At 40.9% G+C, this 72,089-nt stretch overlaps 2 protein-coding genes across 2 annotated transcripts; both read left to right on the top strand.

Moving 5' to 3' along the window:
• Positions 1–39,523: 39,523 nt before the first annotated feature.
• LOC120441964 (C-C motif chemokine 3-like) lies at positions 39,524–42,062 on the top strand. Its single transcript, XM_039617608.1, has 4 exons — positions 39,524–39,652; positions 41,508–41,634; positions 41,711–41,769; positions 41,859–42,062. Exons 1-4 carry the CDS (start codon positions 39,535–39,537, stop codon positions 41,888–41,890), a joined length of 336 nt encoding a protein of 111 aa, XP_039473542.1. The 5' UTR covers positions 39,524–39,534; the 3' UTR covers positions 41,891–42,062.
• An 8,370-nt stretch (positions 42,063–50,432) lies between these two features.
• LOC116321894 (eotaxin-like) lies at positions 50,433–52,723 on the top strand. The gene is made up of 4 exons (XM_039617187.1): positions 50,433–50,583; positions 52,087–52,213; positions 52,284–52,342; positions 52,436–52,723. The coding sequence occupies exons 1-4, from the start codon at positions 50,514–50,516 to the stop codon at positions 52,459–52,461; spliced, it is 282 nt and encodes a 93-aa protein (XP_039473121.1). The 5' UTR covers positions 50,433–50,513; the 3' UTR covers positions 52,462–52,723.
• The last annotated feature ends 19,366 nt before the right edge of the window (positions 52,724–72,089 follow it).

A 72,089-nucleotide genomic window follows, 5' to 3' on the forward strand; every position in this document is an offset into this window, starting at 1 on the left:
TTAGGTAAGAGTTTATAACTGCAAAGTCGAGGTGCACGTGGTAGTCTGTTACAGAGCGTGGACCTGATGTTCCAGGAAGATAAGCCTGGGCAGGATGGAGACAGGAAGCTTCTGCCGTCGACGCGAAGATGATGTTCTATGTTAAAAGTCATTGTGGTGTTGGAGTGACGTATGCTTTGTTGTCCTACTCCTATAAAACCTTGTCTAATGATTGTAAGTGTAGTTCGACGCTGAAATCTGCACAGCGGTCGGACTCACACATGTGTTCATTAAAATGCCGTCCAATCACACCCGGCTGGATCTGTGTTATTTTTAGATCCCTCTCTCAATATTTTTGAACCTTAACACGGTGTTTCCATGAACACGCTTTTCAGCATCTCTATATTGACCACTTTTCACACTGTACGCATACAGCCGGCTGTAGCTTTTCACCTCACAGCCCGACATACACCACCAACAACACAACAGCACAGATGGCGCAGACGTAAAGGCAGCGAGGCGTGATTGTGGGTGTCGCTCAGGTGCGTCCGCCTCCCGTGCAGCGGCGCTGCAGACCACGCCCCGCCGCACGCATTAACCTGGTAAAATACATATTTAGGCAGAATTTTGCAAATATCTATTTTTAATTTTTCAGCAGCATAGTGCTTTTTTTTTTTTTTTACCAATTGTTTTTTTAAAAGGTCAAGGCTCCAACAGCCCAAAGGCGATATAAAGGTGGTGGCTGACAACAGTTTTTATTTGCTACATGGATCATTTTAGTTCAGGTTGGTGTCTTTCCTTTTGTTATATTTCTTTAAAATGTGTTGATTACATAAATAAAATGTAATTTTCTCTGTAGCACTTCATGGATTTCATAAGCAGCACACCTTAGTTGTTCACACAAAGCATAAAGGTAAAAAAAAACAATATATACAGTGATGGAGGACATCAAAACTCCAGACATCCAGAGGCCCCCAGAACACAAGAGACCAAGGAAGACCAACAGAGGGGCAGCTGCGCCACTATCCCAGAAAGAGCTGAGGAGAGCCCCAGATGAGGGGTCACTCAGCAGCCATGAGCAGAAACCAGGGGGTTGCAGTGGCGTGCCCGTGAGCTCCGCCCGGCAGCCAGCTGTGCCTGAGTGACCGAGCCCGGGCCGAGAGGCCGAGGGCACCCCACCTCCGAAGTGGCCCGAACGAGCCCCAGGCTCCAGGCCCCGATAAGCAGCCGTCAAGGAGTGAGCCGGTGTGTACCTGGGCGCCCATCCCTGGACATAAAGAACCACCAACGCACCGATGTCTGAGGGCGTCTGCCACCGGCATTGGAAGTGGTGGGGGGAGATAGGCCTCCAAACCTTGCAGGGCGTGAGATATCCCCAGAGAGGTGGCGTCTGATACCCAACCTGACATAAAGACACAGACATACAGGCACACACAGATACAAACATACATTCCCACCCTCATGCTCTCATAAGCAATTACTCCACACTCAACCAACGTGGAAACAGACATAAAGAGACGCTGTACACACAATCACACTCCCCAAGCGTACTCTAAGAACCGGGTTTAGGTACCCTTGCCCCTGGAGGGGGAAACTGCACCCAGACCCAGGTGGTGTTACCTTTTCCCTGCGGTGGGGAGAAGCAGACCGCCCCGACTCCACAGCGACAGGGAGGCCCCACATTCCAGACCCCAGTCGGTCGGCCAACTCCTCCTCCTACCCCCCCACGCTCCAACAGGCCGCAGAGAACGGGGGTGTGAGAAGACTCCAAACCTCCCTCCACCCGCTCATATGTAGTGTTGATGTATGTGTGTTCTAAGGTGCATTTAAAACCCAGGAGGGCATGGAGCTACCTGCCAGAGAGCAGCAGGTAAGCGCATAGCCCCTCCTGCTAGCCCTCAGTGTCTACGTGTATTTAAAATTGAGAGGTGGGCAACGACGCCAGGGGTGAGGTGTACACCCTGATGGTCTTTTGTATCCCGTGTAGCGTTCCCACCCCCATGATCCTATATGTTTGTGTAATGAGAGTTGAATAATGTGTATGTCTAAGGTGTGGGATGAAATTGAGGCAGAGGCAGCCAGAAGGGGACAGAGGGGGGGATACCTCCTCTGCACCCTGGTGACACACCATTACTCCAGCGGGAAGAGGGAAGCAGCTGGAGATGGGGAGGGAAAGAAGGGAGGGGCAAGTGACCCCTCCCTGGGGCCAGCTCCCCCGCTGACCCCAGTAGGCACCCCCATACTCCACGACCCGCCAGGGAAAGGGGGCCCAGGCCCATCCGGACCGGGGCCCAGTGCAGGAGTGCCACCCGGCCCCACAGAGCCCGGGACAGTCCACCTGACCCCACCACAGAGAAAACTGCACCCACCCCATCATCCACTATCTTCCAGACTACACAAGACAATAGACGCCCAGGCTGAGATCTTCCTCCACCTCTCCTGTATCTCCCCCTCCTGCAGAGAGAGTTCCTGAAGAGAGGAAAGCTCCTGCAAGATGTGACAACCTTCCCCACTAGTTGAAGAGCCCCCCAGGTGGCTCGATGCACCGGCGGCACCCTGCGCCAGGGCTGGGCCCCCATACACCCACCCGCCCACAACCCCGGCAACATACCAACCAGGACCCAAGCCCCCGAGGCCCGGCCAGGGCCCCATCTCAGAGACAAAGCGCCCCCAGAACCTCACGCCCGTCCCGGACCCACCCAGGGGCAGCCAGGCTACCAGGTCAGTAACCCACGTCCGTCAGCACCAAGGTTATTATCGTTAACGAAAACTAACGAAATAACGAAAACTAGAAGTGAAAAAACATTGTAGTTAACGGAAATAAAAATAAAAACAAAAAAAGGAAAACTAACTAAAACTGTATTGAGTGTTCACAAAAACAGAAACAGAAGCTAACCCCAGGCAAGGCAGCGTGATGCATCCCGAGACAACAGGACTGGGATATCTACATAACTGTTTGCGTCAATTGCCTTAACACCCGGTGCTGCAAGAGTTAATAGTCTCACTGGGGGCAAGGTATACATTTTATAGTTGCCTGGTATCAATGGTTGTTCATCTGCCTTTATTTATTTATTTAAAGAACCCATAGGTGGGAATGTGAGTTGTCTGTCTCTGCGTGTTAACCCTGCGACAGACAGGCGACCTGTCCAGGGTGCAGGGTATGGTAGCTGGAATAGCAACATACCTAAGGATAAGCAGAAGAGAATGACTGATATGATGAAACTGGGATTTTGTTACACTTAATTATTGCAAACACAACTAAAACTATAACTGAAACTAATCAAAACTAAACTGAAACTAAGGATTTTCAAAAAAATAAAAACTAAACTAAACTAGCAAACAATTGGTAAAAACTAATTAAAACTAATATAAAATTGAAAATCTGAAGTCAAAACGAAATAAAAATAAAAACTAATGAAAATTGCAAAACTATTAAAACCCTGGCCAGCACAGACCCTCACCTAGCCCCGCTGCACGCAGCCACGAGGAAACCGTCACCTAAGAGCCAACAGAGCCCCTAACTGGCCATGACCGCTACCCCGGGTTGAGCCCCCCAAGGAAGATGCTCCTGGGGAACCCCCTGATGCCCTAAGCCTGTCCCTACCCCCACACCAATCACAACAGCGAAGGTGGGACCAAACTATGACCCCCCCCACCCCCACTAGGTGATGGAGCTGATCAAAGGAGCCCAGAGCAATTGATCTGATGTGGTGGCAGAGGCTGTATCAAGACTAATGTAATCTAATAGAGAATTTCTATATTGGTTAGAATTAAGATTATTTTTATTTTTCCAGTTCATGAGGACTGTTTTCTTGGCTATGCATAGGGCAGTGAAAACCATATGGGCTATGTTCTTTTCTGTAGTGACATTATCTAAGCTGCCCAACAAACACACTAAAGGGGAAGTTGGAATGTTACATTTCAGACACTTTGATAAGTCTTCACATATCTCGCACCAAAACTTCTGAACTGGTGGACAGAACCAAAGAGCGTGGATATAATTGTCCGGTGAATTGGTTTGGCAGTGTGAGCAGTTGTTGGTAGACGTAAAGCCCATCTTGAACAACCTATGACCAGTATAGTGCACTGTATTTAGTATTTTGTATTGAATTAATTGAAAACTGGGATTTCAAATTAGATGAAAGGTTTTTAAGCAAATCTGAGACCAGAAGTTTTGGTCTAAGTTAACTGATAAATCCACTTCCCATTTTGCAATAGGAAGTGATATTGATTCATCTGTTTTAGAAAGCATTCTGTATATTTTGGACAGTAATTTGAGGGTTTTAAGGGTAAGAAATTGAACCACACTTGGTGGTGTTTGTAGTTCAACTTGATCCGGTTTAAATTTCTTTTTTATTATGGATTTAATTTGTTGATATTCTAAAAATCTTTTCTTTTTGATCCCATATTGTGTAATAAGTCTGTCAAATGAAATAAATTCTGTTCCTTCTATTATATGTTCTAAATATTTGATTCCTTTTTCACTCCAGTCTGAAAAGTTTATCATATTACTGTTGCACTGTTAATATTTTTGGTCATATCGCCCTGCTCTACTTTCATGTGTTACTGTTTAGGCTTAAATTGGTTTGAAGTTTGGTGCCTTTTTCTTAATGTAAAAAAACCCCTCAGGTTACAATCAGACATTTTTCTTCACTGAACCTGTTGGGTCTAAACTCAGACCCCGCTGTCTCCAGGACTTATTCCCATGAAAGAAAAACAAGGCAACAGCGATCGATCGATTTACTTGCAAGGGAGGTGTGAGATTATTATATTATCTTATGCCATGTTATACCCCTGATTAATGATTGTGAAATTATTATGTAGTTTTAGTTTGTTATAGTCTCCTGAAGAGGTGATAACTATTAGATTTATTAAACTGATTTGTATTAGATTAGACTGCTGATTTATAGTGAATGAATGATATTGTTTTGTGATGTACTATACTGCTGAGTTAAGAAGAGAATATTGTGTGCAGAGAGTCAGGGCCTTTCTGTTCTGATAGCAGAGGAGACAGACCACATTCCACAGGAGTTTTACCCCCACCACATTGTTGGAAGCAGATAAACAGGGAGCCGAGGTCATAATTTAGGCGCCATGTGAGAGAAAGAATGTGAATGTTTAGGCTTTTAGGACTAGGTGGGGGCCACTAGAGGCTATAAGAGTTTGAGCAATGCTCCACCATTTCGAGATCGATGCTGTCTGCATACAGTATTCATCTCCCACACGTGTGCATTAAAATCTTCGTTTGACCTTATCTCGTTGCACCAAGAGTGTTATCTTGAGTGGTCTCCTGCATCCCTCCTTTAATATTTTGAACCTTAACAGAGGCCTCGTCGGTATCTCAGAAAAGCACTTCGAATCCCTTCGAATGTCTTGGGTTAATCTTGGGTATGCCAATGATTCCACCATGTTTTATTCAGCCAGTGACAACTCTGAATTGACCAGCATGTCACAACAAAATTTGCTGAATGTGTTTGACTGGATAAGTAAAGACAGCATGATTTTAAATGTATCTAAATCCAAATCTATGTTAATTAGAAGCAGATTAGTCAACAGCCCACAACTGAGTCTTTCCATAGCCAGTGTTAGAACACGTCACCCAGATTAAACTACTCGGCGTTACCATAAATCACCACCTTTCATGGTCTCAGCACATCGACTCTGTTTTTAAGAAAACGGGACAAGGCATAGCTATGGCTATGAAATGCTCTTTCTGTATCACTTCTTCAATTATGAAAGATGTCATTAATGCACTAGTAATGTCTCATCTGGAGTACTGTTCAATCATTTGGTCAGCAGCTAATAAGACAGATCTTAACAGACTTCAGTTAGTCCAGAATAAGGCGTCCAGATTAGATGTTCATACTATACTAATTAAAAATGGACCGATCCTCGCCTCACAAAACGCGCTACTTGGCGTAACCCAGCTTTGCTTATCAGAGAAGTATGTGTCACTCGATAGAGCGGCTGTTGTCTCCGAGACCTGTCGGCGAACTGGTGGAGCATTTGGAGCCTCACTACATGCTTCCAAACCGCAGCATTTTTAATCTTAATCTCTTCCATACTGAGGCGAATAGGATGCGATTTGTCCCGTACTTCAGCTAGAATGGAGGAAAAAAGACTGGAGTTAGTCTGTGTCCTTAAGCTGCAGCTGCCTCTTCTTCTCTCATGTTTTCTAAGTAGCTGACAGCTGGTAACTGTGCAGGGGCGGGTCTAGCAAAGCTTTGCCAGGGGGCAGGTAGGGCATTAACAAGAAAAGGGAGGCACAAAAAATACTTTTCTTTGTTATTTTATTTAAAGGACTAACTTTTAATAAATAATTATCTGAATCTTACAACCAAAGTGGTCATCTGATTAAATGTATAGAAATCCATTACTGTATATGGTAACTATTAAGTCTAATTTACACCCTGGTAAGTAGTGATGGGTCGGTCGCGAATGAAACGGCTCTTAGAGCCGGATCTTTGACGTGAACGACGCAAGCCGGCTCCTTATCGCGAGCCGTGGGTTTGTTTTTTTTTTTCTTTCTCTCACCCTCTCTCGCACTTTTTTCCGCTTCACTCCGCATGCGAGCCTTGTGCTTTGCACTGGGCAGAGGGGGGAGGGGCGGTAGTTACACTGGCAGTAGCACAGGAACAGAGCAGGAGGGAGAGAGAGAGAAAGAGAGAGCCAGGGACAACAACACATTAGAAAGGTATAGTAATCATCCACAACTATTTTCAGTTGCAGATGATAAAGGATTCAGAAAGTTTATTCATGCAGGCCCATATGACAGAGAATATGCATGCTCTTTCTGTTTTCATATTTTAATTTATATTTAATTGTGTTGTGGTTTACAGTGTTTTGTGTTGTTTCACTTTAAATTTTTTTAAAAGGAAAAACCTGAAAATTTAAATAGTTAAAAGTTGAACTGTGAATAGTTGGTTTTTGTATTATATGATTTATTTATTACATTTTATGTGGAGTGAATAAATAAAAGTATATTTACCATGGCCCCTAGAGACAAAGCACGCACAAACTTCAAAACACGTACGAACTCTCTAACACGTACAAACCCTGAAGCGCGTACAAACGCCAAAACACGTAAAAACGCCAAAACACGTAAAAGCTCCAAAACACGTAAAAACTCCATAGCATGTACAAACTCAGAAGCATGTACAAAACGTGACAGAAGTGCTCCAGGATGCTAGGCGCAGTGTTGAGCTTTTGTTACCTAGTGGCTACACAAGCCAGCAACAGGTAACAGGTAAATGAACTTTTTTTTTTATTATTATTATTTGAATATATATGAGTGCTTGTGTATAAATACACAAACAATACACATATGCTTTCAATTGTGTAATTTAAGTGATCTAGGTAGCTCTGTTTTGGAAGTTCAGTTAACACTAGAAATGTGTTTTAGCGTTTGTACATGCTTTGTCTCTAGGGGCAACCGTATATATTTATATAAATAAATAAATAAATAAATAAATTTTTATTTATATAGCACCTTTCAAGACAGAATCACAAAGTGCTGCACATAAGATTAAAAGTCATAAAAAGATTTAAAAAAAGAAAATAAAACAGGCAAATAATTAACCAAAAGCAGTTTTAAAAAGGTACGTTTTGAGTTGTTTTTTAAAAACAGCTACTGAGTCCACAGTTCTTAATGCTTGGGGGAGAGAATTCCACAGTCTCGGGGCCACATTGGCAAAGGCTCTGTCACCCTTAGTCCTCCTCTTAGTATTTTTTATAGCAAGTAAGCCCTGATCAGATGACCTCAAAGACCTGCAAGGGACATAGGGCTGTAGCAGATATATATGAACATATATAAATAAAACCACACTTTTTTACATTAGTAATTCCTTTTCTGCATAATTTTATATTATCGTTAATAATTAATTAGCCGGTTCGGAGCTGAAAGAGCTGGCTCTTTTTAGTGAGCCCAGCCGAAAGAGCCGGTTCTCTAAAAAGAGCCAGAAATCCCATCACTACTGGTAAGCTATAGCCCTTTTTCCTTTGGGAAGGTACCATCTGTGCAGTCTGCAATTCTGTTGAAGAAAGATGTTGAATCTATTTAATTATTGTAGAAACATAATTGATTATTTCTGTGCATTTGATTTACACATGCATTAAATTAAAGTTGATTACGTCGATTAAGCATCATGAGGTGGAGGGCGGGGGTGGTTCTGGGAGATTTTTGCTGGGAGTTGGCAACTCTATTAGTTAGGTTGTTTAATATTTCTGATAAGTACTCTTTAAAATACCAGAATAGGAAGGATGATGCAGGTTTAAGTTTATTAGATTGATGTGTGTTGCTGAACTATAAAATATTTGAATAGAATAGAATAGAATTCAACTTTATTGTCATTGCACATGTCACAGGTACAGGGCAACGAAATGCAGTTTGCTTCCATCCAGAAGTGCTTTAGCCATGATATAGATATATTACAATATATATTAGCAATAATATAGATATGTAAGTGTATTACAGAAATGGGTCTATTATGGTATGTTATAATGTACACGTTATAAAGTATGTTATGGATATGCTATAACTATAAGTATGTACAGGCTGTGGTGAGTACAAGCTATGAACAGGATATAAATATGAAAAACTGTACAGAAATATGAGATATAAAGCTATACAGAAATGGGAAATATGCAATTTATAAACAGTTGTAGAATTAAAAATTATCGTATTATACAGAATGATTATTTATACAGAATTATACAGTGGTGCAGTTAAGATAAGTAAAATATGTGGATAATTTCTACAGAGGCTGTATAAAGTGCTAGTGGTTGTGAGTGGTGGTTCAGTCCATGTTATTATTGTGTGTTTGAGGGTACAGTTGTCCATTGTGTGTGTGTGTAGGTGGTTGTGGGTGTGTGTATGTTCAGTCCATGAGATTAACGTGGGTCGGATGTCAGGAGGCAGAGTTCAGGAGTCTGACAGCTGTGGGGAAGAAGCTGTTCCGGTACCTGGTGGTCTTAGTCCGGAGGCTCCTGTAGCGCCTCCCAGAGGGCAGGAGCGTGAAGAGTCCATGTGATTGGTGACTGGGGTCTTTGATGATTTTCCCAGCCCTTTTCAGACACCGCTTCCCGTAGATGTCCTTTATGGCAGGAAGTGGTGCTCCGGTGATGCGCTGGACAGTTTTCACAACCCTCTGCAACGCCTTCCGGTCCGAAGCAGAGCAGTTCCTGTACCAGACTGTTATACAGTTGGTCAGGATGATCTCGATGGTGCAGCGATAGAAGTTCACCAGGATGTCTGAGGACAGGTGGTTCTTCCTCAGAGTCCTCAAGAAGAAGAGGCGCTGGTGAGCCTTCTTGACCAGCTTGGAGCAGTTGGTCGTCCAGATGAGATCCTCGGAGATGTGGACTCCCAGGAACTTGAGGCTGCTCACAGGCTCCACAGCCGTCCCCTTAATGTAGACGGGTGGATGTGGGTCAGTATTCCTCCTGTAGTCCACGATGAGCTCCTTGGTCTTCTCGGTGTTAAGCAGCAGGTTGTTTGTGTCGCACCACTCAGCCAGACGATCCACCTCCTCCCTGTAGACGGTCTCATCGTTGTCACTGATGAGGCCAATCACCGTGGTGTCATCTGCAAACTTAATGATGGTGTCAGAACCATCGGCAGGTCTGCAGTCGTGGGTGAAGAGGGAGTAGAGGAAAGGGCTCATTTGGTATAACGGAATAGCTTTAGTGTCTTGTTTTTAAAACTTGAGTATGAACTTATACAAAATAAAGCAAGATATTTATTTAAAAAACAGTTTTATTGATGACAAAAAACGCTATATCGGATTCATATCGGTATCGGCAGATATCCATATGATATCGGAATCGGTATTGGACATTAAAAAGTGGCATCGTGCCATCTCTAATACTAATATCGATAAAATGCATTATCAACTTTCTTGGCTTCCTGTACAGGCTCAAATATTCTATGGCTTACTTGTAGTTATAAAGAACGCAATTCTGTTAAACACACCACATTTATTTCTGCTCAGCTGCAGTATCCAGATGAAATACATAATGATATTACACGATTTTCAACAAACTGCAATTTAGTAAATCCTCGAATTAAAAGTAACTTTTTGTAAAACTGTTATATTTAGAGCAACTTTCAAGTGGAATAAATTGCCTTATAAAATTAAAGAATTAGTAACTATTCAAAACTTCAATGAACATTTAAAAGCCGATTTACAGAACTTTTAGTTGTTGTAAATATTGTAAGAGATGATTTGTTTTTGATATTTGTGTAATGTGCCTCAATGTTATTGATATTGTTATTATTATTATTGTTATTATTGATTGCTTATATTTTAATTGTCAAACCTCACTGTGGATGTAAGAGCCAAATTATGTGGATATTGTGAAGAGTAGAAAGATATTTTACTGCTATTATTTGTTGCTATTTTTATAATCAGTATTACCATTCCACTAATTATTCATAGTGATATTGCATTCAAATGTTCAAATATACTGGTATCATATCAGTCTTTATTACAGGTGCATTTATAACCACTTTAAACTGTTGAGTTGAATTTATAATCTTAAATGTTTGTATGCAGACGGCATGGTGAAAGAAAAGGCCCCACGTAGAGTAACTCTGTGCCAAAATAAGACAGGAAGTTACATGTTTTTGAAGTTGCATGCTTTGCAGGAAGTGAAACCGAAAGCAGAGTCTGAGTGCAAGTACTTTGAGTAGGTTATGAATCTGTAGTATCTTTTATGTATCTATATCTTTGGATTAAGCTTTTAGTAGAGGTTTTTGATTAAAACATTTATTCAGTAGATTACATATATAGTTCCAGTTAGGTTATTACATGTAAGGGTGAGCCTCTGTTCTGGTGAAAGGTCAGAAGTGCAACGGGTGAGACGAGAGAGCATTTAAGGACGAGACACACATACACACACATAGTTTCAGTTGTGGACGTGCTGGCCTTCTGTCTGGTGGAAAGGTTACAAGGTTTAGCTGATGAAGTGAAGGGTGAAATAAAGGGCAGCAGAAGCTGACACATACATACACACACATACACATCGTAGATAGACTCAGTGATATAGGTAACAGTTAATCATGTTTTGCTTGCAACTGCAAAGTTGTGCCTGCCTATGTGAAAGTTTGTGCAGAACGTGTGCCTGATGTTCCAGACAGATAAGCGAGCGTCCGGGGACAACAGGAAGACACCTGGGTTCGAGCCGAAGACGATGTTCTTTAAACTGTGTTAAAAGTTAACTGAACGTTTGTGGTTTTGGATTGACGTATGCTGTATTGAGTCTGCCTGGCAACAGAAGGGGGGGGAGCAGTATCATCCCCAACCCTATAAAGTCTTTGTTCTGACTATTGTAAGACAGTTCAACACTGAATCTGCACAGTGTTGGACTCCGCATGTGTATTCATTAAAATGTCGTCTAATTGCACCCGGCCGGATCAGTGGTCATTATTTTTGGTATTCTTCCTCAATTTCTGAACCCTTAACATTTGGGGGCTTCGTCCGGTGGTTGAGGGGCAATTTTGGAGGTGTAGACGGAGAGATCCAGGGTCCGTGGTGATTGGACGGGCAGATACGAGTCAGTGGTCAGAAGTGAGAGACAAGCCGGCTTATCCAAAGGTAAGGCACATACCTGTTGAATTTTCCAAAGTGTGCCAGATTGGACATGACAAAATTAAAGTCTACTCACTGAAAATTACTGGTGAATGTCTGTTTTGATTTTGGTGAAGTTTTCATGAGGCTTACCGGTTGAAGTAATGATAATGAAGTATAAGTGACAGTACTGAGTAATGAGAATAAAGGAATGAAAAGAGAAAGCAGTTGGACTGCTAAGTGAACTTAGAGTGATAGGGAATTTGGTCATTGTGTGGGTTAAAGTCCCGTTGGTCATTTGGTCTACGTGTGATGGTCATTTTTGTGGGTTGAAGTCCCCTATGTCCACAACGGGAGATCTGCCTCAATCTTAATCCTGTTTTGGGTGTGGATTGTTGTTTCAAATTATTATAAATTCGTCTAGAACGACAGCGGCGTCTGTTAAGAAGCGCATTTTCTCGGAGGTAACGCTCCCTCCTGGGTAAAGACATTTATCCTTGACCTATCGGCGAATAAGGTTAGTACGGTAGACAGCCGGGAAGAACTGGGGAACCTTCAAAATTGCTAGGGGTTCGAGTCCCCTATTTGCGCTTGATTGGCTATGGGCAAATTAAGTTAGGGTTAGAAATCTGGACAGGACAGTCAGGGACTGGCCTGGTGAATTGAGCGCAAAAAGTCTGGGACTGATCGGTTGGACCGTTACGTTAAATTTATCGAAAGTTGGTAGGAACTCAAAGGCCTAAAATCTGTGCAGTTGTAATTATAAGACGTCTGTGTAATATAAAATAAGAGATCTTTGTGTGAGAGGAGTCTCTGTGTCTGGTGACTTCCATTTTTAGACTGTGAGACTGTGTGTGTGTGTGTGAATGCAACTGAGCAGCAGTGACGTGCAGAGAGATTGGTTTCAGTTTAGAGTATCGAGCTTTATAACGGTTGTTTGCAAATATTGCTAAATGCCTGTAAGTAAGATGCTGGTTTTGCTCACTACAATAGTATAAATAGTGTTGATTGATTATAGTGAACATATGATCTGTGACTGAGTGCGAACATAGAATAAAGAAACTGTTCATATTTTAGACCAGCGTTTTGGTCAGAGGATCCAGAGTGAGTTAGAAGGTTTTAAATGATAAATAAAGGTGTGAAATATATTTCTTTTGTGATGTAAAGTAGGATGTTTTAAAGTTTGAGAGTGCTTTTAATTCAAGAAATGCATGAGTGATGGTATGAGAGGTTGAGTTTCTTTTTCTCTCAGTTCAAAAACACATAAGTATATACACTTGGTACACCCACGTAAGAAATTATTGTGTGACTGATGCTACAAAAATGACCTAAAGAATGGTGATGTGTGTGAAGAAGTGTTAATTGTCGTGATGTTTGGAAGAGTTCTATTTAAAAGTGTGTGCATGAAATAAGGGTGTATTGTTTTCAGACGAAGATTTAGTAGAATTACTGATTGTTTGTAGACTGTAAAATACAAAGAGAGACAGACTCTGCAGAAACAGGAAATGTGTGCCTGTGGTGTGTCGGTGACAGGAAACCGTGTGTGTGTGTCTGGGACAGGAAATGCATGCCCATAAAAGGGAAACTCACTGTGACAAGTGTGCACCCAGAGAAGAGAGACAGACGAGTTAAACCCTTGGGAGATGAAGCAAATGGAGGTTTTAAGAAAAAGAAATGAAAAGAATATTAATTGTATGCTTTAGTGTGTTGATACAGGTGGACTTCTCTCAACCTGGAACTTTGGGTACAGTGACAAAAGGATAGAGTAACAATTGGGGAAAACAGGCCACTTTTTGGCTAAAATTTATAGCTTCACCTGTCACTTTGTCCTTGACCCTGAGAAGAAGCTCAAAGGCCAGTTAATCTCCTGATGAAGACCGACAGAACATCGTGGACTTGAAGAATTAACAGGAGACAAAAGGAACCGAACCATTAACACTGACGACACCAGCAGCAGCATGTAAGAAAAGCGAGTAATGCAACATGTACTGTGAATTACAGGCTGGGCAGTCGAACAGTGGGATAAAGAACTGTGGAAAAGCATTGGGTATTGAGTTTCATATTTGCCATGCTTGAAGTAATCTTGAAAGAGAAGACTGAAAAGGTGACTGGAGAAGAACAACAGAGGAAATGAAAATATGACTGACTGACGAATCCAGAAGCAGAATGAAGGAAACCATGTGAGAAAACATGCACGGGGAAACTGGAAGCTGGTAAAGAACAGTGACATGACGGGGGGCACTGAGTCGAAGGCGCTGAATGTGATATTTTGCCAGACTGGAACTTAACTTCAAAGAAGAATACTGAAAGATCAAAACAGAGAAGAAACAGACTGTGTTTGCTGGAGCTTTGAAGGCCGCACAAGGACACTGTGAAGAGAGGGACCAGTGTCAGGTGAAGCAGGACAAGTTTGACTGCGAGAATACAGGATATGATTGGGTTGAAATTGAAGGCTGGACTCATGATGGTTTAGGGGTGTCCACCACATCACAACAAAGAGGTAAACAATACAAAAGGTGAAAATAATGAAAGAAAATAACTGACAACTATATTAATGAATAGAAAACACACATACACAAATTGTTACATGTGAAATTATTTTGAAATGAATCAGAAGTGAGATAGTTTGAATCTAAAGCTCAGTGAAAAGATGCATAAATTAAATATGAATACATAAAAATGCAATGAAGAGCACAATATAGGATGCAATGAAGATGCAGCTTACACTTAATTAAGATGATCACATGGCATGTGTTAAGGTTCAAAAATATTGAGAGAGGGATCTAAAAATAACCACAGATCCAGCCTGGTGAAATTAGACGGCATTTTAATAAACACATGTGTGAGCCCAACAACCCAATCAGTATTGAACTGCTTTACCATATTCAGACAACGGTTTTATAGGGTTAAGATAGTACAGCCCCCTTTTCAGTTGCTAGGCAGATTTAAACAAAGCATACGTCACTCCAAAACCACAATGGCTTTTAACATAGTTTTAAAAGGAACATTGTCTTCGGGTCGGTGCTTCCCCTCAGCTCGTCTTCGCTGTCGCTCGCCCCCTTATCTTCCCGAACATCAGGTGCACTTCCTGTAACAGACTACCACGTACGCCTCGACTTTGCAGTTAGACTCATTTAGGTAAGAGTTTACATCTGTGTGCGTGTGTGCACGTGCGGGGCGCGTGCGTGCTGTGTACTGTGTACGTGTCATGACCTCTCTATTTGTGTCTGTATGTGTGTATATGTCTGGTCTGTCTGTGCGCAGATGCTCTCTGAACCTTAGTTGACCTCAACTCAAGCAACCAGGCTAAAGCCATCCTGTGTGTAATGATCTTAACTTCTCTTTGACTTGCAGTTAAACTCTGGTTTCAGTTTCACTTCTGCAAAAGCATGCAACTTCAAAAGCCTATAACTTCCTGTCAGCCTGCAGTCAGCTTCTCACCCACTGAAGACTTCAGTATAAGAATATAAAACATTCAAAAACCTTTAAATTATAGATTCAACTCAACAGTTTAAAGTAGTTCTTGCTGGACTTGTAATAAAGACTGATATAATACCAATATATTTGAACATCTGAATGCATCTGGGAAAGCAACATCACTGTTAACATGAAACGGTAATGATGATTATAAAAATAGCAGCAAATAATAGCAGGAAAATATTTCTATCCTTCACACTCCCACTCTCGACCTCTGGACCACCAGAGGTCGCAATACATTATGTTGGGTCACTTCTTGGCCCCTTCAGCTGCTTTTGTCCACCCCTGATGTCATAAACTTTAGGATCACTTCTCCCACTCTGACCCTCTCTTGTTCTCTTCATTCAAACCTGATTCAAGCTAATATTACTCAAAACATGAACCTAATTTTGTATTGGGTTTTTGACTTTTATTTTTATATCTCATTCAACCGTACTCAGCATTTGTAAAACTCTTAAAAGCACTGCCTTTAAGAGGATCAAAGGAAGCACGTCTCTGCTTATGCTTCCTGTTGGTTCCTTATCTGATTATCAGCATCCTATGCACAAAATTGTCGCTGCTGCAAGTGCCTCTCATCTAAAGTCACCTCTCACAAGAAAATGTATCAAGAAAATCATTATACCCGCTTATTCTACTAAAGGATAAAAAACAACCATTTTACTCACTAAGTGTAAGCACATTATCAATAGCTCCTAAATAAATTACATCATAGCTAAAAGCTGAACTCTAACTGTATTTTAGAACTCACATTTCCTGTGTTTACCCTGTTTTAATATATCATTTTATTTCATTTTGCTGCTCTTATTGTAATGATACATTCTAATTTATACTTTATCAGACTCAACCAAAATATATAAGCTTTTTCCCTTTGCTTCTGTTTTAAACAAAAACTTAGTCACTTCAACAAGCATTTGTTATTCTGTAACTGCATTTTATATAAGAGGACTAATTTAGAGCTGCATGTGTTATCTCAATATTTTACATGTCACCCCATTTAGTTACAAGCAAACTCCTATTCAGTTAGAAGCTAAATGCACTTTTGAGGCCTTTGGCCTGGAATCAATACTGTCCTGTGTCTTGATGAGCTCTATATGTCTGTAAGCGTGCGCAGCCTTCAATGCTCAGGTCATCTTGCACAATAAATTGCTTGGACATCGCGCCAAACAAAGCTTCTGACCTTCAGTTATTGACTTGAGCAACATTTCTTTAATAAGCACAAAATGCAATGTGTGTGAAATCATTCCTGTGTATGTAATCTTCAATACTATTCATTTGGGTCAGTAACACTTCTAACATCCTCATCAAAAGCTCTCCTCTATCCTAGAAATAAATCTGTTTACTATCTGTTTCTAAAGCCTACAATATAACAACTTATCCTAAAAATCAAAAGAAATCACACATTTTCTACTCAAAGTCTTCACCATTATTATTATTCCCACAGTTTCCCTTTAAGTTTTATATACAGCAGCGTATGAACACCCGCATTTTATCTTCTAAACCGAATTCAGTTCATTTTAATCCTCTCTTTAGAATTAACAATCTCTGCCCCAGTTTTACCATATTTAAATTATCAAACAACCCCAATAGTTATAAAATCATACTAAAACCCATTTCAAATTAAACAATTTAAATCTTAAATCCCTCTCTTTTTTTGACACATCTCATGTGGCAAAAAACTCAAAATGCTCCACCCAAGCTTAACAAATTTAAAAGGGAAAAAAGTTAGTCATAACATTTCTCAGAACAGCTCAGCAATCCTCTCCGGTATTTTGCTCCAGCCCTGAAAACCTGTGTTTAAGGAACAAAATTAATTTAATCATCATGTCAAATCTTCTCAAACTCGTTGCTCCATCGAACTCTGGATCCTTGGAATTTCCTGGAAACAAAACCTGTAGTTTACATTTCATTCTCAACTCTCCCTTTTTGATCCCGTCTATGTCATAACAAAAATAAACTGAAACAGAACAGTTATTAATCATGAGTTACCCCAGTTAATGGTAACTTGAGTTATATCAAACAACGTTTCCCTTTTAGCATTTAGCATTCTATAATGTAATAACATAATCCAACCCCAGTAAATCATTACCCCAAAGTAAACATCCACATCCCAAAACCAGCATCCCCAGATTTAAGTCTCCCACTTGTCCTTTCATTTATTTCACTCACATGCATTCACACATGATGTTTTTGCTGATACTGCAGCCCTCTGCGCATGTCAGATGCTCCACATCAGCAAAATGAGCTCAATCATTTGTTTTATTTCGTATTCCTTTTTAGGAAAATAGTTCTCTATACTTTTGACTGGATTGATTCGTGGCAATCCTAAAATTAAACAGAGACTCCCCGCCAATCAGGTCTCCTTCTCAGCCAATTTATAATCGATAAAGCCCACCTGATTTTCGTATTTGATAATTTTGTCAGCGCCGTCAGCTGACAAAGTACAAAACAAAATCACCTGACAGGTTTTTTCTGAGTGCACTTACTAAAACTATGGGCCCTTATAGACATGTCCATGTTTATCAAAACCCCCTCTATTAAAATGAAAAACAACAGCCCCAGAAAATCTTAAACAATCTTAAATTTCACCCATTCAACGCACCGAAAACCTCGTCAAAAGATCAAAGACCGTTTGCACAATGTCTCCCTTCCTCACTCTGCCATGTTTTCATTCAGCATAAAATAAAAACCGATTTCAACAACGCGTCATCACTACATTATAAATTTCCTGTCCAAATCTGCCCCTCTGAGCAGACCTGACCACTGTAATCAAATATCCTGATACTTTACCATTATATATTTCGCCAACAGCCACCGCTCTCTCTTGAACTGAAAGCCTCCGAGACACAGACACACAGGAAGTGTCTTTGTCACTCCTTACCCCAGCTAATTTGCATAGTGGCTGACAGCTCAACAGCCAACTTGACAAGAGAAATACATGTTTAAACCTTATCACATTATTTAATTATTTTCATTTTCTTTCTATACTAATCACTTACTTTTATCAATCAGTGCAAAGGCACTCCTAAGGCACTATTTTAAAACTGCTTTAAGTCTATTCTTTTGTTTTTCTCTCTATTTTATTAAACATTCACACCATTCTCTCACTCATACAAGCAGCAAGCAGATCTTCATTGCATATGCTTATATTCTTAGCCAGGTTTATTCAATATCTGTTCATTAATCCTCATGAGCTTGTTTGTGTAAGGTTAATGCATTTTCTGTTTGTGTGTGGTATTTTGCATCTATGGCTTCGCAGTCTTTCAAACTCCTTCCCAATTCTCCAGTTAAGCAGTCAGTTTTCTCTTTCCCGAATTAGTAACCCCAACTTTAGTTTCCCACCTAGAATAACCGCCCTCCTGGTCTTCAGCCAGGTGTTAGGGCTTGCTTTTCCGGTTCCTGGACACATCATACTGTGAACAATTCAACCAGAAACTTGCCTTAACATATCCATTGGTGTTAACCTACAATTTTCTTCCAACTGCTGGATCTGGAGAGTTGGTCCGGGTCTGCTTTGCTCCTAAAAATAACAAACTAAGACATTTTCATTATTACCACGAGTGGTCAAACGACCCACTTTTCTCTCTCTCCTGTCACAAATACCAATTATGTCATGTTTATATCATGAATATGAATGTAAGCATTTTACTCGTTGCATTTTCATGTTAATTGAGTGTAAGCTGCTTTCTTCGTTGCATTAATTCATTGAGTTCTTCGTTGCATTTCTATGTATTCATGTTATTGTACACTACGTGTAAGCTGTTTCTTCATTGCATCCTATATATTCATATTTAACTTATGCCTCTTTTCACTGAGCTTTAAATTCAAACTATCTCACTTCTGATTCATTTCAAAAATAATTTCACATGTAACAATTTGTGCATGTGTGTTTTCTGTTCATTAAGGTAATGACAATTATTTTCTTTCATTATTCTTACCTTTTCTAATGTTTACCTCTTTGTTATGGTGTGGTGGACATCCCTAAACATTCATGAGTTCAGGCTTCAATTTTCAATCCAATTATATCCTATATTCTCGCAGTCAAACTCGTCCAGCTTCATCTCTCACTGGTCCCTCTCTGCACAATGTCCTGTTCGGGCTTCAAAGCTCCAGCAAACACAGTCTGTTTCTTCTCTTTTTCTTCTCCAGTCTTCTCTTCCAAAATTACTCCAAGCATGGCAAATATGACACTCAATGTCCAGTGCTCTTCCACAATTCTTTATCCCACTGTTCAACTGCCCAGCCTGTATTTTCACAGTACATGTTGCATTACTCTTACATGCTGCTGTTGGTCGTCAGTCGTCATCAGTGTTAATGGATCAGTGGCACTGTCGTTTGCCTGCTGTATTCGAGTCCACGATGTTCTGTCGGTCTTCATCAGGAGATTGACTTGTCCTTTGAACTTCTTCTCAGGGTCAAGGACAAAGTGAGAGGTCAAGCTGCACAATTTCGAGCCAAAGACTGGCTTATTCTCCCAATTCTGTTAATCTATTGTTCTGCAGCTGCACTCAAGGATCCATGTTGAGAGAGTCCACCTGTATTGGCACACTAAAGCATACAATTAGTATTATATTCATTTCTTTTCTTAAAGGCTTCATTTGCTTTATGTGTCTAGAGGTAACTAATCTGTCTCTCTGTGTTCTTTCTTTACACACTCAGTTCCCATATATGGGCATGCAAAGTTCCTGTTCACTATTTCCTGTCGCACAGCCGCGGTACACAGAGCCATATTTCCTGTTCTTCAACTAATCTAACTCTTTTGTTTTTTTCTTTGTATTTATAGTCTACAGACCCTCTTTTATTCTACTAAATCTTGATCTAAAAAACAATACCCCTTCATTTTCACTCACACACAGTTAAATAGAGCTCTTTCACACATCCAAACAATTAACCAAGTGTATATACTTATGTGTTTTTGAACTGAGAGAAAAAGAAACTCAACCTCTCATACCATCACTCATGCATTTCTTGAATTAAAAGCACTTTCAAACTTTAAACATCCTACTTTACATCACAAAAGAAATATATTTTTCATACCATTATTTCATACACACTTTTAAATGTTCTAACCTCTTACAGACGCCATGAATCGTCTCACACCCCCTGCCTTTTCTCTCACTCAGACAACTCACGCAAAGTCACTCAAATCAAATACTGACAGCATTCACACAGTTAAAATCACACAAAATACACTTTCATACGAGTATTTTGGACATGCCTTCCATGATCAGAAAGAGCAAGTCAAAAAGAAAAAAGAAAAAGAAAAACTGAAACCTCTCATCATCCTCACGGCTTCTCACCACACACACATAACTGAAAAATAAAACACACCAGCATTTATGGCTCAAGATATATACATCTATCAAAATTCAGTCATTACTATACATCCACACTAATGTATTATTAATTACTGCATTTATACTCTCGTAATAAGCAACACCAACCTCTTATATACAGGCATTTAGCAATATTTTTCAAACAATAGTTAAAAAGCTCCGTACACTCGAAACCGAAAGCAACAATCTCTATGCGCGTCACCGCTCCTCATTTGCATTTACACACACCATCAGTGCACATCCGGCTGTGCATTGCTTACACAGAGACTGATCTCATACATAGATCTCATATTTTATATTACAGACGTCTTATTAATTACAACTGCACAGATTTTTTTTTAGGCCTTTAAAACCTATATAATTTTGATAAATTTACCATAACGGCTCCAACCGATAAGTCCCTGACTTTTTGTGCTCAATTCACCGGACCAGCTCCGACCGTTCCGTCCAAATTTCTAGTCCTAAGTTAATTTACAGGTAGCCAAAAAAGCGCAAAATAGAGGCTCCAACCCCTAGCAATTTCGGAGATTCCCAAGTCCTCCCCCGCTGTCGACGGTACTATCCCTACTCACCGGTAGGTCAAGAGTCAGCGTCCTGCTCAGGCGCAAGCGTTACCAAGGAGAAAAATGCGCTTCTTAACAGACGCCGCTGTCGTTCTAGAAAAATTTATAATAATTTGAACTAATCCTTTACACTCCCAAACAGGAGTAAGAATCAGGCAGACCTATCCTTGTGGACATAGGGGCTCCAACCCACAAAATGACCATCACAAAATAGAGTCCATGACCAATAGGGCTCCAACCCACAAAATGACCAAATTCCCTACCACACTAAATTAGCAGCTCCAACTGCTTTAATTCTCTCAACGGCTCCAACCGTTTTTAACTTTCTCAGTACTGTACTTTATTACTTTCATTATCACCAAAATCAAAACAGACTTACACCAGTAATTTTCAGTGAGTAGACTTTAATTTGACATGTCCAATCTAGCACATTTTGGAAAATTCAACAGGTATGTGCCTTACCTTTGTTTAAGCCGGCTTGTCTCTCACTTCAGACCACTGACTCGTATCTGCCCATCTAATCACCACGGACCCTGGATCTCTCCATCTACACCAAAACTCCCTCTCTCTCACCCGGAACGAAGCCCCCAAATGTTAAGGTTCAAAAATATTGAGAGAGGGATCTAAAAATAACCACAGATCCAGCCTGGTGAAATTAGACGGCATTTTAATAAACACATGTGTGAGCCCAACAACCCAATCAGTATTGAACTGCTTTACCATATTCAGACAACGGTTTTATAGGGTTAAGATAGTACAGCCCCCTTTTCAGTTGCTAGGCAGATTTAAACAAAGCATACGTCACTCCAAAACCACAATGACTTTTAACATAGTTTTAAAAGGAACATTGTCTTCGGGTCGGTGCTTCCCCTCAGCTCGTCTTCGCTGTCGCCGCCCCTTATCTTCCCGAACATCAGGTGCACTTCCTGTAACAGACTACCACCACGCCTCGACTTTGCAGTTAGACTCATTTAGGTAAGAGTTTACATCTGTGTGTGTGTGTGCGTGCGGGCGTGCTGGCGCGCGTGTGTACTGTGTACGTGTCATGACCTCTCTATTTGTGTCTGTATGTGTGTATATGTCTGGTCTGTCTGTGCGCAGATGCTCTCTGAACCTTAGTTGACCTCAACTCAAGCAACCAGGCTAAAGCCATCCTGTGTGTAATGATCTTAACTTCTCTTTGACTTGCAGTTAAACTCTGGTTTCAGTTTCACTTCTGCAAAAGCATGCAACTTCAAAAGCCTATAACTTCCTGTCAGCCTGCAGTCAGCTTCTCACCCACTGAAGACTTCAGTATAAGAATATAAAACATTCAAAAACCTTTAAATTATAGATTCAACTCAACAGTTTAAAGTAGTTCTTGCTGGACTTGTAATAAAGACTGATATAATACCAATATATTTGAACATCTGAATGCATCTGGGAAAGCAACATCACTGTTAACATGAAACGATAATGATGATTATAAAAATAGCAGCAAATAATAGCAGGAAAATATTTCTATCCTTCACACATGCAACGAAGAAAGCAGCTTACACTCAATTAACATGAAATGCAACGAGGAAAACGCTTATATTCATATTCATGACATACACGTGACATAATTGGCATTTGTGACAGGAAAGAGAGAGAAGTGGGTCGTTTAAGCACTCGTGATAATAATGAAAATGTCTTAGTTTTGTTATTTTCAGGGGCAAGCAGACCTGGATCAATTTTCCACTCCAGCGGTCGGAAAGAAATTATAGGTTAACATCAATGGATATGTTAAGGCAAGTTTCTGGTTGAATTGTTCACAGCATGATGTGTCCAGGAACCTGAAAAGTAAGCCCTAACTCCTGGCTGAAGACCAGGAGGGCTGTTATTTAAGGTGGGAAATCAAAGAGTTTGGGTTAGTAATTCGGGGAAGGAGAAAACTGACTGTTTAAAGTGGAAAATTGTGAATGAGTCGGGCAATCCTGGAAGCCATATATGCAAAAATAACACACACAAACGGAGAATGCATTAACCTTACAAAGACAAGCTCATGAAGATTAATGCATAGACATTGATTAAACCTGGCTAAGAACACAAGCATACGCAATGAAGATCAGCTTGCTACTTGTATGAGTGATAGAATGGTGTGAATGTTTAATAACATAGACTTAAAGCTTGAAGTTAACTCAAAAGAATCTGTATGACAAGGGAGTGAGTGGTGACGAAGACACTTCCTGTGTGCGTGTGTGTCTGAGGCTTTCAGTTCAGGAAACAGAGCGGTGACTGGGGAGGATCATTTGGTGAAATATATAAGGGTAAAGTAACAGGATAATGGATTACGGTGGTCAGGTCTGTTTAGAGGGGCAGATTGGGACAGGAAATTTATAATTTGGTGATGATACGTTGTTGAAAAGGGGGGCCATTGTTGTGTGTAAAACGGTGCAGCTTTTGACGAGGTTTTCAGTGTATTGAACGGGTGACATTTAAGATTGTGTAAGATTTTTGAGGTTGTTTTTTCCTTTATTTTTTATTTTTTATTTTTAATAGAGGGAGTTTTAATAAACATGGAGATGTGTAAGGGGGCCTATTATTTTTGTAACAGTGCACTTAGAAAAACCTGTCAGGTGATTTTGTTTTGTACTTTGATGAGCTAATAATCAGCTCTCTTTTTTCTCATTTTTGTTCTAAGCAGGCCTGGAAGAGAGTGAACTAACAGCGCTGACAAAATTTCCGGGAACGAAAATAAGGTGGGCTTTACAGATTATAATTGGCTGAGGAGGAGACCTGATTGGCGGTGAGTCTCTGTTTAAAAGGATTGTAGCGATTCAATCCAGTCAAACGTATGGAGAACTATTTTCCTAAAAAGGAAAACGAAATAAAACAAACGAATGAGCTCGTTTTGGTGATGTGGAGCATTTCATTATTTGCGTGGAAGGCCCCATATCAGCAAATATCTCGTGTGGATGCGTGTGAGTGAATGTGAGTGACTGGACTAAGGTGGGGAGGAATAAATATGGACAGACAATTTACCATGTGAGGAAAAGAAAGGGGATGCTTTCAAAAGTTGAATCTGTTCATCTGGACGTAGCGTTTTGTGGGAGAAACGTTTCGTCACTCATCCAAGTGACTTCTTCAGTCTCAGCTGACTGCAGGTTTCCCCAAACCTTATAAACAGTACATTTGCATAATGACTGAAACCAGCCCACTGAAGGAACAATGGGCTGTGAGGTCAGTTCCTTAATCATAATTATGCAAATTCCCATGACCATTGATCAACAATCACTGACCAAAACCCACTGATCAAAGAACACTGATCAATGGCCATGAGTACCATTCACAGAGAGTTGGGGAATGGCTGCAATCACAGCATTGTAAGATGGCGAAAGATGTACCCTTAGGCCCCTCCTCGATTCAGAGATGGTCTTTCCTTTTCACGTAAATGGCCTCCTTGACTCCGGCGCTCAAACCAGCGTTCTTCCCTGTCCAGGATGTGTACATCCTCATCCTTGAAAGAGTGTCCTCTGGCCTGTAGGTGTAAATAAACTGCAGAGTCCTGGCCTGATGAGGTTGCTCTTCTGTGTTGTGCCATCCGCTTCGCCAGAGGTTGTTTGGTTTCCCCGATGTATAAATCCTGGCAATCCTCCTGGCACTTAACAGCGTACACTATGTTACTCTGTTTGTGTCGGGGGACCCGATCCTTGGGGTGGACCAGTTTTTGGCGCAGCGTATTTTGGGGTTTAAAAGCCACAGAGACCCGGTGTTTAGAAAAAATGCATCTCAACTGTTCCGATACCCCTGACACATATGGGATCACTACAGGTTTTCGCCTGGGCAGCGGTTGTCCTTCTCTCCTGGATCAGCTGGAGCTTTCTTTAGGTGCCTTCCCAGCTTTGACAAAAGTCCAGCTGGGATAACCACATTTACTCAGGGCCTTCTTGATGTGCTGTTCTTCTGCCTCCCTGGCCGCTGTGTCAGTGGGGATGGTGTTCGCTCTGTGTTGTAGCGTCCTGATGACACCCAGTTTGTGCTCCAGTGGATGATGAGAGTCAAACCTTAGATACTGATCCGTATGTGTAGGTTTACGGTACACGTCAGCTTTTAGATGTCCCCCATTACTGATGGAAATCTCACAGTCTAAGAAGGCTAACCTGCCACTTTTCATATCCTCCCTAGTGAATTTGGTGTTGGTCCACCGAGTTAATGTGATCCGTGAAATGTAGTACGTCCTGAGATTTGATTTTCACCCAGGTGTCATCCACATATCTGAACCAATGGCTTGGTGGTGTTCCAGGGTAGGATAGCAAAGCCCTCTTTTCCTCTTCTTCTGTACAAATTGGCCACGATGGGTGAAACTGGGGAGCCCATGGCACACCCATGTTTCTGCCTGTAGAACTGACCCTTGTATGTGAAGTAGGTGGAATGAAGACACAGTTCCAAAAGCAAACACACTTGGTCGATGCTGAGAGTGGTTCTGTTGCTGAGGTTGGTGTCATCCTGTAATCTCTTATGGACTACCTCCAACGCTTCCGTGACTGGGATGCAAGTGAAGAGAGATGTAACGTCGTACGAGACCATGGTTTCATCTGCCTCCATAATGACATCTCTCACCTTCTCAACAAAATCCAGGGTGTTCTGGATGTGGTGTTCAGAGCTGCCCACCAGCGGGTTGAGGATCAAGCCAGAAACTTGGAGATGTTATAGGTGACCGAGTTGATCATGCAGACAATTGGTCTTAAAGGTGCACCCTGCTTATGTATTTTCGGTAAACCATACAGACTTGGTGTAGACTCCCCTGGGTACAGCCTGTGGTATGAGGTCCGGTCGATAGCCTTGTCTTGTTCTAACTGCTTCAGACAGTCTATCACCCTCTTCCTGTAGCCACTTCCTGGGTCTCGTTTCAGGGGCTCATAAGTATTTTCATCACTGAGTAGTGACAAAATCTTCTCATGATAGTCTTTCTGGTTAAGCAATACTGTGCACCTACCCTTGTCTGCCGGAAGGATGATAATGTTGTTGTCATCACTAAGTGATGTGAGTGCCTTCCTCTCCTCCATGGTGATGTTGGATGCTGGGGGCTTTGCATTGCTGAGACAGGCCGAAACTTTCGTCCGTAGTTGCTCTGCTTCCACTTCTGCAATATTGTTGTTACGAATTGCTGTTTCTGTGGCTGTGATCAGCTCCACTAGCGGGATTTGTCTCGGTGTGACGGCAAAATTCAACCCTTTAGCAAGGATGTTTTTCTCTGTTTGGGTGAGCTGTCTGTCAGACAAATTCTTCACCCACTTGTCCACATCCTCCATGTCGCATCCTTGTCTTTTCTGGCCACTGAGGACACTCTCCATATTTTGTGGTGGTTTCCGACGTACAAAAAGTAAGTCAAACTTCCTTTGTTGCCTGGTCTTAGACTTCTTGTGCTGTGCTAGACGAGCCTTCTCAGTGAAGTCAAACACCTTTTTAAGAGTATTCTCATCTAAAATGCTGTGATTGCAGCCATTCCCCAACTCTCTGTGAATGGTACTCATGGCCATTGATCAGTGTTCTTTGATCAGTGGGTTTTGGTCAGTGATTGTTGATCAATGGTCATGGGAATTTGCATAATTATGATTAAGGAACTGACCTCACAGTCCATTGTTCCTTCAGTGGGCTGGTTTCAGTCATTATGCAAATGTACTGTTTATAAGGTTTGGGGAAACCTGCAGTCAGCTGAGACTGAAGAAGTCACTTGGATGAGTGACGAAACGTTTCTCCCACAAAACGCTACGTCCAGATGAACAGATTCAACTTTTGGAGATTTACTTTCCTGGATGATTGAGAATGCATCAAGATATTACAAACAACAACTGTGTGTGTGTGTGTGTGTGTGTGTGTGTGTGTGTGTGTGTGTGTGTGTGTGTGTGTACAATCAGGAGGGCTGGGCATGATTTTAGTGTTTGAACAGTCATGAATTATTTTTAACACCAGGTTGGATGTAATGTGTTAGAACTACCAGCAGGTGGGGATAAGAAACCTTTAAGGTGTTTGGTGCCACACTCCACCTTCAGGTTTAAAACTAGTGTTAATGGAGGGAGTTTGAAGGTTCAGTTTGTTCCATGACTGCATTTCACTGACTGCCTCTGTTTGTATCTCTGTCACTGCAGGACCAACATGGTCCGAGAAGTCAGCGCTCTCAGGAGGCTGACAAAACTCACAGAAGAAAAAGAGAGAAAACATACACCTGTGACGAGTGTGGGAAAGACTTTAGGAACAATGGAAGCTTAAAAAAACACCAGCTCATCCACAGTGGAGTTAAAGCATACAGCTGTGATCAGTGTGGGAAGAAATTTGCTTTCAAGGATAAACTAAAACTTCATCAGTTCATCCACACTGGAGAGAAACCGTTCAGCTGTGACTTGTGCGGGAAGTCTTTTTCCACGAAGGGCCGCCTAAAACATCACCAACTCATCCACAGTGGAGTTAAAGCGTACAGCTGTGATCAGTGTGGCAGAGCTTTTACTCACAGTGGTAACTTACAGAATCATCTAGTTACCCACTCTGGAATTAAGGCATACAGCTGTGACGAGTGTGGGAAGGATTTTAGGCACAATGGAAGCTTAAAAAAACACCAGCTCATCTACAGTGGAGTTAAAGCGCATACTTGTGATAAGTGTGGGAAGAAATTTGCTTTGAAGGCTAATCTAAAACGTCAGCAGGTCATCCACACTGGAAAGAGACCGTTCAGCTGTGACTTGTGTGGAAAGACTTTTTCCATGAAGGGTTACCTAAAACAACACCAACTCATCCACAGTGGAGTTAAAGCATACAGCTGTGACGAGTGTGGGAAGGATTTTACTGAGAAGGATAAACTAAAACGTCATCAGTTCATCCACACTGGAGAGAGACCGTTCAGCTGTCACATCTGTGGAAAAACTTTCATCCGCATAGGGCACCGAAATAGACACCTACGCATTCACACCAGACATGATGTGTACTGCTGTGAACTGTGTGGCAAAGAGTTTATAACAGACACACAGTTAAAACAACACGTTTACCCACACTGAGGAGAGACCTTATAAATGTGACCTGTGTGAGAAGACTTTTAAAGCTCCACGTTACCTGAGACGACACCAACAGATCCACACTAGAAAGAGACTCTACAAGTGCAGTTACTGTGAGGTATGTATTTATATTGTTATCTTGTCATTTTAGCCTGACTGTTTGGAACAACTCTGCTCATTAAACTGTGTTAGCATGTTAGCAATTCTACTGCATGGAAAAGCAGCTCTGAGTGATTATTCAGATTTTCATGTCAGTTATGATTTTAGTATTACTGTAGTATTATGGTGGTAGTATTGTAGTTATTGCAGCCCAGTAAACTGAGTGTGTTAACTGAAACAGTAAAATGTAATTGGACGTCTGCAGAGATGCTCTTTATTTCAGGCGACGTTCAGGATAAAAATGTTGAAGGACTGACTTACACTGTCTTTGTGTCTTTGTTTAGAAGCAGAGCAACACAGATGGATCCAGTTCTCAACCCTGTCATCACTGTGGTGGTGGGAAAGACTTTCGTTGTGACCTCTGTGGAAAAACTTTCAGTCCGCAAAAGAACCTAAAAATACATCAACGTAAACACACTGGAGACAAACTGAAATACTGCAAAGAATGTGGGAGAAGCTTCACCACATCACGTGACTTAAAAAAACATGAACTGATTCACAGTGGGGTTAAAAAGCACCTCTGTGATCAGTGTGGGTCATCCTTCACCACTGCATGGGGGCTTAAAACACACAAACGAGTCCACACAGGAGAGAAACCATACAAGTGCAGTCACTGTGACAGAAGATTCTCACGTTCACATAGTCGTAACTATCATGAACGTGCACACATGGAAGGAAACTACAGCTGTGACCAGTGTGACAAGAGCTTCAGGAATCTCAGTTCATACTCCGAACACAAACGATCCCACGTTACTAATAAACTGTTTCACTGTTACCAATGTGCCAAAACATTCACCTCATTGTCTGCTCTGTGCAAACATCAGCGTGATCACTAAGGGCTGAAATCACTCCCATCACTGGATCACAGTGAATCTGAAGAGACAGAAAGATCCTCTGGTTTCAGAGTCAGACTCAAAAAGCTTGAGATCAGGCTCCACAGAGTTCAGATAGAATCATTTAAACTTGTGTTGAACTGAACTGGTTGCTGGGCTGAACTTCTACATAATACAGATTTACATGGGATCTTACTTTCTGTTGTTTTACTGAGTCAGTTTTGTCCTTTTTTCTCTGTCCTGGTTTTGCTCGTCTGTAAATAATTCAAACTCAGTCAAATAGTTCATTGTTCTCCAGGAAAACGTTTTGGAAACTCATGTTTAACCTTTAAAACTCTGACATGTTTTAGCACACAAGGCTTCATCGGGGAGTTCACTCATGATTGGACCATGAGAATAAAGGTTTTTAGTTCTTTCAAAGAGAGTCTTGGAGGTGTTTGATGTTTTTGTTTTTCTGAAACCACCTGAAAGAAAAACTATTTTTCTTGCTTTATGTAGTGTGGAAGTTTTTAATGTTTCTTTTATCTGTGATGTTCTTGAATGTGTTCATGTGAAGATGGTACAAATAAACTGTCCTTTTAGCTTTAGCTCTTAATTTATTCATTATTTATGGATGTAGCACAGCAGCAGTTTCTTGATTAACACATGGAGGGCTCGGGATCTGATGGTAAATAATGTTTTGTGTCCTTGTACCCATCATACAGCTCAGCTGTTCCACAGATGTCAGGTTTACACAGTGGGATGGTTTGTAAGAACGCAGCTCTCCTGTGGAAAATCCTTACTTTTAGCCTCAGGACCTCACACAGTCCCAGCAGGTTTGATCAGAAGATTTATACCTTTTTCATTTCTATATGATTCTTCTTGCATCTAAACAAAGATGATTATAATGATGATGAGTCATTTATGAAAAAAGAAGCAAAAAACAATATTGTTGTATGAGGATTTTTATGGCAGATTTTGTGCATCAACATTTTTGTACATGAAAATGTTGAAAGGATGCAAAGGAGGAGGAGGGCACAAGAGCTCAGCACGTGATACCGACTGGAAGCAACACAGCTGCTGTTGACAAAGCAGCAGAGTCAGATATGAATGCGTGTTGAATTCATCGTGTAAATATACCAGATTTATCCACATACGCTAGTTTTCACCCTTTTTTTTAAACTTTCAGTAAGTTTACTTTTAGTTTATTTTTACTTGCTTAAGACGCAGGAGAATCTGATTCATCATGATTGAGCATTTCATTAAAGTAATGTTTAAAAGACATTTCTCGTTTGTTCTTTCAGCTGCAGCCTCGCTGGTGTTTAACTGTCTGACAGTAAAGAAGATAAAAGATACGTGCAAACACAAACACATGAAAAGTATTTGCAGAAAAGCTTAAAGCTCTTGTTTGTCTGTTATTTTGTTCCAGTCATCGCCAACATGGCGAAGATGTGAAGCTGCCTTTCTGCTACAGTATCTCCTTACATACATTTGCTCATATCGTGGGACTTCTTATAGAGAGTCTTTCTTTGACCATGTCTCACTGTGTTTTATTCTTGATGTTGCATTTGACTCTATTTTAATTCATATTAAAATGGATGGATGGCTAGACGGACCCCCTGAATTTATCATCTGAAATCTTTTTATTCCTTTATTCCACTGCTTTCAGGCATTTCTGTGCATCCAAATTTATATATAGATATCAAAGCAGTCATATCTTTACAGTTTGTTAATATCTTCATAGTCTCCAATAATGTTACACCCCAGTGCTTTCATTTGAACCCCAAGTGTCATTGTCTTTGAAAAAGCACGGAGTATAATGCATCTATTTTGCAAAAATAAATAATACAATAAATGTTAAAAGACTTTCAAAAGGGTACCCTGTTTTTCCCTTCATTACAACAGAACTATCGTACAGACAGAGATAACATAATTATCTGAGGAACAATTGTCAATAAGCAGAGAAGTTCTTAAAATATTAATGCAAGACATGGAAGCAGCTGGTGTTGTTCCTAAATTAGGAACAATATTTTAAAATTACTTCACAATTCTTCTTGCACTTCAGATTGTTACAATATATCAGAATATAAAGAAAGTCAGAAAATGGACAACCTCAGCTTATAAAACTGCTATTTTTTTTTAACCACAAACCACTGGATCAATTTCAAGGGTTTTGCACTTGATTTTTATTTAATCATAAAACACTGCATAATCATTATAACAGTGTGCAAATATTCCAAGTTATACTGTGTCCAAGCTACAGACGTCTCTGAAGCAACACTTTAAGAAACTCCTGCATAGCTGCGGGGTGCACAGTCCACATTTCACAGTGACAGCACAAAGACCCACACGGCTGGATTTGGATATTTAACATTCTTTCAGTAAAAATTAAACCCTGCATGAGTCCATGAATATCTGACATTAATCAGATGAAAGCCTCTGCTGTAGCACCCTGTCATCCATTCATCCAAGAGATGTAACCAAGCTAAAAGACACTGCCTCTATTAGATAATTATTAGATAATTATTTTTGAAAAATAATTTTTAACATCTGATTAATTTCAGATTTTTAATGTCAGATTTTACACGGTCAGGTGTATCAGAGTTTAACTCAGAAAATTAAACTTTAACTCAAAATTTCTTTTAAATAAATTTCAAATGAGCCATCATGATAAAGGGAATGTGTGCAGTTTTGGTGCTCCGTAAGTTCTGTGCTGAACAGCGTGGCTGACTCTTTGTATCTACTATTGCCTCCACAGTCTGAGTCCACACAGGTAATGAGCCATTATGACCAATTATGGAGTCCCCTGCCAGCTCACGCTTTTTTGAGGTTATGTCAAAAGGTTTCTTGGAAATAAACACGGACTATTTGTTTAGGCAGTCTGTGTCAGTGGGCTCAGTCAGTGGTCACGTTGTCTTATTACAATGAACACATGCAGTGTAGTTTATTTTTGAGTTAATCCAGCCTTCTACCTGCAAGAAATCTTTAGTGCAGTATGTAATCTGCTTCTGAAAATAGCTCCCAGCAAGAAGAATTTGTTCTTTCAGCTCTAATCCGTGGAAAAAATACAAAGAAACAAAACTTGGTTGGTCTGTTCATTGTCACCGCTCTGATGTCAGGTGTACGTGATTGGAGGATTTGGGGTTGGGTTCTCTGCTCATTCATCACTGCAGATTTTAGTTAGATTTGTTTGTCCGTGGGAACTGTGGGAACCTTAAATTACATTTTGGATGTGAACAAAAAGAAGAGCCTGAAGGGGTGTGAAGAAAAACAGATTTTAAACTTTGTTTTTTTAACTGGACTCTGGTGCCACACTGTAAAAAAAAAACTGTCAAATTTACGGTAAAATACCGGCAGCTGTGGTTGCCAGGAATATACCGTGAAAAAAATGTGGAATCTGTAAAAGACAATATAGTATACTGGTTTTGTAACCCTAAATTTTAAGGTAGACAACGTATTATTTTACCAAAATCATGATAGAAAAAAACAAATATATTTGTCAATTATACAGCAATTTAATGTAAAAAATGCAACTTTCCATAGCTTTTTACGGATATTTGCAGTAAAAAAAAAAAGTTATAATATAATAATATTTACAGTAATTTGTTGTTAATTTAACAGTAATAGGATAGACCCTATTATTGTAAATAACTGTAAAAATAACAGAAATATGTTAAACCTTATTAAAACCTTTGACAGTAAAAAAAACAGTGAAATTGTATAACAAATTACAGCATTTTATTTTGACCAGATACATTTTACGGTAAATTCCTGGCAACCACAGCTGCCGGTATTTTACCGCTAAAAATACAGTACAATATGAGGAACATAAATGGTTTACCGTACATTTTACATTTGCAACCGCTAAATATAGAAAAATCTAAAGATGCTCATATATAACCAAGGTAGTGAATATTACTGATAAACAATGAGAAAATTTGACATACCATTTGAAAACAGACTAAACATATCATTTTCTCTATTCCTACAAAACAGCATAGATCTTGAGAATACAGCATGTGTCCATATATATGGCTGGTAATCCATGGAGGAATGAATAAACATGAAACAAAATATTACCTGCCCCTGACCTATCAACAGTAATGAGTCACTGGGTCCTGCCTTGGTGAAGGAAAGGACTCAGTGGAGTTTCTAATGCGCATGGTGTCGAAGATACAAGCTCTGCAGGAGTACTTCAATGTCCATCAGGAGTTCACTTTGGACTGGCAGGATCCCTCTGCAGCAAAAATGAACAAAGTTTGATCAGTGCTTGAGCAAAATGCACAGAAATGAACAAAACGTGCTGCCAAAAACAGATCTAATGATAAATGATTTCTTAAGTGTAAAATATACAGTTCTTAAAGGATAGCTATTGTCAAAATGCAACCTGGGCTGTTTTTTTTTGTTTGTTTTTTTTTACTGTAAATGAGACAAACATATCTAAAAGCATAATTACGACAAACGAGCCGTTTTTGAGATTGACCGTGATTTTGTTTTGTGGTCAATAGCCAGTGAATGGGAATACTACTAGGGGGCGGGGCATAAATTTGAGCGCATCAAAATCGATACAGTAAAAAAACAAAAAACAGCCCAGGTTGCATTTTGGCAATAGTTATCCTTTAAATCTACTTATGTAAAAGTGATACATAGACAACGCAGCCCTAATCACAATCATAATTTGTTGGAAAACGTATTTAAGTTTCCTATTGATTTATCATACAGGGAGTGCAGAATTATTAGGCAAGTTGTATTTTTGAGGAATAATTTTATTATTGAACAACAACCATGTTCTCAATGAACCCAAAAACTCATTAATATCAAAGCTGAATGTTTTTGGAAGTAGTTTTAGTTTTAGCTATTTTAGGGGATATCTGTGTGTGCAGGTGACTATTACTGTGCATAATTATTAGGCAACTTAACAAAAAACAAATATATACCCATTTCAATTATTTATTTTACCAGTAAAACCAATATAACATCTCCACATTCACAAATATACATTTCTGACATTCAAAACAAAACAAAAACAAATCAGCGACCAATATAGCCACCTTTCTTTGCAAGGACACTCAAAAGCCTGCCATCCATGGATTCTGTCAGTGTTTTGATCTGTTCACCATCAACATTGCGTGCAGCAGCAACCACAGCCTCCCAGACACTGTTCAGAGAGGTGTACTGTTTTCCCTCCTTGTAAATCTCACATTTGATGATGGACCACAGGTTCTCAATGGGGTTCAGATCAGGTGAACAAGGAGGCCATGTCATTAGTTTTTCTTCTTTTATACCCTTTCTTGCCAGCCACGCTGTGGAGTACTTGGACGCATGTGATGGAGCATTGTCCTGCATGAAAATCATGTTTTTCTTGAAGGATGCAGACTTCTTCCTGTACCACTGCTTGAAGAAGGTGTCTTCCAGAAACTGGCAGTAGGACTGGGAGTTGAGCTTGACTCCATCCTCAACCTGAAAAGGCCCCACAAGCTCATCTTTGATGATACCAGCCCAAACCAGTACTCCACCTTCACTTTCCTGGCGTCTGAGTCGGACTGGAGCTCTCTGCCCTTTACCAATCCAGCCACGGGCCCATCCATCTGGCCCATCAAGACTCACTCTCATTTCATCAGTCCATAAAACCTTAGAAAAATCAGTCTTGAGATATTTCTTGGCCCAGTCTTGACGTTTCAGCTTGTGTGTCTTGTTCAGTGGTGGTCGTCTTTCAGCCTTTCTTACCTTGGCCATGTCTCTGAGTATTGCACACCTTGTGCTTTTGGGCACTTCAGTGATGTTGCAGCTCTGAAATATGGCCAAACTGGTGGCAAGTGGCATCTTGGCAGCTGCACGCTTGACTTTTCTCAGTTCATGGGCAGTTATTTTGCGCCTTGGTTTTTCCACACGCTTCTTGCAACCCTGTCGACTATTTTGAATGAAACGCTTGATTGTTCGATGATCACGCTTCAGAAGCTTTGCAATTTTAAGACTGCTGCATCCCTCTGCAAGATATCTCAAGTCCTTCTTTTGACCCATTTTGCCAAAGGAAAGGAAGTTGCCTAATAATTATGCACACCTGATATAGGGTGTTGATGTCATTAGACCACACCCCTTCTCATTACAGAGATGCACATCACCTAATATGCTTAATTGGTAGTAGGCTTTCAAGCCTATACAGCTTGGAGTAAGACAACATGCATGAAGAGGATGATGTGGACAAAATACTCATTTGCCTAATAATTCTGCACTCCCTGTTTATATTATGAGATATGAGATATAAGATAAGAGTTTATTGATCCCACGGCAGGGAAATTTGTAATCATACAAAATGTGCCGAAAGAAACTTTCCAACCACTCATTCATTAAGCAGTCACCCCATCACACCATCAAATTCAAAAAGATATTTCTCACAAACCAACTTCCTACACTCAAATAGTAAAAAAAAAAAAAACAGAAAATAAACTATTGCTGCTATATTATCTTTCCTTTACCTAGAAGCTTTCTAAGTTTGGTTAAGACAGAAAGTAAGATAAATGTACCTTCGTACTACCATGTCAAATGAAGGAAGCGAACTTAACGAAAAGTGCAGAAAAATTAAACAGGAGTAACCAAATAAAGTATTCACAGAGGAGGAATGGGATAAAACACGTTTTACAATTATTAAGATTATGTAGACAGGTACACTGAGCCTTCCTCTCGCTGAGCTGTGGGCCACGTGGGGAGATTATCTACAGTGAAGAGTTACAGCCTTTTATGCATGTACTAATACTAGGGAGGATTTAAGGCCTGGATAAAAGTCTTTTGTCCTCTCCAATGGAAAATGGATAAGATGAAAGTGGGGATTTTTTTTTAGCTAGCTCCTCATTTACAGTTCTGGAATCAGCTTTGCAGTCTCATGCATCATTTAAATCAGACGCTGCACCCTTATCCCTTATTTATTCACTTTTTATCAACATGCCTGTACCACAACACTCGCTTTCTTCAGAGCATCATCCCCCCCTTCCTTCTTTGACGTTATAGTATGATTCTAGTCTGTCTTTGCATGTGACTGACCACGTGGTGCGCCCATCAAACTACATTTAAGTCCCTGCCTGCATGGATTCTCAGCAGAACTGGCTGAAGATTTGGTCTCCCTGACGGCACAGGGAAGTAGTTTGTTTGCAAACAACACATTACTCCACTGCAGACCAACGTTGTGTCCTTTACGCTTGTTTCTAGTGTTGAGGTCATAGTGAAAGCAATGTTTTACTTTTCTTAATGCTGTATGTAAATTAATTACTGTTCTGAGAAAGTAATTTGTTACACTACTCATTACATTACTTTCTCAATACACTTTATCTGTTACCTGAAATGCACTGTCTCATAATTACCAACAAACAATAAAAACCTTAGGCTACAGACTCACACAGTGAAAAAAATCCTCACCTTATTAATACAAACATATAAACTTTTAGCTTTTACTAATGAACACAAAGATGACAACAAGAAGATGAAAACCAGCACTGAGAGACTTTAAAGTGACAGTGCCACAGTGGTAGAAGCAGTGAAAGATGGATATGTAGAGACAGAGGCTGCTGCCTGACTGCTCATCGCTGCTTTTGTTACCTGTTGAAGTTCAGGCTGCTGCTGGGCTGGGGTTAGCATTTACTCAGCTTTAACATAACACTTGCTTCTTGACTAGATTGTCGTTAGTTTGCTGTCTGTGCAGATGGTTGCAAACAGCCAAAGTTTTGTTAGTAGCATACTGCTGTTGAAGACAGTGGTGTGGTGAGGAGACCTCAAAGATGCCTTGCACCTCATGCTAACTGTCCAGCATGGTGAGGTGATGACATGAGCTTGTTTTGCAGTCACAGTATCTGGGCACCTTGCAGTCATTGAATCAGGCAGCGTTAACTAGAGTCAAATGTGAGGCCATCTTTCTGACAGCTAAACTTTGGCCCAAATTAGGTTATGCAACAGGAAAATGATCTCAAGCATCCCATGCCCCAAAATATGAACCTAAATAAAAGCAAAAGGGGCGGCCAATGGAGCTATGAAGGGGGGAAATTAGCAGTGCTTACCCAGACCATTTTTTCTGTGGGTATTTAGTCTGTGTCACAAATTTTTGATCATTGCATTTCTGTATTGTATGATTAACACAGTCAACACAATTACATTTGTATGACACATTTCCTCCAGAGCAGAGTGTGAAAGTTATCTGATCATCTGCCAAAAGTACAACTAAATGAAACAGTGATATGGTTTTACTGTTTAATTTTAAAAGTGAGTTCTTCCTAGTTTTCAGTGGTAAAACAGCTTGATGCAAACAAGAAACCTTAGACAACTGAATTTAATGGCTTAATTTTCAAGCAAAAAATTAAGTTGTGGGGATTTAGAGATGAAAAAAAGGCAGCCAAAAAGTCAGTTAATCATGCATCAGGATCACTAAGGGAGCATCATGAGTACTTTTATTTTCACTTGCAGCCTGACTGACAAGAATGACTGTGTGGTTTTGTTTAGTCGTCTGTGTAACTGCAAGAGATGAACAGTCACTGTCATTCAAGACAGAAGAACAAAAATGAATGAAGCCTTTATTTGTCACTTGGAATTGCCTGCAGTGAAAATGGACCGCTTCTGACCATACATACAGTGGCTTGCAAAAGTATTCGGCCCCCTTGAACTTTTCCACATTTTGTCACATTACAGCCACAAACATGAATCAATTTTATTGGAATTCCACGTGAAAGACCAATACAAAGTGGTGTACACGTGAGAAGTGGAACAAAAATCATACATGATTCCAAACATTTTTTACAAATAAATAACTGAAAAGTGGGGTGTGCGTAATTATTCAGCCCCCTGAGTCAATACTTTGTAGAACCACCTTTTGCTGCAATTACAGCTGCCAGTCTTTTAGGGTATGTCTCTACCAGCTTTGCACATCTAGAGACTGAAATCCTTGCCCATTCTTCTTTGCAAAACAGTTCCACAACTGCCCTGTGACAGCCTCAGAAGTTGTCTAAGAGAATATTGGGAGCAACAACACCATGAAGTCCAAAGAACACACCAGACAGGTCAGGGATAAAGTTATTGAGAAATTTAAAGCAGGCTTAGGCTACAAAAAGATTTCCCAAGCCTTGAACATCCCACGGAGCACTGTTCAAGCGATCATTCAGAAATGGAAGGAGTATGGCACAACTGTAAACCTACCAAGACAAGGCCGTCCACCTAAACTCACAGGCCGAACAAGGAGAGCGCTGATCAGAAATGCAGCCAAGAGGCCCATGGTGACTCTGGACGAGCTGCAGAGATCTACAGCTCAGGTGGGGGAATCTGTCCATAGGACAACTATTAGTCATGCAATGCACAAAGTTGGCCTTTATGGAAGAGTGGCACGAAGAAAGCCATTGTTAACAGAAAACCATAAGAAGTCCCGTTTGCAGTTTGCCACAAGCCATGTGGGGGACACAGCAAACATGTGGAAGAAGGTGCTCTGGTCAGATGAGACCAAAATGGAACTTTCTGGCCAAAATGCAAAACGCTATGTGTGGCGGAAAACTAACACTGCACATCACTCTGAACACACCATCCCCACTGTCAAATATGGTGGTGGCAGCATCATGCTCTGGGGGTGCTTCTCTTCAGCAGGGACAGGGAAGCTGGTCAGAGTTGATGGGAAGATGGATGGAGCCAAATACAGGGCAATCTTGGAAGAAAACCTCTTGGAGTCTGCAAAAGACTTGAGACTGGGGCGGAGGTTCACCTTCCAGCAGGACAACGAGCCTAAACATAAAGCCAGGGCAACAATGGAATGGTTTAAAACAAAACATATCCATGTGTTAGAATGGCCCAGTCAAAGTCCAGATCTAAATCCAATCGAGAATCTGCGGCAACATCTGAAAACTGCTGTTCACAAACGCTGTCCATCTAATCTGACTGAGCTGGAGCTGTTTTGCAAAGAAGAATGAGCAAGGATTTCAGTCTCCAGATGTGCAAAGCTGGTAGAGACATACCCTAAAAGACTGGCAGCTGTAATTGCAGCAAAAGGTGGTTCTACAAAGTATTGACTCAGGGGGCTGAATAATTACGCACACCCCACTTTTCAGTTATTTATTTGTAAAAAATGTTTGAAATCATGTATGATTTTCATTCCACTTCTCACGTGTACACCACTTTGTATTGGTCTTTCACGTGGAATTCCAATAAAATTGATTCGTGTTTGTGGCTGTAATGTCACAAAATGTGGGAAAGTTCAAGGGGGCCGAATACTTTTGCAAGCCACTGTATATTACACAAACATCACATAGGGAAGACAGGTCAGAATAGGTAGCAAGTTTTAAGAAAACCAATGAAAATACACCACATCGGGGACAGGAGGAGAAAAAAGGATTCTACTCAGATGAATGGGTGGTTTAGATTCATCATTAATCACAATGGACACACTGTTGGCATCAATCAGGCTGTACACCATAAGACGTGTCTGTGCATGTCCTAATATGAGGCTGTTTCTCGGAAAGCTTTCAGCGAGCTGTTGGCGGTTTGAAATATTACAGTATCTCTATTAAGAGGAGGAGGTGTGATTATGATACAGGCACACACACAAATAAACACGTATTAAAATAACCCGTCGTCACTTCTTCTTCCTGCACTTACCAATAAGTATCCAAGCACTGATGAACTTTTTGTTGCAGCCTGATCAGCGTATCGGACCACCGGCCAAAATGTCTGTGAAGATCCTCTCCATCACTTTCCTCCTGCTCTCAATGTGTGTGTGCTGCCACTCCTCTGAAGGTAACTGTGCTCTTACTTTTCTAAAGGACAAAAAGAGAGAAAGTACATAAAATTGATTACACCAATTACTATTACCAAAAATGGCTCCTAGCTTTCTTTGGTTTTATTGGAAATGACTGCTCTGTAAGGACTCTCATAGTTTCTTTTACCATTAATCTCTATATCAGTCACATTCTTGTTGGTAATCATCATGATATTTAAACTATACATATTTTATTTCCAGTGACATTACCCAATTATGTTTCATGGTGCGTTGCATGCTCGGCATCATTTGCATCGTCCTTTTGACTGTCATAACTGCCAACATACTATGGTAGCACAGTGTGCAGTGGTTTCTTTCAAGCTGATTCACTCTGTAGCCAGATGTTGATACTGTTTCTGAGTGAACAGTGACATAGCCTCAGTTATAAAAGTAATTACCAGAATATTGAGAATATGTGATTCAAAACCTCAGAAAATTTGACTTATGCACTGTTTTTCAAACACATTAGTAGACAGAAACATGGCACTCAGCCTGTCTTTGAAAGCTATGGGAGAGCTCTGCAATAACAAAGATGCTCCAGGAGATGTTTAAAACCTAATTTTGATCAAAGTCTTTATCAGAAATTATTGATTTTCTTTTCTTTCTTTCTTTTGATCCCACCGACCATTAAAATTAACATTTAATGAATAAAATGGGTCACATAACTGCCCAAAAACTACCCAAAAGAATCTCAAGATGAACTCCAAGTGATGAAATTTTCTTCTACAGAGACTCTGTTGGCCCACTTTTTGTGTTTATAGACAATGTTGAAAATATTGTCCCTTCATATCTGTAAGTGAAATCCGATTGATTTAAATTAGTTTGAGGTACAATTGTTAATGTATTTTTAAAACTAAAACTAAAACGTTCTTATTTGTTTTCAAAGTGTAAAACTGTTACCAGTGTTGGGGAGTAATGGAATACATTACAATCTCACGGCCCATGTCACCCCTACTTGCAGCCTGCATAATGACGTGAAGAAATATTTTTTAAAATAATTTTTCAAAAAACTATTTACTATGAAGGCAATAGGCAGAGTTTTACAGGCATAGCCCTAAAGATCCGTGCTGCAGGGAGAATGGACTGCCATACATGTTATGTGTCTGTGAGGGAGGGAAAAAAAGGAGAGTCGAAAAGCACAAGTGGGTAACGACCAGAAACAGGAGATGGAAGCATGTAAATATAATAATAACCGCTGCAGCCAAAAAGAGCCCAGTTGTAAGTAAGCTATTAAGACTCGACTGTAGACTGTGTTCGTGTTTTCCTCCGAAACAATAAGTTCCATTGGAGCAGCCTTTCAACGCCTCTCTCTGTCTCTCGCTAGCAAAGTCGACACAGACAACAAAGTAAAGCTAGTTTTTGGCTACGAGCCTGACACGGAACCCGACGTATTAGCCAGAGGTCCCTTTACTTTTCGGTTCGGAGCCGCGGACCTGTTTTATATACGCGCAGAATACGAGATCGCTGCAAAAAGTGCAGCCTTACCTAATGTCCACCCTACACACTACACACAGCAATAGTACATTCATGTAGTTGTAAAAAGCATGATAATATATTAAGTAATCCAAAATATTCAGAATATGTTACTCTCATTGAGTAATGTAACGGAATATGGTTCAAAATACATTTGGGGGCATGTATTCTGTAATCTGTAGTGGAACATTACATTTTGAAAGTAACCTTCCCAACACTGATTGTTACAGAGTTGGGAACAAAAAAGGCCCATTAACTTACATGACTAATATTTGTTTAATGGTCACTTTGACATTCACTTTGATTTTCATAAAGACTTTTCTCAATCCAGAAATGAATTTTTAACCTTCTTCCTCTCAGCTCATCGTCATCCTTCAGTAAAGCGACCATGCTGCACTGCCGTCACCAAACCCAATTTGAGCACTGAGGTGGTGGGGGAAACGTATCGTGAGCAGGCTGCATCAAATCGCTGTGTGAAGGCTATAATGTAAGTCAAAACATGTTGTCCTCCAGACAAACATAAACACATGCAATCTGTATAACCTTCTCTCTTTTATTTCCAGTTTCAACACAAAAAAAGGACCGCTTTGTGCTGATCCAAACGCTCAGTGGGTCAAGGATTGTAAGTTATGCAAATAGAGACACAGAAACACATGAAAAGTATTTGCAGAGAAAATCTGAAGCTCTCCTTTCTCTGTCTTTCCTCTCCAGTCATTGCCAGAATGACAAAGGTGAAGCAGTGAAGCACAAAGCCTGTGTTGAAGCATTGCTACCTGTCTGCTACATCAGTATTTCCACCACCTTTAAAGGCAATAATTCGAGTTCTGGCTTTGTGTCTTTTTTCTTGATCATATATGAATTGTGTTTACACAAAGCACATTTTGGCTTTGGAAAAAAAAACATAAAAATAAACCTTTGTATTATAACACCAATTTGTTCTTGCTGCTTATCATCATCATCATCATCATCGTTTATTTGTATAGCGCTTTACGAACACACAAGGCAGTCCAAAGTGCTGAACAACACAGATTAAAACAACTACCAATTTAAAAATACGATAAAATCATTACATACAATAAAATAATTAAGAAGGTGTCAGTTTCCTACAGAGTTAAAAGCCAGGGAATAAAAATAGGTTTTCAATCTGGACTTAAAGACCTGCACTGATGACGCTAGTCTAATTTGAAGGGGAAGGTTATTCCAGAGCATCGGAGCCACAATTGAAAAAGCTCGGTCTCCTCTGCATTTCAGCCGCGACTTAGGAACCGACAGCAACAGCTGCTCAGCTGAACGGAGCGAGCGAGGAGGAACATGTGGTTTCAGCAAATCAGATAAGTAAACAGGGGCCAGACCATTTAAAGATTTAAAAACCAATAAAAGGACTTTAAAACGAACCCTAAATTCAATGGGAAGCCAATGCAAAGAAGCCAGAACCGGAGTGATGTGATCGAATTTCCTACTACCGGTTAAAAATCGTGCCGCAGCATTTTGCACTAACTGCAGGCGTGACAAGGTGCCCGACCCGGCCCCTATTAAAAGGGAATTACAATAGTCCAGACGTGTGGTGATAAAAGCATGAATAAGAGTTTCCAAATTGGGTTTGGAAAGGAAAGGCTTAACCTTCGATAGGCGTCTGAGGTGATAAAAAGCAGATTTTACCACCCCATTTACATGACCTTCAAAAGTAAGCGCGGAATCAAGTTTAACACCAAGATTAGTGATTGAACTTTTCAGATGAGAGGTCAAATCACCAAAATCAACATCTGGGGTATCAGTAGAGCGATGCGGGCCATATAAAATTGCTTCCGTTTTGCGATCATTAAAATTCAAAAAATTATTTGCCATCCATAATTTTATATCACTAAGACAGTCAAGCAATGATTGACATGGGGAGGTATCCAAATGACTAAAAGGTAAATAAAGCTGACAGTCATCTGCATACAAATGAAATGACACTCCATGTTTACGAAAAATCGCACCAAGGGGGAGTAAGTACAGCGAGAAAAATAATGGCCCAAGGATAGATCCCTGGGGCACACCCCAAAGCAGAGGGGCCACAGAGGAAGTGGCCAGTCCCAGTTTGACACAAAAACTCCTTTCGGAAAGATATGATTTTACCCATGACAATGCCAAATCAGAAATTCCCACACAGTGATGTAAGCGGGAGATCAGCAGGTCGTGGTCCACTTATGCAGCATGTTAACAGTACATGTTATGCAAATGTACTGTTTATAAGGTTTGGGGAAACCTGCAGTCAGCTGAGACTGAAGAAGTCACTTGGATGAGTGACGAAACGTTTCTCCCACAAAACGCTACGTCCAGATGAACAGATTCAACTTTTGGAGGTTCTTGCTGCTTGTTTGAATCCACACCAGACTCACACAATATCTCCTGATACATTCCCAGAATTGGATTCCCTTGGTGTTTTCAGTTGAGCTCAATAATCCAGTATTATGCACTTTTATTTGAGTTAAGTTTGCCCCATAGAGGTCCTGAGATGGACTGGTGTGGGTTTAATAAACTGGTGGGACAATGCTTGGGGATATGCTCACAATAGTTAGGGTGGTTTTTATGCTGTGTTCACCAGTAATGCCAGGTTGTCCAAGTAGCACCAGCCCTAATGCAGCATAGCCATACTCCCATTTTGTAATGAAGGATAGATTATACAGAGTGAGGCGTTACACTCGCACTGCAGAGAAACACACAGTTTTTGGAGCCTAAAACCCACTGGGAATTAATCTTCCATGCAACTCATTATAACCTGATAACTGGTCACAGAGGATATGAGAAAACTCTGGATAAAGTTATAGGTCAATTGTATTGGCCAGGCATTCCGGGAGATGGGTGTCAGAGCTGTGCATCCAGCCTGGATACCAGTTAGTAAACCAAATGGCCATTCCAAAGGGCCTTTGTGTACCATTAATGGAGGTCCTGCTTGAGTGTATTGGCATGAACCTCATTGGGCCTTTTCACTGGCATTTATAGGGCTATTGTTTTGTTTTAGTGGATCATACACAATACCCTGAACAAAATAGCATGTAGAGATACTGACTGACCATTCATCTGACCACTAAAGGAGGTACATTAAATCTAATGGTACTAGTGTATACTATGCTGAGATTGATGGGCTAGTGGAGCTGAAAAAGACCTTGAAGTCAATGATTCATACATTAATTCAAGACGATCGATGCCACTGGGGTCGCTGGCTGTACCTCTTTTGTTTGCAGTGCAGGAGGTGTCCCTGGCTTTCATGGGATTTTCTCCATTTGAACTCCTGTTTGTCAGGAAACCTCAGAAAAGTAAATATGTGTGTCTTTATTAAGATATCAATTTATGTTGGTATGTGGGACTGTAGCCTTAGGCTTATAAGTTAAATGCTAATTATATGATATGCGTTTAAGGGACATTTTACAATAAAAGTAAAGTAAGAAGTAGAGCAACAAATTACTTTCACTTGAGAGTTCTTAAGTAAATGTTTGTATTAATCACAAATATACTTATAGAAATATTAAAATTAATCTGTCATTTAGCAGTCGTACACCCGACTGACTGTGCTTCTTATAGGCCTATATCTCTGTTAAACACGGATGTTAAAATTCTGTCTAAGCTATTGGCGCACAGGCTGGAAAAAATTCTTCTTGCTATAATCTCTCCCGACCAAACTGGCTTTATAAAAAATCGGCACCCCTTCTTTAACATACGGCGACTTTTTAATATTATCTATGCCCCCAGCCATGTTGTGCCTGAATGCCTTATTGCTATGGACGCGGAAAAAGCATTTGATAGGGTGGAGTGGGAATATTTGTTTTTTACTTTAGAAAGGTTTGGAATGGGCCCCTTATTTTGTTCATGGATCAAACCTCTTTACGCAAGCTCCACGGCTTCAGTGCTAACTAAGGCTACATTCACACTGCAGGCGAAAGCGCATCAAATCCGATTTTTTTGACCCTATGCGACCCATATCCGATCATGGTATGACAGTGTGAACGGCACAAATCCGATATTTTCAAATCTGATCTGGGTCACTTTCATATGTGGTACTGAATCCGATACATATCCGATTTTTTAGAAAGCGACTGCTGTTTGAACGGTCATGTCGCATTAAATCCGTCTTTTACGTCACTGACACAAGACAGACGCCAATTATCAGCGCCCGAGAAGCACCCGAGAAGACATCGCGAACGCTTCCTGTGTAGATGTCAGTGAAACTGTTGGGAAGACAACGTTGGAGAAATGTGAACATTTTATTTGTACTGTATAATCTGCAGATTCTGACAGAAATCTGCAACTATCCTTTGAAGCACCGCTCCTCCAAAACAGCAATAAGGATAACTATTAGATTATCTACATTATTATGTAAATAACAAAATAACTTAAAGCAAAAGTTGGGAAACGTAAAGTCCGAAGTCTTTATATTATGGGCCATCAGTCAAACAATATTGTTTGCTCTGGGTCTAAACAGAGCGCGTTGTCTGTGACGTCTTCTTTTGCGCATGCGGGCCGCTTTGAGCATTCACACTAGAGCGCGTTTGCTGTCGCATTTTATTTGTAGTGTGAACAAGCAGACAAAAAAATCGGATTTGATCAAAAAATCGGAATTGAGCATTAAGACCTGCAGTGTGAACGTAGCCTAACTGTCACTACTCTGACCATTTTAGGCTCCACCACGGAAGGAGACAGGGCTGCCCTTTAAGCCCTTTGCTTTTTGCCCTTGCAACTGAACCATTAGCAATTGCAGTCCGTGGTAGTGGGGACATAAAAGGCATATGGAGGGGGGGGATTGAGCATAGAGTTTCACTGTATGCCGATGACCTTCTTCTATTTCTTTCCAACCCGCTTACCTCCTTACCCACTGTACTTAATATACTGAATGGTTTTAGTCAGCTCTCTGGATACAAAATTAATATGAATAAGAGTGAATTGTTTTTGATCAATGAGAGGGCTTGAAATCTGGATTTGGTAAATGTTCCCTTTAAAATAGTCACAGATCACTTTGATTACCTTGGGATATGTGTCACAAAGCAATTTAATTGTTTGTTTAAGAAGAATCTCCTCCCCCTGTTGGAACAGTGCAAGCACATGCTGTCCAGATGGTCCCCATTATCCTTATCTTTAATAGGTAGGATTAACTCAGTGAAAATGATGCTACTTCCAAAATTCTTATATGTTTTTCAATGCCTCCCTATCCTGATTCCAAAATCCTTTTTTAAATCTCTAGACTCACTAATCACTTCATTTATTTGGAATGGTAAACCTCCCAAATTGAAGAAATCTATTCTTCAAAGGCCCAAGCCGGTTGGAGGTTTAGGCCTCCCTAATTTCCAGTACTATTATTGGGCCGCCAATATCAGGTGTTTGTTGTATTGGAGACACTACCATCTCTAACCGTCACCACCAGTTTGGGTTGCCATGGAGTCATATTCAAGTGGGAAAATTTCTCTACCTGCAACTTTAAGTTCATCACTCCCTTTGGCATTGCCTCTACTCAGTAACAATGGAGTTGTCCAGCAGTCTCTTAGAATCTGGTCTCAGTTTAGGAAGAGTCTGGGTTTCCAGGCTTTCTCACTTCAAAGCCCAGTTGCAGCAAACCACCTATTTGTTCCCTCAATGGCAGATAATGCTTTTCATATCTGGCATAGAAAGGGCCTAAAATCCTTTGCAGACTTATATGAAGATGGACAATTTGCAAGTTTCTCTCAAATATCCACCAAATTTGGCATAGCTGCAGCTCAGTTTTTTCGTTTCTTACAGGCCAGACACTACGTGCAGAGTGTGACAGCAGAATTCCCCCAGATACCTCCATACAATCCAGCAGATGATTTTTTAATGGTCAACCCAACCTCAAGGGGCATAATATCAGCCTTGTACAGTTTAATGTCCAATTTACAATGCTCTTCAGTAGCTGCTATCAAATCTAAATGGGACGAGGACCTTACCTTTCATATTACGGATGAACTGTGGGACTCTATCCTTGGCCAGGTTCACAATATATCAATGTGTGCTCGACATACACTTATCCAATTTAAGATAGTTCATCGGGGGCATTGGTCCAGGGATAGGCTGGCACACATATACCCAGGGGTGGACCCAGCCTGTATAAGGTGTGGGGGTGCTCCTGGTACATTGTTTCATATGTACTGGTCCTGTCCTTTGTTGTCCACCCTTTGGAAATCTGTTTTCCATACGCTGTCTGATGTCCTGCAGCATCAAATTGAACCAGAGCCACTCTGTGCTATGTTTGGTGCGGTCCAGAATTTGAATCTGTCCAACTCCAGACTCAGAACATTAAACTTTTCATTACTGCTGGCCAGGCAAGCTATATTGCTGAAGTGAAAAGACTCTTCTCCCCCCTCACACACACAATGGCTAAAAGATATAATGTCCTGCATGGATTTAGAAAAAATTAGATATACAGCTTGTGGTTCTAAAAATTAAAATTTTAAACTGTGGACCCCCTTTCTGGACTCCTTTGAAAGGCCCACAACTACTGTTACTGAGTAGTCCAAGGACCCCCCCCTTATTTTTTTCTTCTTTCTTTTCTTTTATGAGTCTGTTTGTTGTTGTTTTTGGTTTTGTTTTTTGGGGTTTTTTTCTCTGTGTTTTTGGTTTAGTTGGGCAGCAGGCTGCCAATTATTTGTTGTTTTAAGGGTCAGGGTGGGGACAAGATTGAAATTGTGAAAATTCTGAAGCATTTTGTGTTATTGTATACATTACATTGAAACCTTTGTCTAATAAAAAGACTTTTGAAAGAAAGAAAGCAGTCGTACTGGGGAGTTAGATGCTCAGACCATCAAATTAAGAAACATGTCTCTTACAAACCTATTTCCTACTAAATAAACAGGAAATAAGCTTTTGTGGCTGTCTTATCTTTGGTTTGACTGTTTCTTGAAGTGTAGTTTAAACAGGAAGTAACATAAACAGAAATATGTATTACCATATCAGATAAAGAATGCAACTTAAGCAAAAAGTGCATAAAGGTTTGTGAGAACAAGCAAAGAAGAAAGGGGAATGGCACAAAGCAAGTTTCACAATCATTTAGACTGATTATGTTGAGTGACTTTTAAGGCAGGTATGTGCACGAAACATTCATCTTGCTGAAAGAAAAATGAGAAAATGGGAAAGAAAGCAATACCACTACCAGGGAAACTGCACCCCAGGAAATGTGACTTTAAACAACCTCTGATTATTCCAGATAATAAAAAGTCACAAAGATTTATATGAAGCAGTAATATATAACCACGGTGGCACGGTGGTTAGCACTGTTGCTGCACAGCAAGAAGGTCCTGAGTTCAATTCCAACATCAGGCCGGGGTCTTTCTGTGTGGAGTTTGCATGTTCTCCCCGTGTTTGCGTGGGTTCTCTCCGGGTACTCCGGCTTCCTCCCACCGTCCAAAGACATGCAACTTATGGGGATAGGTTAATTGGAAAATCCAAATTGTCACTAGGTGTGAATGTGAGTGCGAATGGTTGTTTGTCCCTGTGTGTTGGCCCTGCGACAGACTGGCGACCTGTCCAGGGTGTACCCCGCCTCTTGCCCTATGACAGTTGGGATAGGCTCCAGCACACCCCGCGACCCTGAAAAGGATAAGCGGAAGTGAATGGATGGATGGATAATATATAAGGTAATAAAACCAGGTTTCACTTAATTACCAGTTAACAATATAAACCTAACTTAGGCTACAGTTCCACACACCAGCACCAATCCCTACCCTGATGAGGACTCACATAGCATTGTTTGTTTTTTTACTTATGAAACCAAAGCTGACAACAAAAAGTTAAGTTACTTCTAGGAGTATGAACAGGCAAAACCCAGAGCTGCACGACTGACTGTTCATCACTGCCTTTGTTACCTGTTGAATACCAGCGGCTAGCATGCTCTCAGCTTCTTAGCTAGCTTTGTATTAGCATGCTGTCTGTGCAGATGCTTGCAAAGAGGCTAAGTTATGTTAGCAATATAATGCAGTTTTTCTCTACTGAATGCAGTTTGCACTTTTCCATCATACTCGTGTGCTTTTGTGTGATAAAAATAAAAGTAATGTCCATGTCTGTATTCCTCAAAAGCTGTATCACTGTACTGCACCACCATGTTCCTCTTCCCACACACAAACTGTAATCAGGTGATTGTAGCGCAAGTGAACAGGAAGAAAAAAGCATTTTGTATGCTGATAGCTGCATATAAATCAATATAATTGTAACTGTAATATAATTACTGAATTTAGTACATTAACGGGTTACATTACAGCATTATTGAAAAAATGCTGTAATCTTTTAGTATAAGCAACTAAAAGATTCCAGGAAGAATGTCATTTGGTCAAACGAGACCAAAGTGGGGATGTTTGGTGATAATACACAACACCACGTTTGGTGAAAACCAAATACAGCACAAACACCTCAACTGTCAATCACAGTGGAGGGGTGATTTGAGCTCGCTTTGCAGCCACACGACCAGGATCCCTTCCATTTATTGAATCAACCATGACCTCCTCTGTATACTGAAGTATTCTACGGTCAAATCTGAGGCCATCTGTTTGACAGTTAATGGTTGCCCTGAATTGGATCATGCAACAGGGAAATGAACCCGTACACCCCAAAAAAGCCATGTCCTCAAATTTAGGCCAAAATGAAAGAAATGAGAGCGCTGTCAAAAGAATTTGACCTTTACATGTGTGTGTGTTGGAAGATTAACACAGTCGACACAAATACCTTTCTGTCACACACTTCCTCCAGAGCAGAGTGTGAAAGTTACCTGATCATCTGCCAAAAATGCACCGAAATGAAATAAATAATGAGAGCGTCTCACTGCTGCTAGTTTTCAGTGGGAGTTTAATGGCTTAAATTACAAACAAAAGTTTAAGTTGTGGGGATTTATGGATGAAAAATAAGCAGCCAAACATTAACAAATCATGCAAATGTGAATAGATGTGCATCAGGATCGTTAAGAGGCATCATGACTCACTAATATTTTTCACTTGAGGCCTGATGCACAATTGCAAGAGATAAACGGTCATAGTTAGTCAAAATGGAAAAACAATAATCAACGGGTGAATTAGATCCATCATTTGTGACAAATGTTAATTGATACACAAACTGTTGGTATCAGTTATTTTGTACACTATATTAAAGTGTCTGTAACCTTTCTGTATGTGTTTCTCTGGAAGCTGCGAGAGAGCTGTTGGTGGTTTGAAACACTCAGATCTCCCTGATAAGGGGCGGAGGGCTGATATGTCACACCAAGCACTCACAAAGACCTGTTAAAACACGTCATCAGTTGTGCCTGTGAATGTTCCTGCACTTACCAATAAATAACCAAACCCGAATCAACTCATATAGTTTCTACCTGATCAGCGAGCCAGACCACCGGTGAAAATGTCTCTGAAGATCCTCTCCATCACTCTCCTCCTGCTCTCGGTGTGTGTGTGCTGCCACTCCTCTGAAGGTAACTATGCTCTCACTTTCTTAAGGAAAACAAAAAGAATAAAATACATAAAACTGATCACAGCATTACTTTTTCCAACAATGGCTTCTAGCTATTTTTGATGAAGGGGAACAGTTGCTACTTTTGGGGGTTTATTGGGTATGAGTGCTCTGTAAGGACTCAGTCGCATTCTGGTTGATTGGTTAATATTAAAAATAATGAAACTATATATATTTTATTTCCAGTGACATTACCCAATTATGTTTCATGGTGCATTGCATGCTCGGCATCATTTGCATCACCCTTTTGACTGTCATAACTCCAAACTTACTATGGTTGCACAGTGTGCAATGGTTTCTTTCACGCTAATTCTGTAGCCAGATCTTAATGCCGTTTAGTTTTCATGGGGGGTTTTTTTCTGCGAGGGGTGCATACCTTTTGGCTCATTGGTTAAGTGTGACAATATTATCTGCAGGAAATAAGAGTGATACAGAGACAGAGAGTATAACATGATATGTTACTATGAGATAATTCTGTTTAACATTCAGCTACCTGCACATCTTAATTCTGTCTTTTATGATTAAATAATATTAACTTTCTATATAATCCAGTTTTATTCATATAATATCAAATCATAGCACTAGTCACCTCAAGGTGCTTTAAATTGTGAAGTAAAGATACAATATTACGGAGAAAATCAAATGACTCCTCATGAGGAAGCAACCATGGGAAGGGAGTAAGCTCCAGCAGAACCAGGTTCGGGGAGGGGCAACCATCTTTAGGGACCTATTGGGCTGAGGGGTAGAACAAACAAACAACAAACATTCTCTGAAAGAGATCCAGAGATTCATAAAAACATGTTATTAAATGGAAAATTATGTTTAAACACATAATAAGTATTAAAAAAAGTGAGTGAAGAAGAAACACTGAGTGCATCATGGGAAGCCTCTAACAGCCTAGACTCTGGATAGTCATGTTTATTGATATCATAACCATTGCTAGCAAATTTAGCTTAATGTGTTTTCTCATTTTCCTCTGGAAAGGAAATTGACATGCTCTACCGAAAAAAAATTAACGGCCAGAACAATCTGAGACCTCTGTTAAAATGTATTTATGGAAACTTTCTCAGGGATTCAAGAAACAAACACAAAGGAAATGATCACATACCCTCTATTATAAAAATAATAGAAATATATATATAAAGAGAAAGTATTGAGAATATTTGATTCACAACCTCAGAAAAATGTGTTCATACACTGTTTTTATCAGACATTAAATGACAGAAACAAGGTTTATTAGTTTTCATATAGTTTTTTACCTCGCAGTGGCATTCATTTTCTGTCAAAGTGTAAAGTTTTTACAGAGTGAGGCACAAAAAAAGGTTCGCTCACTATCAGATAATTTTAACATTAAATTAACATTTAACATTTGTTTTGTGATGTAAGGAGTTTCATAACTTTGGTTTTCCTTCTAATCAGACTTTTTCAGGTCTATTAAATTAGTTTTTAACCTCTTACCTCTCAGATTCAGCTCGTCCTGGAAAGAAACACCCGTGCTGCCCTGCAGTCACCACAATCGATATGAGCCCTGAGGTGGTGGGGGAAACATATCATGAGCTGCCTGCAAGACCACCCTGTGTGAAGGCTATACTGTAAGTCAGCACACGTTGTCCTACATACAAACACATACAATCTCTATAATCTTCTGTCTTTTATTTCCAGATTCAACACAGAATATGGACAACTTTGTGCTGATCCAGACGCTCAGTGGGTCAAAGATCGTAAGTCATGTTAAAAGAAACACACACAGAAAAAAATGCAAAGTATTTACAGAGAAGAACTGAAGCTCCTGCTTGTCTGTTTTTCCTCTCTAGTCACTGCCAAAATGAGGAAGGAGTGAAGCCTGTCTGCTGCATCAGTATTTCCAGTATTTCCATCACCATTAAAGGCTTATTCAAACCAGAGCGCTTTCTCAGTCTGTCTTGAAACTTTTTTTGCATTTGTAGATTAATTTTTACTCTTACCTGTGGAGTAACCCTGTATTTTATTCATGCTCTTGACTTCATTGTTTTTTAATTGATCATTGGAGTTCAGGTTTTATTTGTCTTTTTTTGTGTGTGTGTTTTGCATATTTGTGAATCTCTTTCTGTGCATTATGTGTTTATGTGAAGCACAATGTGGCTGTGAAAACAATATAAAAATAAACTTTTGTATTATTGAGCAAATATTTCTTGCTGTTGTTTGAATCCCCTATTGCATTTCACTAGTGTTTTAACTGAGGATGCTCGCTGAGTAGACTGTCCAGGTTTTTTATAAAACTTTATCTTTTACCCAAGTTCATGCAGCCCACGATGAACATAAGTGGGTCGGACCAGTGAAACTCCCTTTTCTGTCAGTCTAAAGACGTTTAATGACAAATTAATCCTCAAGAAATCTTATTATATGAAAAAGCACAATGATAAACTTCATCTCAGTTTGCCAGTATGTTAAAGAAATACTCCTTTAGTTAATCAATAAAATGTATCAGCACAACTCTCCAGACAGAAAATTTTGTTAATTCACAAAAAATATCTTGTTTTTTTTCTCCTTTTTTATTCCTGTGGACCTATTGTGAAAAAGAAACTTCTATAGTAGTATTTTCTTTAAATGTTTGTCTGTTTCTTAATTACTTTGATGTAGCATGAACAGCCATGGTCAGAAGACCTGGAATTTTTGTTTTGCAGATTTGGCCTCCGGGCCTCATGTTTAAGATCAGGTGTTCAAACATTTAAACTGAGGGCTGTTACAGCCCAAAGGTTTCCAAGAAAGAAAGAATCCACAGGTGATTTGTAGAAAAAGTTGTTGCATTGGCAACAATGTAACCCAAAGTCATATTAAATTTGGGCCACATATTGTCCACTTTCATCTGAAGTGGGCCGGGCCAGTGAAACTCTCCTTTCTGTCAGTGTAAAGTTGTTTAACTGCATGTTTTATCCCTGAGATATCTCTATATAAGAAAAAGAAGCAGAATTTTAGAATTTTAGCAAACAGTAAGACATAACATGGAGTGAGGGACAGACAGAGACGCAGAGAGAGATACATTTCCTCAGCTAGCCCCCAAAAAGTGTCACATAATGTTAATTTCCTCATCATTTCCCTCCTGTTTATGCTAAACTCTTACAATCGTTGAATGCAAAATGTAGTGTACTGTGTTTTTCTGCTAATATATCAGGCTTATCTCTTTCCTGTATGGGTTGTTATTGCATTACACTCCAGTTTTGACCGCAGTGTCATCATAGAGATGTAAGTCGTCTTTATCATTGTCTTTTGTCTGCCCTATTTGTTGATACATGTAGATGATGTGGGTGAACCCAGTGTCAATCAATCTCTGAACCAGCCCTCTTAACCGAACCCTGGCCTAGGGGAAACCGGAGTGCAACACAAAAAAACAAAAATAAGGAGGAAAGATAACAGCCTCGCTCCCTGCTTACAAGGGCAGACCAACGCTGCCACAAGATTGCAGTTTCACAACAACCACATATTTTAATAATTTCAAAAGGTAGCAAGCGTAGGTGGGCATGGCCAAAACAACAAACAAAACAAAATAGAACTGACCTACCTATAATGAGAAACGCAGAAGAAAATACAGGCCTCTTTCCTGTCTCCCTGACCTAAACAGGAGAAAAGGGTCTTAAAAGAAAACAGCTTCCCACCTCTACAGCTACCAGATCAATAAAGAAAACTCTGTTTCCACTATTTACAATATATACAAGGTAACCAAGCTCTCCTCATCACAGAAACTTGCTCACACAGCACACTATAAGACACAGAGCTAAATGCCCAATTTCTTTGGAAGCTGGAAGTAGGTGGGGCCGCTGGTCTGGACGGGTCCCAATTTATAGCCTCATTCAGTCTTCCACCAATGGTCAGCCTCCACCTTGAGCTTAACCAAGCTCAAGCAACACGGAGAAAGAACAGCACCACCCTCAGGTGTGAGAAGCACAAGCAACACATGACCTGGTTCATAACAGACAACACAAAACTTTTTTGCCAGTAACATATCTGAAGCCATTCTACTCTGCAAGACCATCAAAGAACTAACATGCAGTTGTTAGTTGCTTGAAGTTTGGGATGGTGAACTTGTTAAGAGGCATGATCAGTTAAACTACAGCAGAGGTTCCTTTCCACACAGGGGAGAGTTTAGCTCTTAGCTTTCAGTCACCGCAAAGCCACCACACGTCAGCCCTTCCAGTGGTATGGTTAACAAACCAGTCCTTGTGGTAAGGGCTACTGCCTTGTGTCACATCATAGATGTTGTACAAGCTTAAGCCATGCAGTCCCGACATTGCCCTTTCCTATAAAAACAGGTGCAGTTACTTGGATAGTATTTAGTATTTGGAGGGGTTTGTGATTATTTAGTGCAGGAACATCCGCAGACAGAGCTAATGATACTTTCTATAGGTCTGTGTAGTTCAGTGTGCATGGTGTGGCCATTGACACTTCCTGCCTCTTATCAGTGAGACTTTAATATTTCAAACCACCAACATTATACTGCTACTTTTCTTCAAGTAAGATATTTGTATATTATTCATATGATAGATAGGGTGGGTTTGCAGTGGTAACAATAACAGATACGATTATTGCCCACAAGCTGCCCCATCATTTCTCTGCACAGGTGGCTGATTTATTTTCATTAACAGAAGTTATGAAATAGTTGAAAAAACAGAAAGGAGGCTGTCCGATTGGCCTCCCTGCTGCTGCGGAGCCTGGGGCGGTCTGCTTGCCTCCACCCCGGGGGAAAGGGTCACATCTCTTGGGTCTGGGTGCCGTTTCCCCCTCTGGGGGCGAGGGTACCTGGACCCGGGGCATAGAGTATGTTTGGGGAGTATGATTGTGTGTACATGTCTATGTATGTCTGTCCCTACATTGGGTGAGTGCTGAGTGTTTGTATATGTGTGCATGAGGGTGGGAAAGCATGTTTATGTCTGTGTGTGACTGTTTGTCTGTGTCTATATGTCAGGTCGGGTCTTAGACTCCACCTCCTGGGTACTCCCAGGCCCTCCAAGTGTGGAGGCCTATCTCCCCTCACCACACTCCCCTGCTGGTAACTGATGCCCTCAGGGGTTGGTGCATTGGTGGTTCTTGGTGTCCGGGCTGGGCGCTCAGGTATGCACCAGCTCACTCCCGGTGGCTACTTGGCGGGGCCTGGTGTCTGTCGCCGGTCAGGCCTCTTCCGGGCAAAGGGGCCTCGGGCCTCCGGCCTCGGGCCTGCAACTCGGTTCACTCTGGCACAGCTGGCTGCCGGCAGAGCCGGCGGGCACGCCAGTGCAGCCCCTCTGGCTTCTGCTCCGTGGCTACTGGGTGACCCCTCGTCTGGGGATCTCCTCAGCCCTTCCCAGGAAGGTGGCACGGATGCCCCTCCGGTGGTACTCCTTGGGCTCTCGCACTCTGGGGCCTCTGGATGTTTGGAGCCTGGATCTCCTCCATGCCTGCTTCATGCCCTGGGGACGGGGCTATGGGCCTCCACACCCTCTAGCAGACCGTTACATGGGGAAACCTTTTTGTATACAAGCGCGTTGATCCACACAGATGTGCACACGGGTGTTCACTGTTCGTAGGCATAAACTACACCTTTCTTAGCTGCTACTTCAAAGCACATTGTGCGCTGTCTGTCCTGCGTGCTGCACAACAACTTTCAATATTTAGTATTTACTGCTGTTCACACTTAGCTAGATTAACGTGATGGTGTTGCGTTTAGTATGTTGCTTTGTTTTTTTTGTTTTTTTTTTTGCTTGTCTTCTCTTCTTTTTCTCTCAACAGGTGATCCAGGAGATTTTTTTTTCTTTCTCTTTGTCTTTGTAAGTGCCCTTTCTCACTGTCTCTTTTCCCTTCTGTTTTTCTTTTCCTTCCTCTCTTTCTTTCTCCCTTTCCTATCCCCCAGTCATGTCTGTCCCATCTGTAACAACTGAAAATAAAATAAATAATAACAACAAAGTTTGATCAAATGGACCAATACGGCAATGCCATGATGATCCATTTGGCAGAATAAATCCATTTGGTATCCTTGTTGGTCTTCAGACAACAATTCTGACGGCTAAAGAACCAAATGGGACAGAAAAAAAAAAAAAAAAGAAAAAACAGAAAGGTAACCATCTACAACAGGGATGTCAAATTTATTTCATGTCTAAGGCTAATTACAGCCCATTTTAATCTTATCTGGGCCAAACCAGTGAAACAAATTTGTAAAGAAGTCAACATTACTTTTCAGTTTTTCTGCATTATAACGAAATGCTGCTGTAGTAAGTGAAAGAAATCTCTAAGCATGCCTCTGGGTTTAAATTCAAAGAAATGTTGAAGATACAGAAATCTATAAATTTGATGTGTTGTGAATGGCCACGGGGGAGGTCTTTAACAGCAGGAAGTCGAAAGACAAGGCCAGAAACCTTGTCAAACAAAGAATATGATGATGATTTTTATGATGAGGAAAACTGAAGGAGGAGGAGAGGAACCAGTGCTGCTAGGGCGAGACAGACGTCACTCATGGAGGCTTTTGATGCTGCAGCCAGGAACTATCCAGGTACAGAGGGAAGAAATGTGGAGCTGTTGTTGACGTGTAGCATTTTTGCTGAAATTTGGGAAGTGACTTACGCCAAGGACTTTGTGTCTATGTTTAAATGACGAGAATTCACTGCATCCTTAAAACTACACAATCACATTTGTTAGAGCATCTGTAGAGTATTTAAAATGGATTTTATAGACTATGTGTCTTTTAAATATACAGCATACTTGCAGTAAGAGGGCTTCCTGATTGACTTAATTCACTCTGTTCTTACTGACTGTGTTACAGTGTATTTTATTTCTTTTTATTTTACACTTGACCCCTGTTTCAATCCAGGGGGTCAGTGTTGACATTGTGGAGGACTTTAAATACCTTGGAGTACATATTGACAATAAACTGGACTGGGCTACAAACACCACAGCACTTTACAGAAAGGGCCAGAGTCGTCTCTATTTTTTGAGGCGACTGAGGTCCTTCAACATCTGCCAGAAAATGCTCAGGATTTTCTACGAGTCTGTTGTGGCCAGTGCGATCCTCTATGCTGTGGCATGCTGGGGGAGCAGGCTGAGGGTCGCAGATGCTAACAGACTCAATAAACTGATCCGTAAGGCCAGTAGTGTTGTGGGGATGGAGCTGGACTCCCTTAAGGTGGTGTCGGAGAGGCGGATGTTGTCCAAAATAAAGACAATGTTGGATAACACCTCCCACCCACTCCATGACATGCTGGTCAGTCACAGGAGCACGTTTAGTGAGAGACTGAGAGTACCGAAAAGCACCACTGAACGACACAGGAAATCATTCCTGCCTGTGGCCATCTCCCTGTACAACGCATACACTTAACACACTGGTTACTGCTACAACTACATGTTTCTTTCCAACTATTTATTAATGTGTGACTTATGTATATATATATGTATGTATATTGTACTATTCTTAGTTAGCGTGTTGTCTGTTTTGTTAATGTTGGTTTATAATGGAGCACTGTAACAAAAAATAATTTCCCCCAGGGATCAATAAAGTATTCTGATTCTGATTCTGATTCTGCATTCCTTGATGTCACATTTAAGTCTTGTATGACTAATGATGCCTAATGCTGGAAGTGGATGGACGGTTATGGACAAATTGATTTCTTATGTTGTTATTCTATGCTTGGAATTGTCTTTTATTCTTGCTTATGAGTCCTTTTGTCAGTATGAATTAAAGCATTTCCTCATGAAATGGTTAAATGACAAACGTTATTCTTAACACAAAGAGACAGCACCGCTGCTGAGTCAATATCAACAGAAAAAGAAAACACAACAGAAATTCATCTATCTAAAGGGAGGGAAAACACAAGCAACAACTAAAACGCACTTCGGTGGCCCACAGGCTCACACTACTCACTAGTACCAGGCAAAAGAAATTCACACTGAAAAAAAGAAACTTTTCTGTCATTTAATTGAGTTACAACAAATACTGTGTGGTTTGGTTTAGTGTTTTTTGGGTTTTTTTTTTAACTGCACGGGATAAGAAGTTACAGTCAGTCAAAATAGAAAAAAGACTGAAATTATTGGCTGATTTAGACTGAACATTCATGAGAATGCACAAACTGGTGGCAATCATCAGGCGGTACATCATACAGGTTTTTGCCCACTCAAAACATTTTTCCCGGGGGTATTTAGTCAGAAAGTGTTGATCTTTGCATGTGTGTTGGAAAATGAACACAGTAAACACATTTACATTTTTGTCACGTTTCCTCCAGAGCGACGTGTGCAACTTATCTGATCATCTGCCACAAGTACACATGAACAAAATAAACAGTGGGCCTCTAAATGTCTAGATCAATAATGAAAGTGAGTTCTTTTTAGTTTTCAGTGGCAAAACAGTTTGATGTATATAGGAAACCTTAATTTAAATATTTGAATTACAAGTAAAAGTTTAAGCTGTGAGTATTTATAGATTAAATGTAAGTAAACCAAAATTCAGCCAGTCTTTCTTATTTGGATTGATTGTTGGGATCATTAAGGTGCTGAGTTACTTTTATTTGGGCCCGAACACTAAACCTGCGAAGCCTCTATATTGCACTGGCTCTGTTTACTGTTATTATTCAGGCAAATGAAATGGTTGATTTTCAGGGCTTTATAAATCATAATGGAGGAAAAACCACAAAGCTCCAATAAATCAGAAGAAAAATAAAAAAGCGTGATTTCAATTTGGATTCATCATTCATGACAGTGTACAATCATCAGGCTCTACACCATATTTAAGTGTCTCTGCCTGTTGCCTTTTTCTGTAGGGCTGTTTCTCAGAAAGCTCTTTTTGAGATGTTGGTGGTGTGAAATACTCAAATCTCCCTGATAAGAGGCAGATGTGTGAAATTTCACACCATGCATGCATGAATACACAGACCTTTAAAAAAAAATAGCTCTGCCAGCGGATGTTTCCACCCTTACCAATAAATAACCAAACACGAATCAACTCGTATAGTTTCAACCAGATCAGTGAGCCAGACCACCGGTAAAAATATCCATGAAGATCTTCTCCATCACTCTCCTCCTGCTCTCAGTGCGCTGCAACATCTCTGCAGCAACTGTGACTGTGCTCTAAATTGATTACAGCAATTATCATTGCTGACTCTGGCTTCTAGCTATTTGTGAAGGAGGATACACTCGTGACCTTTTGGGAGTTTATTAGGTGTGAATTCTGCTAATCTATTGTCATAAACCTCAGTCATATTCTGGTATCTACCCAGTCTTTAAAGTATATACTACCTATAATATTTTAAACACTTTCTATTTACACTCTCATCTTTTACCCACCAAGTAACAGATGTGCCTGGAAGTTGTTTTCTGGGCTGTTTGGCTGGTCAGTCATGTCATTTTAAAAGACGTCCTTCATGTCTAAATTTAGTCTTGGACATTTTTTTAAGGTTACTTCACTCTATTCTAACTAACTGTCTTGCACTGTATTTTATTCTTGATGTCACTTTGAGTCATGTTTCTCATATTTTTTAATGGCAACATATGTCTTATGGTGCATGCTATCCATCCTTTGTATGGACCTGTTGACTGTCATGAATGTCAAACTTACTATGGTGACACAGTGAATGCAGCAGCTCCTTTTAAACAAATTTACTCTGTAACCAAATCTTAATGCTGTTTAGTGTTACGAAACCAGTTTCACCCTGGTTCTTTTTCATTCCTCGGGCATCCAGAGACGGCACCGGACTCAGTAGTCATTTTTACAAAACCTTTATTCATCTTCAGTTACACACGCATCTTCTAGAAGGGAAGATGTGCAAGGCCGGTGTCCCTCTGCAGATCTCCACTTCTTTGTTTGTTACAACCAGTTTTATGGAAGCGACCCCATCATAAAACCCCCATGGTGTGTTGCAAACTCTGTGTTTGTGTGTGTATGTGTGAGCACGTGAGTACCTGTGTGTGCGTGTACCCGTATGTCTATGTGAGTGCACGTGAGTGACTGTGCGTGTAGGTGTGGGTGCGTCGTAACAGTCAAAGCACTGTGTGTGTGTGTGTCTGTATCTGTGACTTCCTGCCGGTCATAAAAGTAATCTCCTCTCTCCCCTCTCTTCTACACAACACACAAAACACAGTTAACATATTACAAACACTGAGACCCCCACTCTGCATCCACTGGGCCCTTGGCCTCTTGTTGTCTTACATTTATAGATCAGCATGTGGAGAGTCTCCTGCAAACCTACTTCCAAGTTATGGCAATTATGAACTTTTATTAAAGGTAAAAGCATCAGCATCAGCATCCTCCACTGTGAGTGAAAGACACAGAGGGAGAGCGAGACACAGATTTTGTGTTGTAGCCTTCATGTTATGGATGCACAGTGTGAGCCTTCAGGTCGCATCAGAGCATCAGGCCGTATAGTGTGAGACCCATTGACTGTAGAAAAGATGGACGACGCGACACCGCCTCCTACCATTGTGCAAAAATGAAGCCAAAATATCCCGCTTGTGGAGGCTGCCATCTTGCAAATTTGGAGCCAGAGGCTGTGTCCCAATTCAGGGTATGCACGCTTGAAGTACGCACACTATGCGTACTACGTACGGTGTGTACTACAAGTACGGGAAGTGCGGAAGTGAGAGGTTTGTGAAATGGGACGGTCTAGCCTTCGTTGCGCTGTTCAGGTTGCCTAGCAACCATGATACTAACCGCGAGAAATGTTTCATACAGCATTGTGTGACAGAAATGAAGGAGAAAAAATGTTTTGTTGTTCATTCATTTTTGTCATGACATCACTTTGATTAGTTGAGACCACAGGACTGTAAAACATGATAGTTGGGCTTCATTTCTGTACTGAACAGTCATTTCAATACTAGTTAGTAAATAATAATTAGCTAATGTTATTCATGAGACTAAAGTCATCTCACTGTGGTAATGTTAATATAATATGGACAATATTATATGTATTGTCAGATTATATATATATATATTAGCAGTTAATTATACCTATCACCTTAAATCTTCACTCAAAGACAAATATCTCTGACAGTGTATATACAGATGTATTATATATAAGAGACAAACATTGTTCTTTCAATATGTTGGCATTACTAAATTTGGCTCAATGCTTACATATATGTGTAAAAAGAAAATGTACGAGCTGTGAAAACTGTTGGTGATAGAATGAAGAGTAGACTGATATATGAAATATTCCTTTATTGGGTGAGAAAATCAGAGCATGTCATAACTGCTTTAAGTCATACAGAATAGATATCAGAGCCTTAAACAGGCTGACTTCTGCTAAATGGGTCAAACTGGGCAGAAAGTATACAAACACATAACATCCTTATAGAATATGATGTAACACTATAGATCAACTTACCTCAGAATATATAAAGCATATAAACAATTACAGCAATATGATGCAACAAACACAGCAGTGCTACTAATCCAAAATACTCAAAGCTTCATAGAACTGAAACAAACATTTATTTTTAGCTCCGTTCTGCTGCTGATACATACTTTAGGTTTCTGGACATTAAACTTGTTGCTGCCTTTCATAGTGTGTAACTTGAAGGCCCTGAGTACTTTCTCCCACACTGAAAACACTGGAATGATCAAATTATTTGAACATTACCTAATAAGACTGATTCAGGACAGACAATTAGTTATGTTAAACTTTTCTAGCAGTCCTTCACAAACAGGGAACAGTCTGTCTATTCTCTCCATCTGTCAGCTGCTGCTGGCTCTTCCTCCTCCTCTTCCTCACACACTGCTGAGTTTGTCCTGGTGGATCATCAGGGGTGCAAAGCCTCACAGATGATGTGCAGCAGTGGGTCCCTCAGTCTGTCCTCACTCTGGACACTTGCAGTTGTCACACATGGAAATCAAATGTGTGATAAGCTGCAGGATTCAAACACAAGTGTAACTTATAAACACATGTTCATACTTTTATTCCACAATCAGAGAGAAAGAAACAGAGAGAGAGTGCAGGACAGACAGACAGGTGACAGTCTCAGGTGTATACACTGCTACAAAACAGCACAAGAGAAGGAGGATTTAGTGTTTGTGTTATTACGAGTGCTAAACAAGAAGAGTTCCCAGATGGTCCAGTGGACACATGTGTGACTCCTGTGATTAAAGCATCTTTCTTTCAGCTTAACGAGAGAACCGTCAGCTCGTTCAAACACACGTTAAAGTCCGTTTGGCTCGACACCACCGAACAGAGGCAGCAATATAACATAGCTAACATTAACAGTGCAGTGAATCCTGCTTGTGCCATCATATTCAGGACTGCAAACCGAGCAGCATCACTGACTTTCAGCTTGTTGTGTTTGTGGATATTGGGACACAGCCACTGACTCACTCACTCACCCCCTCCCTCCTGGCTCACAGCTTCTTCTTCTTCTTCTTCTTGGTTGGCAACCAATGTTAAGGCACTTTACCGCCCCCTGGCTCACAGCTCAGTGGACATTTAGATGAGAAAATATATATTTGACACATTTAAGGAAAATAAGATAAGATAAGATAAGATAACCTTTATTAATCCCACACGTGGGAAATTTGTTTTGTCACAGCAGGAAGTGGACAGTGCAAAAGTTATGAAGCAAAAATTAGAATAAAATAAAATAAGAATAAATACAGTACACAACTGTACAGAATGGAATAAAATAAAATACTATATACAGTAAAATAAAATAGAATAAAATATACAATAAGATAAAAATAGAATACAAATGCTATATACAACTGAGTAAAAATACAACGATGCCAGAAAAGATTATTGCACATTAGTGTTATTGCACATGTGTGGATGTGTGTGTTTGATTAGTTAAAGTCTTTGTTGTGGAGTCTGACAGCAGTGGGGAGGAAAGACCTGCGAAATCTCTCCATCCCACACCTTGGGTGCCGCAGTCTCCCACTGAAGGAGCTGCTCAGTGCTGTCAGAGTCTCCTGCATGGGGTGGGAGATGTTGTCTAACAGGGATGACAGCTTAGCCGCCATTCTCCTGTCACTCACCACCTCCACTGGGTCCAGAGGGCATCCTACAACAGAGCTGGCCCTTCGGATCAGCCTGTTCAGTCTCTTCCTGTCCCCAGCAGAGATGCTGCCACCCCAGCAGACCACACCATAAAAGATGGCTGAGGCCACCACAGAGTCATAGAAGGTCTCCAGGAGTGGGCCCTCTACTCCAAACGACCTGAGTCTCCGCAGCAGGTACAGCCTGCTCTGCCCTTTCCTGTAGAGGGCGTCTGAGTTATGAGTCCAGTCCAGTTTGCTGTTCAGATGAACACCAAGGTACCTGTAGCTGTCCACAGCCTCGATGTCCATACCTTGGATGTTCAGTGGTTGCAGTGGAGGATGTTTGTGCCTGTGGAAGTCTACCACCAGCTCCTTGGTTTTACTGGCGTTGATCTGGAGGTAGTTCAGCTGGCACCAGTCCACAAAATCCTGAGTCAGTCCTCTGTACTCCTTGTCGTCCCCATCAGTGATGAGGCCGACTATTGCAGAGTCATCAGAGAACTTCTGCAGGAAGCACTGGGTGGAGTTGTGGGAGAAGTCTGCAGTGTAGATGGTGAAGAGGAACGGAGCCAGAACCGTTCCCTCCACGGCTAAACAAATAGTGATGGTAAATGTGATTCTTTTTACTGAAAATACCAATAAAATAAAAATAAATAAATGTTCCCTTTAGAATTTTTTTGCTCTTTTTTTGCTCTAAAGAAAATAGTTGTTTTCTTTTACAATCATTCATCTTAGCAGTAGGATTGACATTAAAAGAGAAACAAATTAAGTTTGAGTGAAAATATACATTTTTGCACTCTGTGGTCAACTGACTCAGTGACTCAAATGACTTAAGAAACCCGATTCACTTTGGTGAGTGACTCATTAAAATTTGATTTAGTAAAAAAAATCACATTTACCATCACTATCCGTGACTACAGCTGCCAGTCAAAGCTGCTATGATGACATTTCACCCCAATTTAACATCACCGCGGTAGGAATTAGAATCAAACTTATGGGAAAGGAGACCCCTTGGATATCAATCAGCGTGATGAGAACTATTCATAACAAAAGAAAGAATCTTTGGAAAAAAATTATCTGAGGAGAATAAATTTATTTTAGTCTGACCCCAGTCCCATCCGCTAACATGGAGGAGGCGGGGCTTATGACCTATACTCTAGCCAGACACCAGGGGGCGATAGAGACGTTTTGGCTTCATTTTTGAGGAGCTGTCGCATCGTCCATGTTTTCTACAGTCAATGGTGAGACTCTGCATCGTGACCTACGAACTTCTAACCCCTGCAAGTCAATCGTACAGTTTGAGCAGGAGCTGAATAATGCGACTGAAAAAATCGCACAGGGCAGACCTAACACAGACTAAGGCTACGTCCACACTAGCCTGGATAGATTTGACAACGACGTTTTCTTCTGAAAACGCTCCCCGTCCTCACTGGCGTTTTCAGTCGTTTTCACTGAGTTTTCTGTCCACACTGAAACGGCCGAAAACGCTTATGTTCCAGCCCTGCGCATGCGCAAAAGGGAGAGCGTTTTCAAAACGCTGTGTTTTTCCTTGGGGAAAACGCCATCTCAGTGTGGACGGGAGGCTAAAACGGAGAGAAAACAATGCATTTTCAAAAATACCCGTATCGTTTTAAAAAATACCCGTGTACGTGTGGATGTAGCCACGTATTTTTGAAAACGGAGATTTTCTGTTTTCATTTTTTTTTTAAATCCCATAAAAGCCAAAAACGAAGGAAAACGCTGCTAGGAACATGCCAAAGCAGCAGGTAGTGATATATTCCTAACCGTGTAGAAATGTTGGCCAATCAGAAGTCTAGAAGCCTGGGTGGGAAAGAGTAAACAAAGAAGGCGCATAGAAGCAGAACTGAGTCCTATGTGTGGAGGGACAGTAACTCTGTGTGTATATGTAAGCATTTAAACACTGCAGAGAGTAAAATTAACAATAACGGTAGTTTGTCTAAGTCCGCCATTGTAGAAATTCATTTCACCGAAACAATAACTTGGCGCACAGTGTGACGTCAAAAAAGGCACACACCTTTGATGCTGCGTTTTCTCCGTTTTGCTCGTCCACACGTAAATGCAAAAACTGAGTTTTCGAAAAACTCCACCCTGGCCGGAGTTTTTAAAAATCTCTGTTTTCAGTGACCGAAAATTTAGTTTTTTTGTGGACGAAAGGTGCAAACGCACAGAAAAATCTGCATTTTCAAAAATACCAGGCTACGAGTGGACGTAGCCTAACACACACACGCACACAAAGTATTTGCAGAGACAAACTAAAACTCCTGTTTGACTCTTTTCCCTCTCCAGTCATTGTGAGCAAGACAAAGGTGTGAAACACAGAGATTAGATTCTGTGGAGAAGCATCACTGCCTTTCTGCTAAACCAGGATCTCCTTATAGTTTTTCATTATGTTGTTCATCATTTCGAAAGGCTTTCTTATGAGTTTTCTTATATTCTTTATGTTACATTTGTATGGAATGCCTGGGCTGCCATAATGAATTAATTAAATACACCATTAAATAATTAATTAAATGTGGCAATAATTAATTAAAATCAGAAATAATTAATTAATTAATTATTGACACATTTAATTAATTATTGACATATTTAATTAATGACACATTTAATTAATTATTGACACATTTAATTAATTAATAACACATTTAAATAATTATTGACAGTTTTAATTAATTATTTAATGATTTATTTATTTAATTCATTTTGGCACTTTTGTCCCCTTCATCTCTCTCCTTTAAATAATTTTATCTGTCAGCATCACCCATCAAACTAAGTGGGCGGGGTTAACGCTGCCCATGCAGCTTCTCTAACATTTGATTGGTTGCCGTGCAAAGTAAGTCAAGACTGGTTGATCCTAGATAATCGATTGCTTGTGTAGACTTGGGGCAGCCAGGTATCCCAGAATGAATTCTAAATCACAGGCAGCAATGGTGGTGGTTTTAAAATACCCCGTTTTTCTGTCACCAACTACACTTTTAACAGTGTTTTAGCCGCGAATGTAGTGGCGTAATCTTCACGTCTAGTCAGGTTGTCAACATAGAACATGTTTGCAAAAGTGCTCAGATGTTTTCAGAGATGTCACTAGCTCTGCTAACAGTCAGCTGACAGAGTGTACCGAGCTCACAGCCCCGGTGTTCCAGCTTAACTGTTTTCTTTTTTAGTTTGTTTCTTAGTTTTTTTTTTTTGTTTGTTTGTTTTTTGGGCGGGGGGGGGTTACGTTAACTGGTTTGTTTACATATTCCACTCTCCGTGTTCCACATGTTGCATTTGCAGATTCTCATTTTCACCGAACGATCGTCTCTTTCCGCCTGGTCTTGGGTCTCTGTGCTTGTGTAACATAAAGAACAAGCTGACATTTTTCTCACGACACCAGCGATCAGCTCAACAGGCCCTCAGTTTACCTGCATGCATCCTCCTCCTCACCTGTCAGCTGTTTAACACCTGCTGCTAATTCAAGAAACACGCCCACGTTACCTGGTGATAGTCAAAGTTTAACTGGGCAGCCGGTGCTCGATATAACGCAATGTCGGCGCATTTTTCTGCACAAGATAAGTAAATATAGTATTTTTTCCCAAGCGCAGAGCTGCTGGAGCTTGTTTCCTTACAGAGCATTTTATAGGCGAACCAGCTTTATCAGCGGCTGATGTCCAATCACCGGCACACAGCTTTGAAACCTCACCTGAGTTTTAGCTCTCACTGGTTAAACACTGGACTTAATTCACTCAGGTTCTGTCTGTCGGGTCATGTTTACTTCGCTGTTTTATTTACAACTGAGCAAATCGGTTTGGCTGAGGTTAAAGTTACGTTTCATAACGACATAGTTTTACAGACGTTTAATGGTTCACTGGCACATGTGTTAGACTGAACCATTCGTTTTTCTTTATCTGGTGTGTTTTGGATTTAACAGTGAATTTTGAGATTAAACTGACTTTTAAAATGTTTTTATACAAAGAGGAAAGAGAAGGCCCATTTCCACCGAGAGGAGCAGAGTTTGCAACAGCGTGTTCATCATGATACGGAGCCCCGCAGGGGACATGGAAGAAAAAAAAATTAAGATGGACTTTTGCGAGATCTTGCAAAACTAACTCGGGATCTCGCAAAAGATCCCGCTCCTTTTTGATAGCGGTTCAGTTGGAGGGTGCGGACATGGAGGAGGATTTAGAACATTTCTTGCGGTCAAGAGAGGTCCCACACGACGACATCATGCACATGCAACAAGACAAAGTACGTATAAACAACAAAGCATTAAACACCGCGGTTCAAAAGGCGAGTAACTTGTTGAAAAACCGAGGTCGTATATGCATGCCTTTAATGTTAACTCTTGTAAATATGTTCAGGTTCAATAAACATAACTCGTTAAGTGCACATATGTTTTGAAATTTCAAATCGTGTCCAAATTCATTGGCTGCATCCTCCTGAGGACCCGGGCTTCGTGGTCTACGTGGGCTGGGTCCTCAGAAGGTCGGGTAGGCCGGAAGTAAACGGCTGTGAAATTGGACGGTCTAGCCTTTTGATTAGCGTCACCGCTGTCTCGGTGGAGTTTAATAAACTCGGCCGTCTGCTCCTTGCTATCTAAAATATAACAGGACACTGGAGTAAATTCTCGACCATCTCACACTTCTGTTTAATCAGTTTTCTGTTTGACGTTTATTCAGCGGTGTAAAAACCAAGGAGGAACCCACCCGGGGGATTAATAAAGTTTTATTTTATCTAATTTAATCTAATAACTTTAATCTCAGCCAAACCATTTACTCACGAACAAATAAAACACTGAAAAAAGACAAACAATATCATTTTTAGGTTGTCTAAGTGACTTATATATTACGTTTAACCTGAGTAGCAAAAGTCCGCGGTGATCTGAAAATGATGTGCCGGGAGTTGTGCCGTTCTCAGCGGCTTCAGTGACCCTCGAGCTCTCGGCTAGCTATTGAGCTGGTGGGTAAGAGACGTCAACGAAAACATCGAAGCACTTGCAAATATGCGATACCTTGATAAACCAAGCAGATATTTCAAGTGTACACACCCACGTTCGCGCCTGAAAATATGTTAAAAGTTTATTTTGTGACCCAGAAAGATTAATAACAGTAATTTTAAAACTTATTAGCGGCCGCCATTACTGGAACTGGAGTTTGGCTGGGCCGCGCTATGAATTCTGGGATATGGTGGGCCACGAAGCACACACCTTCAAATTTGTCCGCTGCATTCGGAGGAGTCTACGAATTTGGACTGCCTTCGGCGCATCGCTGTGACATAATCGGTCTACAAAAGCGTGCTCAGGAGGATGCAGCCCATGAATTTGGACACAGCTTGTATGTGTAAAATGTGATAAATAAATTAAAAAAAAAAAAAAGAGGTTGCAGCCCATGAATTTGGATGTTGTTTGGATTAAGAACTCTATTTCTAATACAGTTAGCATTCCATGTGTGCTAGTGTGGCATTAATAGCATTTCTCTAATGTTTTATGTCTGCAGGTGGATAAGGCAGTGCTGTCCATCATGACTGATGGACAAATGGCAAAATACATAAGGACATATGGTGACAGAGTAGTAGTCCTTCTGTCAACAAACTAAGTACAGCACAGATAAAGAGACTCTTCTGCAGAACCTAAGAGATAAAATTGCGGCACGGAAAGTAAGATCAAAAACCAAAGGAGTGCTGTGTGGTTCATCAGGTGTGTTCCACAAGCAAGGTGAAGGGATGGCAAGACAGAGAAATACTGCAGGAGAGAAGACCTGCAGAAAAATAGAAATCGGATGGCTTCATTTTAGCAGTAATGAATACCATCAAGTGAGAACCAGAAATGGTGGAGGAACAAGACATGCAACTGTGGAAAAAACTACAACTGTAGCTAAGATTTTGGAAATGGGAAAGGACCTGTTTTTTCCAGATGGGAACTCGCCAAAAGGGAGAGTTGAAGACTTTGACATTGATGTCTGTGACTTTAAAAGAAATTCGATTCCTTTAAGATAAGATAAGATAACCTTTATTAGTCCCACACGTGGGAAATTTGTTTTGTCACAGCAGGAAGTGGACAGCGCAAAAGTTATGAAGGAAAAATTAGAATACAATAAGAATAAATACAGTACACAACTGTACAGAATAGAATGAAATAAAATACTATATACAGTAGAATAAAATATACAATAAGATAAAAACAGAATACAAATGCTATATACAACTGAGTAAAAATACAGCGATGCCAGAAAAGATTATTGCACATTAGTGTTATTGCACATGTGTGGATGTGTGTGTTTGATCAGTTAAAGTCTTTGTTGTGGAGTCTGACAGCAGTGGGGAGGAAAGACCTGCGAAATCTCTCCGTCCCACACCGTGGGTGCCGCAGTCTCCCACTGAAGGAGCTGCTCAGTGCTGTCAGTCTCCTGCATGGGGTGGGAGATGTTGTCCAACAGGGATGACAGCTTAGCCGCCATTCTCCTGTCACTCACCACCTCCACTGTGTCCAGAGGGCATCCTACAACAGAGCTGGCCCTTCGGATCAGCCTGTTCAGTCTTTTCCTGTCCCCAGCAGAGATGCTGCCGCCCCAGCAGACCACACCATAAAAGATAGCAGAGGCCACCACAGAGTCATAGAAGGTCTCCAGGAGTGGGCCCTCTACTCCAAACGACCTGAGTCTCCGCAGCAGGTACAGCCTGCTCTGCCCTTTCCTGTAGAGGGTGTCTGAGTTATGAGTCCAGTCCAGTTTGTTGTTCAGATGAACACCAAGGTACCTGTAGCTGTCCACAGCCTCAATGTCCATACCTTGGATGTTCAGTGGTTGCAGTGGAGGATGTTTGTGCCTGCGGAAGTCTACCACCAGCTCCTTGGTTTTACTGGCGTTGATCTGGAGGTAGTTCAGCTGGCACCAGTCCACAAAGTCTTGAGTCAGTCCTCTGTACTCCTTGTCGTCCCCATCAGTGATGAGGCCGACTATTGCAGAGTCATCAGAGAACTTCTGCAGGAAGCACTGGGTGGAGTTGTGGGAGAAGTCTGCAGTGTAGATGGTGAAGAGGAACGGAGCCAGAACCGTTCCCTGTGGGGCCCCGTGCACTGCAGACGACCCTGTCTGACACACAGCCCTGAGTCCTCACATACTGTGGTCGGTCGGTGAGGTAGTCCAAAATCCAGGTAGTGAGGTGATGGTCCACTCCAGAGTTCTGTAGCTTGTCCTTCAGAACCGAGGGAAGAATAGTGTTGAAGGCACTGGAGAAATCAAAGAACATGATTCTCACAGTGCTTCCAGCGGTCTCCAGGTGAGCGAGCGAACAATGTAGGAGGTGAATGATGGCATCATCCGCTCCAATGCCAGGCTGGTAGGCAAACTGAAGTGGGTCCAGTGATGAGCTCACCAGGCGCTGAAGCTGAGCCAGGACCAACCGCTCCAGGGTCTTCATCAGGTGGGATGTCAGAGCCACCGGCCTGTAGCTGTTGAGGTCCTTGGGGCGTGAAGTCTTTGGCACTGGTACAACACAGGAGGTTTTCCAGAGCGGTGGGACTCTTCCCAGCATCAGGCTCAGGTTGAAGAGGTGCTCCATCACACCACAGTTGGTCCGCACAGGACCTGACGACCCTCGAGCTGATGCCATCTGGGCCCGCTGCCTTCTTGCCATTAATCCTCCTCAGTTCCCTCCTAACCTGGGTGGTTGAGAGAGACAGGCTGGAGCCTTGTGTTGAGTGTGTATTGGATGCTGTTGTTGGGGGTGGAGAGGAGTGAGCAGGGTGAATAGAGGAGGTGTGAAGTGTCTGAGGTGTCAGAGGTGGAACAGCAGCAGTGGGGGTGGGAGTGGGGGTGGGCCGATGTTGGAGACTGCCTCATGGCTGAATCAAATCTGTTGAAGAAAAGATTCAGTTCATTTGCCCACCTCACATCCCTCCCAGGCAGAGCGTTCTGATGTTTGTGGCCCAAGATGGTTCTGAGGCCTCTCCAGACTTCACCAACGTTGTTTTGCTGAAGCTGGTTCTCAATCTTTTGCCTGTAGCTGTCCTTCCCATTCCTTATCAGTCCCCTCAACTCTCTGCACCCTTTTCAACTCCTCTTTGTCTTTGGATTTGAAGGCCCTCCTCTTCTGCTTGAGGACAGCTTTAATTTCTGGGGTAATCCAAGGTTTGTTGTTGGAGAAACACCGTACAGTCCTGGTAGGTATGGTGTTATCCACACAGAAATTAATATAGTCAGTAGTAGTCCTCTCCGTGGTCGTCACAGATCATCTCCCACACAGTCGACTCAAAACAATCCTTAAGAGCCTCCTCGCTCTCCTCCGACCATCTCTGTAATGTGCGGGTGGCTCCCTGCGCACTATGGGCTCATACACAGGGACAAGGTGCACCAGGTTATGATCAGATCTGCCCAGGGGAGGGAGAGATGATGAACTGTATGCCTCTTCAGCATTGGCATACAGTAAGTCCAGTGTTTTTTTGGGCAGTGTGGAGTCCAGTGAGGCAGGATTAAAGTCCCCTGATATTATGAGAAGGGCTCTCGGAGATTGTGTTTGCAGTCTGC

This window comes from Oreochromis aureus, linkage group 9, assembly GCF_013358895.1.
Source record: "Oreochromis aureus strain Israel breed Guangdong linkage group 9, ZZ_aureus, whole genome shotgun sequence".
Taxonomy (NCBI): Eukaryota; Metazoa; Chordata; class Actinopteri; order Cichliformes; family Cichlidae; genus Oreochromis; species Oreochromis aureus.

Excerpts from the sequence above, each read along its gene's own strand:
- LOC120441964 (XM_039617608.1), top strand. The coding sequence starts at position 39,535 with ATGAACTTTTTGTTGCAGCCTGATCAGCGTATCGGACCACCGGCCAAA. Across the intron at positions 39,653-41,507 it reads GTGCTGCCACTCCTCTGAAG|CTCATCGTCATCCTTCAGTA; the intron begins GTAACTGTGCTC and ends TCTTCCTCTCAG. Across the intron at positions 41,770-41,858 it reads CGCTCAGTGGGTCAAGGATT|TCATTGCCAGAATGACAAAG; the intron begins GTAAGTTATGCA and ends TTTCCTCTCCAG.
- LOC116321894 (XM_039617187.1), top strand. The coding sequence starts at position 50,514 with ATGTCTCTGAAGATCCTCTCCATCACTCTCCTCCTGCTCTCGGTGTGT. Across the intron at positions 50,584-52,086 it reads GTGCTGCCACTCCTCTGAAG|ATTCAGCTCGTCCTGGAAAG; the intron begins GTAACTATGCTC and ends CTTACCTCTCAG. Across the intron at positions 52,343-52,435 it reads CGCTCAGTGGGTCAAAGATC|TCACTGCCAAAATGAGGAAG; the intron begins GTAAGTCATGTT and ends TTTCCTCTCTAG.